General features: G+C 37.8%; 6 protein-coding genes and 2 pseudogenes across 7 annotated transcripts; 4 read left to right on the top strand and 4 right to left on the bottom strand.

The window, feature by feature from the left end:
- The first annotated feature begins 1,493 nt into the window (after window positions 1-1,493).
- FBX2 (F-box protein 2) lies at window positions 1,494-4,027 on the top strand. 2 transcript variants are annotated; one of them, XM_021969538.2, is made up of 2 exons: window positions 1,494-1,715; window positions 1,982-4,027. In XM_021969538.2, exon 2 carries the CDS (start codon window positions 2,114-2,116, stop codon window positions 3,815-3,817), a length of 1,704 nt encoding a protein of 567 aa, XP_021825230.1. In that variant the 5' UTR covers window positions 1,494-1,715; window positions 1,982-2,113; the 3' UTR covers window positions 3,818-4,027. The 2 variants fall into 2 exon arrangements, with proteins under 2 accessions (XP_021825230.1, XP_088111874.1); XM_088255748.1 differs by lacking the exon at window positions 1,494-1,715 and adding an exon at window positions 1,748-1,876.
- A 6,849-nt stretch (window positions 4,028-10,876) lies between these two features.
- Window positions 10,877-11,954, top strand: LOC110766035 (GDSL esterase/lipase At1g71250-like). Its single transcript, XM_021969290.2, has 2 exons — window positions 10,877-11,580; window positions 11,701-11,954. Exons 1-2 carry the CDS (start codon window positions 10,890-10,892, stop codon window positions 11,952-11,954), a joined length of 945 nt encoding a protein of 314 aa, XP_021824982.2. The 5' UTR covers window positions 10,877-10,889.
- Window positions 11,955-12,207: 253 nt separating this feature from the next.
- On the top strand, window positions 12,208-13,690 carry LOC110766036 (geranylgeranyl diphosphate reductase, chloroplastic-like). The gene has a single exon (XM_021969291.2). It carries the CDS (start codon window positions 12,209-12,211, stop codon window positions 13,553-13,555), a length of 1,347 nt encoding a protein of 448 aa, XP_021824983.2. The 5' UTR covers window position 12,208; the 3' UTR covers window positions 13,556-13,690.
- An 8,006-nt stretch (window positions 13,691-21,696) lies between these two features.
- On the top strand, window positions 21,697-30,575 carry LOC110766037 (putative apyrase 6). The gene is made up of 8 exons (XM_021969292.2): window positions 21,697-22,407; window positions 22,498-22,610; window positions 22,730-22,843; window positions 23,719-23,773; window positions 25,029-25,187; window positions 27,478-27,575; window positions 29,619-29,815; window positions 30,180-30,575. The coding sequence occupies exons 1-8, from the start codon at window positions 21,858-21,860 to the stop codon at window positions 30,448-30,450; spliced, it is 1,557 nt and encodes a 518-aa protein (XP_021824984.1). The 5' UTR covers window positions 21,697-21,857; the 3' UTR covers window positions 30,451-30,575.
- Window positions 30,576-38,419: 7,844 nt separating this feature from the next.
- Window positions 38,420-39,870, bottom strand: LOC148293899 (putative disease resistance protein At1g50180; annotated as a pseudogene).
- A 1,826-nt stretch (window positions 39,871-41,696) lies between these two features.
- Window positions 41,697-44,425, bottom strand: LOC110766034 (putative disease resistance protein At1g50180; annotated as a pseudogene).
- Window positions 44,426-45,677: 1,252 nt separating this feature from the next.
- Window positions 45,678-49,864, bottom strand: EMB1379 (embryo defective 1379). Its single transcript, XM_021969293.2, has 6 exons — window positions 49,375-49,864; window positions 48,798-48,994; window positions 47,375-47,455; window positions 46,606-46,845; window positions 46,223-46,300; window positions 45,678-46,148 (listed from the first exon to the last, which is right to left on the bottom strand). The coding sequence occupies exons 1-6, from the start codon at window positions 49,487-49,489 to the stop codon at window positions 45,909-45,911; spliced, it is 951 nt and encodes a 316-aa protein (XP_021824985.1). The 5' UTR covers window positions 49,490-49,864; the 3' UTR covers window positions 45,678-45,908.
- Window positions 49,865-60,959: 11,095 nt separating this feature from the next.
- LOC110766033 (Fe(3+) dicitrate transport system permease) lies at window positions 60,960-65,029 on the bottom strand. The gene is made up of 3 exons (XM_088255622.1): window positions 64,721-65,029; window positions 62,191-62,518; window positions 60,960-61,430 (listed from the first exon to the last, which is right to left on the bottom strand). The coding sequence occupies exons 1-3, from the start codon at window positions 64,866-64,868 to the stop codon at window positions 61,226-61,228; spliced, it is 681 nt and encodes a 226-aa protein (XP_088111748.1). The 5' UTR covers window positions 64,869-65,029; the 3' UTR covers window positions 60,960-61,225.
- Between the last annotated feature and the right edge of the window lie 5,749 nt (window positions 65,030-70,778).

Genomic DNA, 70,778 nt, shown 5'->3' with positions numbered 1-70,778 from the left:
CCACTGAAATATTAGGATTTGTCTTAAGCTCCTCATCATATCTTGCAGCTATCCAACTAGAAGTGGCAAATTTGATTCTTTCCTCACTCCTGCATGTGTTCTCTCCTACAAAAGTCTCCACTCTAACAATCGGACTTTCCCAACATGAGATGCTTTGGAGATGGCCTTAGGGTCTCTACATTTAGGGACAACTTTGGTGGAGCTTTACCATTTAGATCCCAAAATCACTCTCATTGGAGATGCCTTTTCGGCCTTGGGTTGCATATATGATAGCCTTATTGTGGTTGGGTCCCACATAGAGACCCCATTAGGGATGGCCTCACTATAGAATTCTTGGGATAAATACGTGCCTGTCATTTACATGTGAATATTTACTCCCACACATATTAAAGTAGTTTCTAAACCTACACAATAAAGAAAAATTTCAACATAAATGTGATTAGGGCAATATTCCATTTAAACCTATCAAATATCTATCAATTATGTGCACCAAAAATCTGTTAAGGAATCACTAATTCTTAAGTCATAATGAATAATAGTTTAACACATTTGCAAAAAAAAAAATTACGATCAATTTTAGTAGGGTTAAATACTTTTTTGGTGACTGGATTTTACATAGAAATTTGATTTGGTCACTGAGAAAAAAATTTAGCCAAATTGGTCACTGTATTTTCCAAATTTTACAATTTATAGACATTCCGTTATCTTCCATTAAGTGCAGTTTTTATTTTTATTTTTTCAAGAAGCACCTTCAGACTTCCTCTAACTCAACAAGTTAGGGTATATTGTGCTATTAGGGGTTAGCATATTGAGCGAAATCTTGGGTTGAAATTGACATTGTGAGATATAAGGAAAATAAAAAAGGCAAATCAAATTAAACCAAATCAACAACTTTCCAATATATTTTTGGTGCTCTATCACCTTGATTACGTCTCATTGCCATCTAAAGTCACAATACACTTTTCACTCAATCAATTCAAGCTATCAATATAGCATCCAATCTATGATCTTATACCTCACAATGCTGATTTCAACCCAAGATTTCCCCCAATTTGTTAAATCCTAATAGTACAATATACCCTAACTCATAAAAGCATAATATAACAAACTACACTTAAAGGAAGTTAACGGAAGATAATAGAATGTTTATAAATTGTAAACTTTGGGGAACACAATGACCAATTTACTAAAAGATATTCTCAGTGACTAAATTGAATTTTCATGTATAACTGAGTGACCGAAAAGGTATTTAACTATTTTAGTATATATGCGAGTTTTCTTGAGGTTTTCTTTTGACAAACTAGACCAAAAAAAGATTTTAATTTGTTTTGACAATATTCCTTGGAGATGCTGTAAAGGCGGGCCGGGATGGAATGAACCGGTGGATCACAATGGTCCGAAACGCGAGTTGCGTAGATATTTGTATTGTTGTACTCGTAGGGTTCGTCTTGTTATGAGCAGTTCACAACTCTCATCCCAACCGTTTATTCCTCCTTAATAGGACGGTGATCAAACCCTTAATCCCGCTTCTTGGATCATAACACCCTATGCCTTTTCTCTATTATCCGTCCCCAAACGAAGTCTAGTCTGTGTCTTCCTCCTGGTTCCCTACCCCAAAGCTGCCCTTCTTCTCTCTCTCTCTCTCTCTCTCTCTCTCTCTCTCATAAAAGTTTCGTCTCTCTCTCTCATAGAAGTTTCGTCTGTTAATTTGAAAGGTACTTTTGAAACTCAATATTCATAACCCGTATCTCATTTACACTTATTTTTTGCTATATTTTTCTTATTTTTATTTCTGGGTCTTCATTGGATCCAACAACCACATTCTATCTATCAAATCCATCTGGGGTTTTGTTTTAATTTGCATTAAATACTGCAGGTTCATCTTTTCTTTTATTTAGTTTTGTTTTATTTGGCTAGTGCAATTGATCCAATTTGATTTATAAGGTTCATTCTCCATTTTTTAACAGCTTTTTATTTGCAGGTAATTTTTGGATTTTTGGGTTCTTCGGTGGGTTTCCTAAGGTATTAGATTTTGATCAAACTGTGTAGTTGAAGGTGTTGGGCTTAAGAGGATCTCCATTCCTTACATTCAAGGTTAGGGTCATATCTTTTTATGGAATTTGAATGCCAGGTGAGTACTGAGGTTTCTAAGAATTTGATAGATTGTGTAGACAATTCGTTTGGACAACAAAGCGAACCAAATCAATTCAATTCCAAGCTGGAAGCTGAAAACTTTGGCATTTCAGAACAAACATCAGATTCATATACTGAAAAGGAAAAAATTGCACTCTCGAAACCTACATTGACCAAGAAACCAAACTCGGACTCTTGTGGTTCAAAACAGTTTTTGTCTAGTGATGTTGTTCTTAATTCTCATAGGTCAATCACTGACCTTCCACCAGCTTTGTTATCCGAAATTCTGAATTTCCTTGACCCAAAAGAGCTAGGTATGGTTTCATGTGTATCAACGTATCTGTGTAGGCTTGCGTCCGAACACCATGTTTGGAAGGATTTTTATTGTGAGAGATGGGGAAATTCAACAGTTCCAACATCTTTGGGTTCAGGAGTTTCTGATGAGATGTCATGGAAGGAATTTTTTGTGGAAAGGGAGTTTAGGAGTAAGACTTTTATGGGACGTTATAGCATTGATGTTATGTATGGCCACAGTGAAGCTGTTCTTACAGTTTTCCTTTTGGCTTCCGCAAAGCTCATATTTACTGCTGGGTATGACCAAACTGTAAAAATGTGGAACATGGAAGAAGGGTTGTTGATTGCATCTTCAAGATCGCTTGGTTGCACTGTCCGTGCAGTTGCTGGAGATACAAAACTGTTAGTTGCTGGTGGTACTGATGGCTTTATCCAGTGTTGGCGGGCAGTGGAAGGCTTTCCGCACTTGTTTGATATTAAGGGTCCTCAAAACCAGAATACCGAGTTTCGACTATGGGAGCATGAGGGGCCCATAACTTCTCTTGCCTTGGATCTTACTAGGATTTATAGTGGTTCCTGGGACATGACTGTTCGTGTATGGGATCGTTTTTCACTGAAGTGCGTAAAGGTTTTGAGACATAGTGATTGGGTTTGGGCACTTGTTCCTCATGATCTTACAGTTGCTAGCACATCGGGTTCAGATGTTTGTATTTGGGATACTAGTAGTGGGAGACTGATGACCATTATTCATAGTGCTCATGTTGGTAACACCTACTCTTTGGCACGAAACCACACAGGGGATTTTCTATTTACCGGAGGGGATGATGGTGCAATACACATGTACGAAATCACTAGTCATGGCCTTGAGACTAATGCATTACTTGTTGCGACTTGGGCTCCTCACTCAGGTTGTGTCTATTCCCTTGCGTTTGAGTTTCCATGGCTTGTTTCTGCTTCTGCTGATGGGAAACTCGCACTAATTGATGTGAGAAAGCTTCTAAGGACTAGAAAGCATGATTCAGGGAAACGTTTTTCATGTGTTAAGCTCGTGGACCGCAGTAGTGTGGAACCCCCACAGAGGATGTTACATGGATTTGGGAAGAATCTCATGTCAGTGGGCATTGGTGCTGATCGTATTGTATGTGGAGGCGATGAAGGTGTTGTTAGGATCTGGAACTTCACAGAAGCTTTGGAGATTGAACGGAGGGTTTGTGCTTTAAGAGCAATACGGTTGGAGAACCGGATGAGGCGGCGTAAGCTCCATTTAGAAAATAGCAGCAAAGGCAGTAGAAATGATCAATGTTCAGTTGCAGCCAAGAAGAATCCAGTCACTGGTGACAGGAGTGGTTGGCACAGTAAACGTGCATTGAGCGGCAAGCTGAAGTCATAGTAGCAGATAGTAGTTACCTTGTATGCTTCTAAACTTTACTACCCGTTTACTTTTAGGATGATTATGCATCAATAGAATACAATTTATGGTTTAAGCAGGTAAGCAGACTAATTGTAGATTTTTCATTCTATATTTGGATTTACAGTGTTTCTAGCCATCTCATAGATGGGGTTTGTTGCTTTTTAATGATATTCTATTGTTAGATGGCTTTATTATGTTTTGTTTAATGCTATTTTTAAAATCTTTGACGCGTAGCTTTGTTGTTCTCTCTTATACTGAGAACAATTTACCAGCTCTTGGCTTAAAATCTGTTTTCAGGAAGTGGCAGAGGCACTTTCATGTAACAGATTGCACAATATTTGGCCTAGTGTTTTCATTTTTAGCTGAGAGTTATGCATGCCGGAACTATGTGGATAGCTAATTACCTTGAATATGCAATTCCAGTGATAAGGTTTTTCGAGTCCATGAAGAATGATATGGAGATTATTTTCTGTGCATAAGTAAATGTGCATTAGGTGTGCATGAAAAGAATATTGGCCCTAGGCAAAGATTGAACATAATTTAAAACAACAGGGGATTAAGTTCTGTTATCCGCATCGATTCTGCGTTATGAAACGAGCACAAGAATTTTCCATATGAACACATCCTAAATTCTTGAATGTTTCTTAGAGATCATCGTGATAGGGTTGTCTTCTTTTTGTTGCAACGGATGAGACACCGACGATGCGTCCTTTGCTGTTTCTTTATTCTTGAACAGCAAGGAAAAGAGAGTCTGTATCCTATCGTCTGCTGTTATTTTTGACATTGATCTTGTGCTTATATCATTTCTTTTTTTTGAAAAGAACTTTTAACTGCAAATGTTTTTCTTAAAATGATACAGGAATGCCAAGATATAGCAAAAGCTTGTCGTAAAAATACCGATCATATTTAAGAGGAATCCTAAACCAATCCATGGCTTCGCTTATCGTGCCAAGCTTAAGCCTTAAATCCCTTTTAATTACTGCTCATTCGTTCTACTTTCGAAAGCACTGGAGGATTATGTACTTTAGATTTATCTATATTTTTCAGAGCCGTTTATCAGAAATTGAAATAACGTAAATTAAATCAATTATCGTACAAGCAGCAGATTAGAATCATTAATCACTTTCCCCCATAATGGAGAACAGGATGGGACTCATGGCTCGTTTTTCGTTTAAGGGTGCCCAAGAGTTCATAGTTAAAAAATGTTCCAATTTTTTCAATGGGAGACATTGTGACCCTAACATAATAACATTTCACCACAAAATTGCGTTTGGGTCCACAACAGTGTTACTAATTTATATGTTATAATTTGGGTAGTTGATATGGTTGATATTTAGAAATTTAGAGTTTATTATGAATAAATAAATACACATGCCATTACATGAGTGAACTGTAACACTAAGTATTAGTTCTGTTAATTAAGTAGAGTGGGGAAATCATTACCCATTAAGTATAGTTAATTAGTTTTAATTACTGTATTAGTTTTATATTAGTATTTTTGTAATTTTAAATAGTTTCAAAACTATTTAGTTGATATTAAATGGTTTATTTAATTTCCAATTTTTTTAATTAAATAGTAAATAATTATATTTAATTATTTTAAATTATTTTCTGTGTTTTAAAATTAGTAATTAATTTCCAAATTTATTTCAAAAATAGTTTTTAATTTCTAAAATTAGATTTAATTACTTAAAAAATATTCTAAATTCTTATAAAATTATTTTAATATTCCAAAATTAGTTTTTAACCCTAAACCCTAGTTCCAAGTCTTGAACCTAAAACTTAACTCCCGGATCTCGTCCAAACATTGTTTCAAGCATATCTCCTAACCATAATCCCACTTTTATGTAAGGGTAGTCTATGTGATATAACTAGGGTAGTCTATGTGATATAACTAGGGTAGTCTATGTGATATAACTATTGAAATAAACACTCTCACTAACGTGCCAATTGACTTGGATTATATGTTATTGTGGTATGGGTAGTTGGCCTCTAAGAATCGATCATCAAGTGATTATTACTAGAATCCCTAAACTGTTTTTGTGAAAAGTTGCTTGAGCATGCCGATGTCACTGCAGCCTCATATGACCATACAATTAAAAGCTAAGAAAGATGAATTCATAACCAAGGTGGTTGGTGTGAGTGGTTTGGCACTCTCATTCCTTAAGAGAGGTCAGGGGTTCGATCCCTGCTCTCGTACGGAGTCACCACTTTGGCCAACACTTTACCCCTTACGGGCCGACCCGGTTTGAGTGGGGATTAGTCTGGGTTGTGGTTAAGGCTTAAAGGTGCCACCCATAGTTGGGGCCCATCCAGGACCACCTCATGGTTCAAACCAAAAAAAAAAAAAAAGATGAATTCATATTACACACTTTTTGAATTTGTATGAAAATAGTTGCAAATAAAAGAGATAATTTATTCACAAAGCTCCTTCCAAGTGAATTCAAATGAATTAAAATTACAGTAGCGTTGCGGGTTACCAACTTTTTTATTATCAACTGATGTGCCAATGTGTCACATCATCATTTTATTTTATTAACTTAAATTGTTTAACTTTTTTATATTATATCAAGTCATCTCCACCGTCCTTTATCTAGCCCCTTCCTTTGCCGACCAATAGCCCTCCATCACTGCCCGACAACTCCTCCTCCATTAGAGCAAGTCCACCCATGAAGGCTAAGGCAAGGCAAAGGCAAGGCAAGGGCTGCCACTATTCACATGAATAGTGGCAGCCTTGCCTTAGTTGGTTCCACCCTTGGAAGGCTAGGGCAAGGGCAAGAAAAAAAAAAGATTATGCAACAAAATATAAACAATTTAGAAAGTGAATAAAATTGTTATGTATTTATAGGGAAAACATCCATAATATTTTGGTTTTTTTTTTTTTTTGGATTTTTTTGAATTTTTTTTGAATTTTTTTGCTCGCTGACGTCAGCGCCTTCGGGCTTGAGCCCAGGCAAGATTTGCCCGTGGGCTTGCCCAGGCTGGTGGGTCCCATGCCTTGCCCGAGCTTGTTATCTACCGCTGGAGTCGAATTGGGCTTGCCTGAGCAGCCTTTTGCCCAGTTTTGCACCAACGCTGGACTTGCTCTTAGACATGAAGGTTAAAGAAACTGTTTATACCTAATTTGACATACCAATAAGGAGGTCAAACGCGAACTAAGAAGGGAATCGGTAGAGCAGCACTGGACCTGTGGAGCACCCATAGAAAAATGTCTACAGTCCCACATCTAAATTCTACACAACATGCACACCTTCCAAGACTTATAAAAAAGGGCACAAGTCCCAAAATGGAGGTAATTGGAATTTTCGGCAAACCTAGCAATTACTCTGTCCAAATTACTATACACTCTGTACTTACTTAAGCATCAGAGAGCATTCGGCCGGTACCACACTGATGCCTAAAGCCTTATCGAGCGTTTTTCATCTTGCAAATTGATCGTTCCACTAAGACCTAAGGCACACCGAAGGTTTGGACATCACTAAATTGGGCCCAAAAGTGCTGAACTATTTTTGTGCATCAACAAAAATTATTATAAGAGACTAAATTCGAAAATGGAAGACCATCGAACTATTCATAACAATCATCAAAGTTATTAGTTGGATCTAAAGTTCAAATCCTAAGAAGGCATTTGGGAATTAGTTTTAGTTTGAATCAAGTTCTCAGTAGCTATTAGGCCCATATGGCTTGCTGTCGAACAGTTTGAACAAAGATGAGAAAAGGACGAATTTGCATAACTAATAAAAACCCAGATTTACAACTTCAAAAACAAATCGGAACCCATTTCCAGATTTACCAAATCTGTCATATCACCGCGGCTCCACTATGGTGGTGATGGAATGATGGACAGCTAACTTGTGGCAGTGGAGTTTGGTGGTCCATCAATCATGACTGGATATTGACTCCTTTAAATGCGAAGGACAAAAGCTTTAGAAGAAATTAAAATATGATGTGGTAAATGAGATGTATTGCCATGTTAGAGCATCTCCAAGGGAGATGTCAAATACCAAATATCAAATTTAAATTTGATGGCTGATGTGGCAATTTGACATCTTACACAGCTTTACACTCCACCCGATATGTCAAATTAAATTATTATTTTATTACATTTTAGTGTTGATTTATTTTTAATTAAAAAGAATAGAAAAGAAAAAATAATAAAATATTCATTTGACATCTTGCTTTTGGGATGTCAAAAATAACATCTCAATCTTCAGCCTTCATTCCACATCAGCTTTGACACATTGGTTGGAGTGTGTGAGATGTTATTTCTAGTTGTTAAATGTCTATGTGGCACTTTTGACATATCGGTTGGAGATGCTCTTATGTGCCACTAGTGTTGGTATTCAAAAATTGGGATTTAAGTTGGTGCATGTGGTAACTTTTGTCAAATTAATAAGTTCACAATTTTCTAAATAAAAAAACCCTTGCCGCATCCTGGTCCCCTTTCTCCTTGCCGACAACCAACCGCAAGGAAGCTAAGAGGGGCAGGTGGCCACTGCCCCTCTTCCCCTCTCCTTCCCCTCCTCAGATAGTCTAGATCTGTTTGGATCTAGGTCTGTTTGTCTGTTTGTTTTATTTGGTTGTTTTTGCAGTGTTCTAGGTGACTGGTGTTGTCTTTATCTCGGCGGCGGCAACAATAATGACGCTGGATTGTGTCTCTCCTCGGGAGAGTTGTGATACCTAGTGGTTGATGTTTTGTCTCTATTTCAACGGCAGTGGCAGCAGTGACGCTGATGGTAGTTGTTGGGATGTGGTGCTCTTCTCTACTCTGCGCCGACTGAAGAACTATGCTTGGTCATAGGAGGTTCTCTTTGTCAAGTTCTGAGGCAAAGTGAAGTGCTTCTCAGGGGTCTTTTTACTGTTATTTCTGTGTTACTCCTCCATGTTCTCTCTTGATTTCTGCTATGCATCTTGCAGTTTGTGTGAGTGTCAAATGACTATGATTTTGTTCATAGAAGGCTTCTTTTGACAGTTAGTATGTTCTGCGGTCCTCTCCTGTGGGTTTACTATTTGGGGTTTCTGCGGTCCTCTCATGTGGGTCTACTATGTCTTTTTTTGGGACAAGTGGGTCTACTATGTTGGTCTCTAGTTGTGGTTCTCGTCAGAGGTCTTTGTGTTATTTTTCGTTTTTGATTTGTTCTTTTATTGTAATGGTCCAAAGTGACCTGAATTGGACTATCTTGTTAGTCAATGACATGTGTGGTACTCTTTCCTACCCTGGGGTTTGTCTCATGAGATTGTCCTAGGAAGGTTTTAACAAAGTGAGGAGTAACAAAAGTGAAAACAATTTCAAATATATTTCAGTTTTTAGTTTTTGTTTACACTTTTGTTACTCATCCCTCTCATTCTCCCTTTCCATCTTCCCTTTCAATCTCATTCTCTCATTTCTATTCTTCCTCTTTTCCCTCTATACTCTAGCACAAAAAATAAAAACTAAAACTAAAATTCAAATGGTTATCAAATGGGCCATAGATTTTCAACAAAAAATAAAAAAAGAACTTTATACCTTTCAGAAAAATCCTTCAAGTCTAATATTAGGGTTAATTACAAATAGACAAAGATGTTTTAACATAGTGAATAGTAACACCACATAGCAATGTGACAGTCACACCGAAGAATTTATGGTTAGGATTTATCTTATTTAAATTTGTTTTGGGACGCTAGTAAAGGGATACAAACAATGAAAGAAAAGTAAAAGGGAATAAGTCAAAGAAAGAAAAACTCCCTAAATTTGCCAAAAAGAAAAAAGAAAAAAGAAAAAAGGAATATAGTGTTTCTTAAAAACATTGGGAGCTTGCTACATAAGTGACCAAGTGACACCCAAACTTCCCCAGACATGATTTTTATGCCTATCGCCTAACCCACACTAAGCATGTCCTTTATTTGCACAAACACACTTTTAAAACCCATTTCCTCAACACAACACAAGCACATTTCAGTTCAATTCGATTCAAGAAAGCAAAAGCAGATGAACACAAACTCAAGAAAGCAAAAGCAAGATGACAATGTCCCAAGAAAAACCCAATTTCAAAGCAACCAAGTTGTTGCTTCTTGTTCATCTTGTAGCCCTTTTGGTCATAGCTCATGGGAAATTGCCGCCAGAGGTTTCCAATGACCTGAATGCCCCTGCATTCTACATCTTGGGAGATTCCTCTGTTGATTGTGGAGATAATACACTGTTTTACCCTCTCATTCACAGCTATCTGTCCTTGTATTCATGCAACGGTTCTGATTCCACTCTGATTCCCCATCTTCTTGGTAACGTTTAATCCCTTATTTCATTGTTTTTATTTCATTGTTTTTATGAGTATGCTCTGTTTCTGCCAACGGGTTTAGTCTAGTGAAAAATGGCCTTACTTTGCATACCAGTGGTGTAAGTTCAAATTCGAACCCCCATGACACCTTGGTAGTGCACATAAGAAACCCACCTTCCCTTGTAGTTTAGACTATCACTTCTATTAAAAAATTGATTATGCTCTGTTTCTTGGACTTAATTTCCTTAGGCAATTATGAAATTTTCTGTGTTAGGCCTTTGCCTTTTTGTTTCTTGGACTTGAATTATTTGAGAACTGGCCTGTGTACGATTGAATTTGGCTTTCTTGGTTCTTTGTTTTTTGTTTTTTTTTTGGGGGGAATTTGATGGGCACCCATCATTCTTTGGCTAGTAGAAGCTAAACCATCAAAGAAAATTCAACTTCCAAGCCTCAAATTTGCTTCAACTTTCTTCTGATGAAGGAAAAGGCATAGATGCTTGTAAGCATGGGCTGGCCCAGAAGCACATAAATATGTAGAGCCTGGCTGCTAATTGAATAATAAACCCAATTAATCAGTGTCAACTTCTGTAAATTATGGCTAACCAAAGTAATTATGTGAATATATGAGTGTGCCAACACATTCATATATCATGGGAATTTTATTTAAAACATGCTTATTGCTACCTATATGTTCATGCATCATGGGAATTTGAAAAAAGAAAAAAGAAAAATGCTAACAAGGCATCTGTTTATTCTGCACTGCAGTAACTAGAATCAATTGTGTGGATTTTAATTTAATGAAAAATGGATTTGCACTTACATATCTGTTTGTACCAACAGCTGAGAAGATGGGCATGCCAAATATCCTACCTTTCTATGGTCAAAATGGATCCATTGATGGAATACTAAAAGGCCTCAACTTTGGTTCAGCACAAGCAACAATCATGAACCCGAGCAGCCAGAACTACCAGTCTGTAAACCAGCAACTACGCCAAGTTTTCGACTCGATGCAGCTCTTGCAACTGCAGCTGAGCCAGGAAACAGCTCTCCATTTCATCCGATCTTCCATCTACTACCTCTCCTTTGGCAAAGATGACTACATCGACCTCTATCTGCGCAAGGCATCCGGCGCTGCAAAACCCAACTACAGTGACAAAGAATTCTCCCAGGTTTTAGCAAATCAGATGATACATGTTATCAGGAACCTCTATGACATGAATGTGAGGAGGATGATCTGCATGGGGATATTGCCTCTGGGATGCACACCTCGTATGTTGCTGGACCGGTACAATTCGAATTCCAAAGCCGGTGAGGAAGATGATGATGGAAGGGGTTGTGTGGAGGAGATCAATGCGCAGGTTTCGGAGTACAACAAAATGCTGCACGAGCAGATTGCTATGCTGCGCGCAGAGCTTCCGGATGCCCAGATTGTGTTCTGTGATGTGTACCAAGGAATTAGAAAGATCATAAACAACCCAGAACACTACGGTACAAATCACAACTACCAACTCTTTCAAATTTCCATACATTTACTGATTTCATTTCATTTTCGAAGAAGGAATTTAATTACTTCGAATTATAAGATTCTAAGAAACTTACTGGTTGCAGGATTTGAGGATGTAAAGAGTGCCTGCTGTGGGTTGGGAAAGTATGGAGCAGCAATTGGATGCCTTTCAAAAGATACGGCATGCGAACAAGATACAAGCCATGTGTGGTGGGATTTGTACAACCCAACAAAGGCAGTCAACTCCTTGCTGGCTGACTCTGCCTGGTCCGGCTCTCCCCTTTCTCGCATTTGCCGCCCTACCACCATCCAGGAATTGCTTTCCACTGCTTCACCCTCACATCCAATTCCCACCTGACTCTGCAACTCTAACTTTCTAATAATTTCCACTGTTTTCTGGTTGAATGTAAATTTCAACTATTTTTCTGAAGCTCACAGATTCCAGATTCCTCTGTCCAAGCTCCACAGTGGGTTGCAATATAAAAATAGTAAAAGTTCCAACGTCCACATTGTCTGATTAATTTAATAATATTCAAAAGCAAAAGCATCTCACAACATCACAATCACAATAATTAAACTCACTCACCTTGCTGCCAAACAAAACCCTCAACAATGGCTGCAGCAACTCAAGCGCTTTTGAGCCTCTTCGCAGCTTCCATCCCGACCAAGCACCGCACTCTCACGGTCAGAGCTTCAAAGCCCACCACCACCAACCCGCTTATAGCCGGCCGGAAGCTCCGTGTGGCCGTGATCGGCGCGGGCCCTGCAGGATCCTCCGCCGCCGAGGGCTTGGCTGCAGGTGGCGTAGAGACCTTTTTGTTCGAGCGGAGCGGCCCCTCCGCCGCCAAGCCATGCGGCGGCGCCATCCCTCTCTGCATGCTCGACGAGTTCGACATCCCGCGCCACCTCATCGACCGCCACGTCACCCGCATGAGGATCTTCTCCCCCTCCAATCTCGCCGTCGATTTCGGCAAAACCCTGCGCCCCGACGAGTTCATCGCCATGCTCCGCCGCGAAGTGCTGGATTCCTTCCTCCGCTCCCGCGCCCAATCGCGCGGCGCCGACCTCATCTCCGCCCTCGTCACCGATCTCGAGGTCCCGGCCTCGAAAGACGCGCCGTACGTCGTCCGCTACATTTCGAACAACTCGCAAAAGGCTCTGGCCGTGGACGTCGTGATCGGCGCGGACGGCGCCAACAGCCGAGTCGCCAAATCGATCAAGGCCGGCGGCTACGCATGCGCCATTGCGTTTCAGGAGAGGATTAAGCTCACGGACGACAAAATGGAGTACTATGAAGATCTCGCCGAGATGTACGTGGGAAACGACGTGTCGCCCGATTTTTACGCCTGGGTTTTCCCCAAATGTGACCACGTGGCAGTGGGGACTGGTACGGTGTGCTCCAAGCAGGATATTAAGGTGTTCCAAAGGGGAATTAGGGCTCGGGCCAATTCTAAGATCAGCGGTGGGAAAGTGATCAAAGTGGAGGCCCACCCGATACCCGAGCATCCCCGACCAACTCGTGTAAGAGGGCGCGTTGCGCTTGTCGGGGACGCAGCTGGGTATGTGACGAAATGTTCGGGCGAGGGGATTTATTTTGCTGCGAAATCTGGGAGATTGTGCGGCGAAGCGATTGTAAAGGCATCCGAAGGAGGCCATAGGATGATCAACGAAGGGGATTTGAGGAGGGAGTATTTGAAAGAGTGGGATGCCAAGTACATTACAACATTTAGGTTTTTGGATTTGTTGCAAAAGGTGTTTTATGGAAGTGATGCGGCTAGAGAAGCTTTGGTGGAGTTGTGTGGGGATGAGTATGTGCAACGCATGACATTTGAGAGTTACTTGTACAAGAAGTTGGCAGATGGTAATAGGTGGGAAGATGCTAAGATGTTTTGCAATACCATTGGAAGTTTGATGAGGTGTAACATTTTAGGGAAGAAAATGGAGAGTTTGAAGTTGTAAGATTAAATTTTCTTGCCTTAATTGGGATTTTCATTGCCTTCTAGTTCTTTGATTTGTTTCTAGCTAAACTAAATCATTTGTGCATTTTAATTATAGTTGTTGAAGGTAACGGAATTTGTGCATTGGCTGTGTAATGTTGAAAGCAGAGGAAATATTTCAGAAAAAGAAAAATAATAATTAAAAGCCAAGTGACCATATTTCAGTCTTTTGTGTATCCTCTATCACATAAGAGTAGCTCAAAACACAGTCATGTTCTCCTCGACCTATGTTCCAAGGAAATTGTGGTCCCATCATTGGATCTAATCCTGTAGTTGCAAAAAAAAAAAGTTTAAAATTTAATATATCATCATTTTATTTTAATGTTAATGTATAATATATTAATTTTACTTAAACAAAAACTAAAATTAAAAACAAAACCACAAAAAAAGAAAAGAAAAAAAAGACCAACTCACGGCCTCATCATTTGAATGGTGGTTAGGAGTGGGAAAACCGAAATCGAAATCGAAAAGAAAAGAAAAATAAGACCAACTCACGGCCTCATCATTTTTCCTCTAGAACCGAAATCGAATAATATACACAATTATGCTCGGTTCATTCTTGCCTAAAATGACTAGGAAAACCGAACCAAACAAGACATGCTCGGTTCCGATTCTACTTTCCCAGTTTACGATTTGGACCTCAACCCCTTTGTTTTTTTTTTCACCCTTCAAATATCAAAAGCCCATTTCATTTCATTGTTCTTTTTGGTTTTGTGTAACTCTCTTCTTAATTCACAATATTGCTATAGATAGGGATTTCCACAACATCTCCAAATCCAGGAAAATCATACAAATCCCAAAGACCATTAAAACTTGTAAACATGTAAAATGAGGATAGTAGGTCATGCTGCTTCCCTACCCTTGAAACTAGGGGTGTACGTTGGTTCGAAACCAATACAATTCAGTTAATTCGCATCCGATCCGATATAGATTGGATTATGATTTTTGCAATCTGATCCAATCATATTAGATGTTTAAATCCAATCCAATCTGATCCAATTGATATTGGATTGGATGATCGGTTTTGATAATAGAAAAAGACAATAATGAAATATTAAACATTTATCCTTTTTAATATAATCAAACATATTAATAGACATAAATGTAAAATATAAATAAAATATTAGAGAAAATTGTTTTGATTATATAATATATTAAACATAACTTCATTAAATGACTTAAAATATTCATAACTCTTTCAATAACAAATACCTACAAGAGCAAAATAAGCATAAAACTAACTAAATTGGATTGGATTCTCATAAGCAAATCTGTCATATGATCCAATCATGTCAAGTTTGAAAATTATGGATCCAATCTAATCCGCCAAATCTTCGAAACCAAAATTAAAATTGGATTGGATTGGATCTTGTACACGCCTACTTGAAACTCCACAAAGCAAGATCCCTTCCACAATAGTGCCATTTGAATCTAGTAAATCTGAGTATGATATCTATCTACAAAGCAAAAGAAAGACATCTAATACTAAAGTTCTAATTGAAAAAGCAACAATCTGTCCACAGAGAGAGAGAGAGATCATTTGGGAACCAAAAAGATTAATTTGAGATTCTGTTCTTGTGGTGGTGTGTGAATGGCAGCCAAAAATATTAATCTAAAAAGATGTTTCCAATTATTTCAGAGCATTTTCACAGAGATGTTTTCTGACTTTTAAATTCCCTAAGCAAATCAATGATTTTGACAAATTGAAAAAGGGAAAAACACAAGAAATAATGGTAATTTAATAACAAGAAGGTGTTATATATATATAGGAACTTAATTATATATATCATTATGTCAGACAACAAAGTTTAACATACAGAACATATATATAATATAATCAAGAATGAAGTGTTTGTACCATATCTGACCTTCCACTCATACGGTGACACGTGGAATGGTTAGCTCTCCCAATCGCCTAAGACAACGACCAATCGGCATCAACTACCGATGGCTCCTAGGCTGAGTACACAATCGGTACTGACGGACGATTCTGCGGAACAAAATCTCGAAGGCCCCGCCCTAAATATCCAAAGACTCGTGTCAACCTCGTAATACCTTCCCACGAGTCCCACATCGAAATTAAGTACTAAGAGCATACCAAATGCCCTCTATAAATAGTCCCCTTCACTACAATACAAGGGGTAAGACTTTTCAGCTTGACTTTTATGCTAAATATATAGGTATTTCCAAATGCGTTATTGAAGTTAAGGGTTGTTGGCTCCTATATCCTGTCCTCAAATATTTTTAAAGCAGAAAGACTGTAGTCTTGATGATAAATTAGCCCATCACTTGGAAAAGTTGGCTCATTCCCTTAGTAGGCTTACCTATCACCTTAAGAAAGCCCAAGAAAACCAAGAAAATACCTACAAGCCTCCAGCACATGGTTGGAGACAAAAACAACGACAAAAACCAAAGCTATCCATAGGTGTGAGGCTCCAACACGTGTCCAAAGACAAACCCAACGCAAGCCATCAAAAAAAACCAAGGGATACTTGAGCAAAGCACCCTTCAGACCAGTGTACATACCCATTTCTTTTTCCCCCTATCAGATCTAGCCATGGAGGATGGAAGAAAAGAAGGAAGGAAGATGGCTGAAAATGGGAGTCCTCCACTATGGCAGCCGCAGGAAGAGCATTGAGCTCCCGAAATCCCTGATTTTGTGGGATTGAGCAGAGAAGATTTTGCCACAATAAGATAGGAGGAGAAAGGAAGGAAAAAGCTGGGCCAAAATTGGATAGAAACCATTAGGGTTTCTTGGAGAAAGAGGGCTTTCAGCGACTATAAAAGGGGTCATCTTCTACCCATCAAAACCAACTCATATCAAGAGAGCAAGCATCATCTCTCATCCTTACAATCCACATCTGGAGAGCAAGCTTCCTCTCTCACCTGCAAAACCCAGCAAATTCGTGCTCTATTCACCCTTCTCCCTCATTTTCCCTCTTCGGGCAAGCTATTCCAGATCTTGACAGACTTTTCGTCAAGCTGCTGGAAATTACTTAAACCACCAGTCACTCTTCCCCATCTTTCTCCCTCTTCATCAAACCTTCTTAGAATCCCTTCCTCTCTCCCTTAGAACCCTTGTTTCTCATAGGAATTCACAGCCCTCTCTCTGTTTATACTAATTGAACACGTTTTGTTTGGAAGACTTTAATTTTAATTTTGTATTAAACTTTGATTTTGGAAGGCTATGATTCTGTATGAGACTTGGATTTTAGTTGGAAGGTTATGATTCTGTATCAGACTTGGATTTTAATTAGAAGGCTATGATTCTGTATCAGACTTGGATTTTAGACGTACGTTTCAGACTGTGAATGAAAATCATATATTTTCTGTGAATTATTCATTTATTTGTCCGTTAGCCCATTTAGGAAGCCCAGCCCATGGGCCGGCTCGACCCCGCCATTTATTTCATCAAGTCTGAAAATGCCCTGCCCAGCCCCACCCATTGACGAGCCCTAATAAATAAATATACATATTACACCACGTTACGTATGATTGTCACGTCGAAAACCTTTTACACGCCTCAGAGCTGCCGCTTCTCTTTGAGTCTGAATTTTCATGCACTCTATTCCGAAGCTCTCTCCAAAGTTGTAAGGTAATTCTTCTTCAAACCCTCTCTCTCTCTCTCTCTCTCTCTTACTGTATTTTGTTAGCATTTTTTCTTATTATCGTCGCCTGCCAAGTCTTTGTCCTCTTTGGTTAAGGTGATTTCGGAAGTGTAAGGTTCCAGCGAAGTTGAGGCAAATTTCTTGAAACTTAGGATTCTGTGTTTCATTTTCAGTTTTCAATTTGGTTGCAGCTTGCTTTTTGCTGGGCTTGGTGGCTCTGTATTGCGTTTACACTTTCATCTTGTAATTACATTAATTAGTCCATTTAAACACACAACTTTTGTTCAGATTTCTTGTTGTTTCACTCACAGACTCATAATTATATCATCACACATGTGAATACTTAATTGACTTTAGCTGTATATGCGATTCGGCGACTAACAAAAATCTCAGTTAATCGTTGGAAAACCTCTCTAATTAAGCAACTCAACAATTATTTGTTTAAATTTTTTTTTTCTATTTATAATTAATCTAGTTTGCATCTTATTTTTGCGTGTCATCAACTATTGTGTGTGACTACTGGTTACAGTAATTAGTTTTTCTTTTTCATCATGAGATTGAGTTTTGTGAAGAAAGTGATTGTTTAATATTCTCTGTATGATTGACTGTTTAGTTGTTGCTGCTTATATATTCCATGCTAATGGTAATTTTGTAGTTTTGTATGGCACCTTCTTATAGGTATTTCCAAATGCGTTATTGAAGTTAAGGGTTGTTGGCTCCTATATCCTGTCCTCAAATATTTTTAAAGCAGAAAGACTGTAGTCTTGATGATAAATTAGCCCATCACTTGGAAAAGTTGGCTCATTCCCTTAGTAGGCTTACCTATCACCTTAAGAAAGCCCAAGCAAACCAAGAAAACATCTACAAGCCTCCAGCACATGGTTGGAGACAAAAACAACGACAAAAACCAAAGCTATCCATAGGTGTGAGGCTCCAGCACGTGTCCAAAGACAAACCCAACGCAAGCCATCAAAAAAAACCAAGGGATACTTGAGCAAAGCACCCTTCAGACCAGTGTACATACCCATTTCTTTTTCCCCCTATCAGATCTAGCCATGGAGGATGGAAGAAAAGAAGGAAGGAAGATGGCTGAAAATGGGAGTCCTCCACTGTGGCAGCCGCGGGAAGAGCATTGAACTCCCGAAATCCCTGATTTTGTGGGATTGAGCAGAGAAGATTTTGCCACAATAAGATAGGAGGAGAAAGGAAGGAAAAAGTTGGGCCAAAATTGGATAGAAACCATTAGGGTGTCTTGGAGAAAGAGGGCTTCCAGCGACTATAAAAGGGGTCATCTTCTACCCATCAAAACCAACCCATATCAAGAGAGCAAGCATCATCTCTCATCCTTACAACCCACATCAAGAGAGCAAGCATCATCTCTCATCCTTACAATCCACATCTGGAGAGCAAGCTTCCTTTCTCACCTGCAAAACCCAGCAAATTCGTGCTCTATTCACCCTTCTCCCTCATTTTCCCTCTTCGGGCAAGCTATTCCAGATCTTGACAGACTTTTCGTCAAACTGCTGGAAATTACTTAAACCACCCATCACTCTTCCCCATCTTTCTCCCTCTTTATCAAACCTTTTTAGAATCCCTTCCTCTCTCCCTTAGAACCCCTGTTTCTCATAGGAATTCACAGCCCTCTCTCTATTTATGCTAAACTCATGTCCCTCTGTAACTCATCTTCCTTCGATGTTGCATAGATTTTCACCTCTTTGTGGCGGTCATCTATCATTTTTCTAACGTCATGCCCATCTAAAAATCTTCGCCTCGGCTTTGCATGAGTATCAGGTTCTTCTTTTGAATGTCTAGATTGACCTATGTTTGGCTCATCTTAACTACTTTTGAAGGAGACTTCCATTTGTGGGGATAAGTTGCCTTTTGGGAGAGTGTGATCGACCTTTGTTGTTCCTCTGTCTCCTCTGTTGAGGAACCTCTTTTATCAGTCGAATGGTCACTCTGTTGGGTTTCCATGCCTCTACTGGAAATATTCGGTGTTGGTCACATGACTTCTTTCCTATTAAGAGGTTCCAAATCCACTTGGATATGTATGCCCCCAAGGCCACTTGGTCTGAGTATTCCCAAAGATCAAGACGCAGTACAATTCTTGCGAAGCTTATCCGTTGAGTGCACTAGTTTCTTCCCTCGTCTTCTATGAATAGGATGACCCCTACTAGGCTCGTCTTCTGAGCATGCTAGCTCCTTCCCAAGTGTCCTACCTTAGGACATACAGTACTTCTTTTCATTAGGAACCCTTCATGCACATACAAGTTTTTCTACCATAAAAAGATTAAAATTGTTTCAATGAAGTTGCTTTATGTTTGAGGAGATCCTTTATGAACCTATATTGGTCGAATTTGGTTTGAATGGCTGCTAGATGCACGTCCATGGTCTTCTTACTTGTCCTTGAGAGTTTCAATGAGACATAGTTGAGAGGTGTAAGTTAGGAGGTGGGGCTCTGCTGAGTTCCTTCATTCCTATAGGTGCTATTGCACCCCTTGGTTGCTTCTTGACCACTGATGTGCAAAGTCTACCCTTACGTGTTAGGGAAATAAATTGTTGTGATAATTTTTTAAAGATCTTTAGTTGATTTCTTGCTTGTATGTGATAGAAACTGCTACAAGTATGTAACATACTCTTAATGATAACACCAATTTAGGGGACATAAATTTCTCGATCACCTGAATAGTCGTTTGCACCCAAAAACCAAGAAGAAAATATGATCAAAGTATTTTTCACATCAATGTGGTGTGAGCCAAAAAGCCTTTGATGACTAAGTCAGTCTTTGCAAAGAGGTTTAAGCAAAACAAGGTTCTTAGTTCAAGGAACAATTACCTTCTCCAAGAGACGGATGTTAGCTTATATAGGGCTATGTCTTGGCGGTTTAATTGTCGTTAGACGCTACGTGTTATTCGTTAATTGGATATGTTAAGACTGGATCCTGAGCCTCTACATTTAAAGGTTGTGCATTCACCCGCATTTCGCAACATCTAAACCATTCTATTAATCTATCCGTTTAAAACATGACATATCAACAACTTAAGTATTAAATTATTATTATTATTTTTCATAAAAAAGAAGTTTTTAAAATTAACAAGTCTTTTATTGTTTAAATAAAAAATAAAGTAAAAATCATGAAAGTTGGGGAGGGAAAGGGGAATCTGGGCTGGTTGAGGCGGGGAGGGTGGGGGAAAAGGGGCTGGGTATGATATATTGTACAATAAAAAAAACACACAAATTAAAACTAGTTGATCCACCCAAATTATGAATATAACAATCCAAGTACACGAAAAAGTGTTATATGGAAGATCAAAATGGAATATCCTTTAGATTAACCTCTCCACTCATTGCCCCTTCTCAATATAATCAATTTACCAAAAAAAAAAATTCCTTGAATTCAAAAATTTGGAAAATTAGTTTGATAAGTTTTTTGCATTTGTATTGACACCTGCTTATTTCACGGTTGTAGGGGTAGATCTGTGATAGAGACAAAGAGAAATGGTGGCTTGTGTGGTGCCCTGGGTGCTGGGGATTAGGGTGGGAAGGGGGAGTTGCCTTTTTTTTTTTTTTTTTTTTTTTTAAAATCTTGGATTTTGTGATTTTTTACCTTTTACCTTTTAAATTGAATTAAATTATTAGATTATTATTATTTTTTTCAAAGTTTCTTTATGTGCCATGTGTCATATCTTAAACAGTTAGATTATTAGGATGGTCTAGATGTTACGAAATGCGGGTAAATGCACAACACCTAAATGTAATGGCTATGAAGTTTGGTAATTAGGCCTTACTTATTAGAAGCTTGCTGAACACTGATGGGTCTTGATGGACTTTCTTTATTAAGCTTTACTGGGCTTTCTCCCTTGTTAAGCTTTAAACATATTTATATTATGATGTGCATAAGCCATTTTTTAAACGCTTGACTAAGTGCTTATCTTTTTTCCTATGTGAAGCGTAATTTCGTCGTTTCAAACTCGTTTACGTCCAGGTGTCTTCCTATGATTGGAGGGTAAATATTTGCTCCCATGGTTGGGTAAGAGCATCTCCAAGGGAGATATCAAATGCAAAATGTTAAATTTGAATTTGATGGCTTATGTGGCAATTTGACACTTTGGAAAAAATTTAACTCCACCCGAAATGCTTAATATCATATTATTTTATTATATTTTTAAAAACAAATGCGGCCCATATGATACATAAAGCTTTTAAAGAGAGTAAATGATAGTGAGGTCCATGACTGAAAAAATATTAAAATAATATTTGATATCAAGCTTTTTGATATGTTATTTTTGTCCAGCCTTCAAATCCATGTAGAATTTGACTATTCTGTTGGAGCAACTTTAAGTTAACCTTCAATTTTGCCATGTCATATCCATGTGACCATTTGACATATCGGTTGGAGATGCTTTAAGCTGTCTTTTTCTGATTTGATAAAAAAAGCTGTTTTTTTTTTTTTTTTTCTGATTATAAAAAAATTGAAATTTTAAACTAAAAAAGGAAAGGAGTTGCAGAAACTCGATACAATTTTTTTGGGGAACAATCTGCAGTTCCATTGCAATTTGCATGCTCCCCTGCCTGCCCAGTGGCCAGTGCTCAGTGCCCAAATCTCAAATCTCCCAACCAAAACCAAACCAAATGTAGCCAAAGCCACCAACTCCAATGGATTTGTCAACCCTCCAACTCCAAATCCAATCAAAGAGACCACCGCCTCCCAGTGGCAGCTCCTCCTCCCGCAACATCAACCGCCTTCCCTCCAAATGTCTCATCCCCTCCCTCTCTCTCCTCACCCTCCCCTTCCTCTTCTACCTCCTCTCCACCGCCCACAAGCTCCACCTCTCCCCAAAATTCGCCCACTCCGAATCCACCCTCTTTGGCGTCGTCGTCTCCGCCCGCCCCGCCTCCGTCCGCCTCCGCATCTTCCACTTTCTCGACGGCACCGCGCCCTCCAGCTCCACCTCCTCCCCCCATGGCCTCTCCGCCTTCGCCGCCAACCCCGATCACGCCGGCGGGTCCCTCGTCCCTCTCCTCCGCTTCGCCAAGCTGCAGGTGCCCAAGAAGGAGCGAGGCAACACCAAGCTCCTCTTCTTTGCCGGCGCCGAGCTGGATGCGTTGGGGCCTGACGTCGCAGAGAAGCTTCTGGAATCGTGTAGGAAGGTGCTGAGGTCGTCGGGGTTTTGGTTCAAGGACGAGTGGGCCCGGGTCATTCCAGGTTAGAATCTTCGTGTCCTGTACAGTAGTTAGGGTTTGCTTGAGTGAATTTGTCACATTGTGAATCGGAATTTGCGATTTTGCCGCGCAGGTGAGGAACAAGGTGTTTATGCTTGGGTGAGTGCCAACTATGCTCTTGGAACATTGCAGAGTGAGCCTCAGGAAACTACTGGGATTGTTGAACTTGGTGGGACTTCTTTGCAGGTTTACTTTCATTTACCAACTACTACTGGCTTTAGTTTATCATTCTAAACAAACAATTGCATTTCTAGCTGTGTTTTTTTGTGTTAATAATAATGCTTGAAAATGCAAATCACTTGCAGGTCACTTATGCTGCAAAAGAATCACGAGAAGTGAATTCTTCTCCGTCCCGAATTATCAAATTGTTTGGAGTTACTTACCACCTTTACAGTCAAGGCTTGCCGCTATTTGGCCAGGTTTTTGCATCTGAATTCCGTTTGTAAATTTATTTTTGAATTATAAGACTGTTGATGGAGTTGGTTGGTCATGAAAGATTGTGGAGGAAACTCCAAACATGGACAACTGTGTTGCCTGGATATTGTGATTTTACACACTCTGTATGCTTAATCTATACCTATGTCTGACCAGTACATGTGCCAATTCAAATGTGTTTGAGCAACTACATATGTGTATATATTGGAATTTGATATGATAACATAGTTATAAATTGGAAATTCAGTCTATGTTATAAATTGGCATGTGTATGACTAACTAGATATTAATTCATTGGTCATGTGGTTCTATTAATTAACAACCTCTGATATGTACGTAATTAGCTCACTCTATGCTGTTTGTAAATTTATAGAGCTTGTGTTCTTAATCTAAATCTGTGTTTAATTAGTAAGTAGCACATGTGCTAGTACAAGTTTGTGTGAGCGCAGCACTTGGAAACGTGGTATTTCTTATAAAGATTCTCATTCATTGGTCATGTGACTTTTATCTATTAATTAACGTACCCTGATCTGCAGCATACATAAATGACATTGGTTGTGGATATAAAATCTTTAGTTGGGACTCAATTTAATCGGATTACTTGTATGTTTTATTAATTTTTTTCACCATAATAAGTACGTATGGATGTCTAATGGATTCTAACTTTAATTTCTTCTTAATATCAATGATTTTCATAGTTAAAGTACCACCTGTATTTAATTTTTCTAGTGCTTTATGAATTAGCTTAAACTTTAGGCTACTTGAGCACGTTCGAAATGTTTTGATGATACAGTTGAAGATCCTCAACCAAATGTTGTGACAAATTCTTTTTTTCTTTTGTTTTGTGGTTTTTGTACAGGATGCAGCTTGGGAATCACTGTATGAGCTGCAGAAGTCCAGAGAATTGACACCTTGTAAGATTTGTTGACCTTTCCCTTTTTCGGAACCATGGGATAAAAGTTGATTTCATGGCTTTGAACTACTATAATTATACATTAAAATATATATTGCACAACTTTCAATTGCTTCTGGATTTTGGCTCCATTCACACCATTGATTTGTGCCTTTTTGGTTCCATTCACATCATTGAGGTGCTGATGCAGTTTGCACATTTCGTTTTCATTTAGAAGTGGACTTGTTGTTCATTTTTGTTGTACTGTTTAATTTTTAATAAAAATTCAAGTTTATTATTATATAAAAAATAAAAATAAAAGAAGAAAAAGGAAAGGGATGAAGATTAATTTTAGTTTAGTGTTACTAAGGCATCAGTGGCACATTCTAATATTTTCATTATTTTAAAGCTCAATACAATCGTTATAAAGTAGTCAGAGGTTCAAGCACTATAATTTTAACTAGTTTTAATTGCTTGAGCTCATTGAGGGTTCTGGAATGCCTGGGTGAGTCAAAAGGCGGAAACATATATCTCAATTGCATTTTCGTGGATTTTTTTAATTCATTTTTCGTGATAGTATATAAAGTTATTGGTCTGAAACTTTGAGATTTTGATAAATGAGAATCGAAAATTAAATGCACAACTCACATAAAGACTGACTAAAAAATATAAAGACACTTTAGCACATTAGACTGAACCTTAGCATGATAAAGTGCTCTTGATGCTTGAATATAATCAATAAAGCATGACAATGAACACAGTTGTTACTCGGGATAAAAAAACCACGGAATTTTAGGTCATTGATTGACCATTATTAGATTAGCAATGCTAAAAAGTTTTGGTTAAGACTTTACAGAACTATGATTATTATCATATCCATATTCTTAAAGTTTGAGAACTCTCTAATCAGCATGTTGATGTCGTCTCGTATCCATATTCCTCATGGCAATTCATGCTTAGTAGGTTTGACTACCTTGCATACATTTCTGTGTTGTTCTTGGACCATTGTTGCTCTTCATGGCTATACCTACTTATGCATTGTTGTTTGTTTCAGATAGTTAATAGTTTGGTATTTAAACATGCAATACTATACAAAATTATATTTGGAACTGTATCTGGATATGAAACAAATCTTAGCATGCAGCATTTTAGTGGTTTAATCTATTGCATATATGGGCGTGTTAACATTAAGCCTCAAGTATAAATTCGTTGCACGTTCAGCCTTTTTATTTCAAAATGTGCTTCTGATTGTGGCAAAAAAATCACTTGTAATGCAGTTTCGAATTATAAGGAGAGAAGTCTTGGTAACCCTTGTATTCCTAGAGGATATAAGCTGACAGTGAATGCAAGTGATACACAACTTCTGGTGTCCTCAATGGGTGGAAACTTTTCTGCGTGCAAATCTGAAGCTTTGGCATTATTAAAGAGACGGCAAGGTAGCATCATCTTTTGCTCCTTCAGTGTCATGAGTTTCTGATCTTCCTTTTCATTTGAAATTCAATTATCTTGTGCTGGTACCAATTTTTAGTTGACTTACTGCTTCTGTTGGACAGTTTAGTGGAATTATTTCTTTATATCTTTTCATGTTAGCTGCCCCTTATATAACCATAAAATAACATGTCTATAAAAAGTTGTTTTATTGTTTATTAGCAATAAAGTTGCCCCTTCCTAAAAAAGAACTACTAATTAGCCTATTTCTCAGTGTCACTATTGCATATGTCAGTAGTGGCAACAATAGAACTTTTGGTTATAATGTGTCTCCCTAGAAGGGAGTAAGACAGAAGACCAAATTGAATTTTAAGCGCCATAACAATGGATCTAGGAAAGAGCTCTGTCTTGGAAGTTTTTATAAAGGGCAAGAAAATCCTCAATGCTATTTTATGGTTTTGTGCTGGGATAATTTTGAATTAAAGCATGCACCCGCGCATTTGCAAAACATCAGTCTTTGAGGAGTTTCATACTATGAAGTAATAAATGCAGCATAACCGGTGAAACTTACCGATTTAGAACAAGTAACAAGAAATTTAGAAATTAGAAAGGGATTTACAAAAAGAAGAGGAGTTAGGATCCAAGATAATAGAAATAGAGAACAAAGAGATTAGGAGAAGAAAACTGAGGATTAGAAACAGAATTATAATGATAGAAGAGCTGATCAGAGAGAAATAGATAGACTAAAGAGAGATCTAGAAGAGAAAAGAGATATTAGGGTATAGAAGGCAGAGAAACAAGAGATAACACAAGAACAAATAATTTCATTCATCCATGAAGTCGTCTCTATTGAATTACCAACCACATATTTATAATAGGAAAGTGATCCTAAGTTACCCTACTAGAAATAGGAAAGTAATCTTAATCCTACTAGAAACAGGAAAGTAACCAAAACAGGAAAATAACAAAATAAAATAGGAAACGAAATTAGAACAACCCTAATTCATTATTCTGCATCACCTACACTTGCCTTATCCCAATAAATGAGATGCAGTAAATGTTGTGGACTTCAAACCAACAGATTTGTTTCAAGTTTGTACAAGGTTATCTCACAGGTATTGCCCTTAAGATTGAGGCAGGTGACCCTCTTTCACCTTTTTAAAGTACATTGGCAGTGGATGGATGAAGTAAGTTAAGTGGTGCCAATGGATGGTTGAAGTAAGTTAAGTGGATAGAGCAAGTGAGGTGCAGTCAGTAAAGGAGTTGTCAATTAGTAGAGAAAGGATGAAAAATAGCATTTTTCCCTTGGATCTCTAAATCTATCCATGAAGCGCTCTTTCCTAAGGTCTTTAAGTCAGGTTCTGTTTCTTAGTCTTTTCCTGTTAGATCACATGTGAAGGGGTGAGAGATTTCCTGAGACAAATTTCACCTATTGTGCATCCATATTTGATCCAACTTTTGAGAACTAAGAGCATCCACAATCATGCTCCTTATTTTTTAGTTAAAATTTAGCTAAAAACATTAGAAAGCTATTTTAGGAGCTCCTTAAAAAAATTTCAACTCCAACCATGCTCCCTAGTTTAGGGAATGATAAATGATTTACTTCTTTTTTTAATTTAGCATAAATGCTCCCTCTTCATATAAAATAATAATAATAAATAATTGGCATTAAATAAATACTTAAAATAGCATTAAAGTAAAGAAGCATTTAATTATAGGGAGCCACTAGGAGTCCTTTCTCTCTCCTCAGATTTAGGAGCTCCTAGAGGTCTCCTTATTTTAGGAGTTGGATAGGGAGCATGGTTGGAGGTGGGTTTTCTCACTTCCTCCCTAAATTTTATCTAAGGAGGTAGTTTAGGGAGTCCATTATGGATGCTCTAAGATCTCATTAGATAACTGACCTACCCACCATATAGCTAGAATAAAAGTAGAGAGAATTACAAGGTCAACTGTTGAAAGCCATTTGTGATTGATGCAGAGTTCAGTTGGAAATGACATAGTAAATGATTACGTAACTATATCGTCAATTGACAGCATGACTATTAAAAAAATTCACACTGCCTGCTTATTGATAAATTTTATAAATAATATCTACCTATACATCCATGGAAATACACTTTGATTTTATGCTATTTTACCAATTTTACTCTCCTATAAATTATCTTGTTTATAGAAGCATTCTTTTTGAGAAGATATCTGTTAGATAAATTGTGAAGTTATAACTCATTGGTTTATGAGATTCTAGGTCACTTGTATGAAAAAAATATATTCATTAATAGCTGTTATTTAAAAATGCAGACAAATGCATGCACGCACCTTGCAAAATTGTCTCATCCTTTCCTTTTGAGTTACGAGGCAAACCAGTTTCTACCAACAACTTCTTATTTACTTCTGAGGTTGGTAAATAAACAGGTTATTTCATTTTCTTTGTTAAAGTTTAGCTGGCATGAGTTTCAGATTTGTTACAAATTATAATTAGGCTATTAATTGTTACTGGTCACAGTAAACTACTTTGTATTTTACACCATAATTTCATTAAAAAGTATAATGAGATTATTTCCTAATTCCCTTTCTAAAGGAAAATCATTTAGAAAGGGCATTAGGATTTTCATTTTAGAAATTGAAACTTTCTGAAATGTATTTTAGGGATTGAGGGTATTTTTAAAAATGTTTAAAATGGGGGAGAGAGATAAAACCCATTGTCAAATCGCACTTTTATCCTCTCATGTATGACCAACGCATCTCATTTCTGTCAATTTATTTGACAGAAATGTAATTTTGGACCCAATTGCAAACCTTACTAACCTATAAGGGTATAATAGTTCAAACTGCAACTACACACACTAAAGTGTTGTCAGCCAACATCGGGCTCATATTCAATCGGATGGGTGAGTGCTTCTTTGGTTTAGGTTCAAGATGGTTTAGGAAGCACTGGCCTGAGTTTGCGCCTGTCTTCAAATTCTCTGTTGCTGCTTTATGTAGGTATGCAAGCAGGCCACATCGAGCCAGGCTACTTGCTAGGTTGAGCTCAACTTGAGCATTGACCTTCAGGTTTAAACCTGGTTCATTACAAATTCAGAAGCTATAAAACAGGCTGAGCTTGAGCTCGAGTCTGAAACTTGAAAAATAAAAATGAATGAATTTTAAAGTACATATTTATAAATTATACTGTTAACTTAAGAAGGTTTTTACTTTTTCGTATTATACATAGGCTTGCAAGGCACCCTCCACTAAGCGAAGCCTACACAAGCTCACTGTTTTAAGAACAAGTCCAATATACTCAGGTCTAATTGTGGCCTTTGCAAGCAGCATAGCTCATTGTGTTCAACCCTGGGAATCCAGGGAGTTATCTTGTTAAGTACATGGTATGGCACAAAGGGACTGCACTTGCTCAGGAGTTAGTCAACTTACTCAAACTAGTTGTAGGAAGAAAAAATAAACCAACAAAACTATTAAAGTTAATGAGCTGTGCTTCAGAATATGATCAGAATAATAGGCACTTGTAAGGTTTACAATGCCCTTGAGACCTGTTCTCTTATGTAAGTTAATGAGCTGTGCTTCAGAATATGATCAGAATAATAGGCACTTGTACGGTTTACAATGCCCTTGAGACCTGTTCTCTTATGTAAGTTAATCATTTCCATGAGTTCTAAACTTGCTAGCAAAACCGATTTACTTGAATTTGGATTCGAGGCCTTTCTTGCACAATCATATATTCCCGTTTCCTACTGCCAGAAATCTCTGGCCCCTTGATTCCTGAACTCCACTGGAAAAGCAGCACAGCTTTCTTGATTGTTTAAAGTTGTCAAGAAGCTTTATTCCAACACAAAATACAAAAAAGTTTGTCCTAATCTCAAGGGGGCTTATCAAGCAATCAAGGCCTCAAACATTATATGCAAGTTTAGAAACAAAATACAGTAAGAACTATAAAATATTAGGGATTTCAGACAAATTTGGTTTTCTAACATGTGCTTTAGTGCTGTTCTAGGTTCTAGGAAAGTAGTGACGTGATAGCACTCACCTTAAGTATTGCCCAGAAATTAGAACTTTGTATCCACCTAGGCATGAATGTGCAATCACTAGAATATATCAATGGTTCGCTTCAGCCTAAGTACATTTGCAACTTAGCTTACCCTGATCACTGAATGTCACTATAAATGAATTGACAATTTATAGGAGCGTGTGGCACAAGGGAATCCCTTTTATAAAGTGCCTGTTTGCAAAAATTTTAAAGGATATATTTAAGTTCTAAGGGTGTTGTAAACTCAATTTCGCTTGAATCTACTTTAAAGGGAGTGTAAGGACATGCCGAAGATAATTGCAAATTTTCACGTTTTAGTTCTAGGCTACTTTTTGTTTAACCTGAATACCTTTTGCCTTATTTCTTGTTTGTTTCAGTCATTAATTTGGTACTTTTGCCTGTTTTCAACCGTGTACAGCTTTTTGGGCTGGTTCCCACGGCTTCTTTGTTTGAGTTGGAGGCAGCAGGTCAACGTTACTGTGAAGATGATTGGGATAAACAGAAAAATCAACATCACAGCATCGTTGACTCAGATTTATTGAAATATTGTTTCTCATCTGCATATATGGTGGCACTGTTGCATGACAGTCTAGGAATCCCCATGGATGGGAAAAGGTATGTTGTACACTTGCAGGCTTGGTAGTAACTAGTAATCTTCATCTATATTATTTGTTTCTATTGGATCAGGTGAGTTAATTAAAAAGCTGCCAGAAATCCTATGAGCTATACAACCGATATTTTTGGTATTGATGCATGCGTAATAACAAAGAATGCATTTCTGCAATGTAGAAGGCTTCGTATACACTCTGCATGTCTTCAAACTTCATTTTACTGCATTTTGTGGAGCTATCCTTATTGCATCTTTCGTTCAACCCTCTCGAACACTTAATATTGTGATCTAGCTTCCCCTGAACCGATATTTGTTGTAAGATGGAAACCTTTTTGTATACGATCAAGTTAATGTTATTACTCTTTTCAGGGTTGGATTTGCAAACAAGACTGGAAACATTCTCCTTGATTGGACACTTGGTGCTTTCCTTGTTGAAACAATGCTGGAGCCCCTTGAATGGGAACTTGACAATATGGGCCAGATTGTTGGAAATGAGTCAGTCACTTACTTCTCTTTCTTTGCGTTTCTTTTAATTTCTCTATTCGCTGTATTCTTTGTATTGCAATCACGGAAACCACAATTAAAGACTATATACGATTTAGAGAAGGGACGGTATATCATCACCCGTGTACCTAGGTAATTATACATCTTTATTTTGTTTTATTTCTTTTTTATTTTGTTTTTTAGAAGTTCATTCAATGGGAATCTGAAATCTGTATTTTTTGGAGCAATTGTTGTCAACAATTAATGAGAGCACCTTACCAACTCTGTGTCTACTTCTTAAGAGTATTTCTTCCTTATAATCAACATGGGAAAATAAAATATCCATTTTGTAGCGTGTTTCATGCATCCTGAACCAAAATCTCGATTCAACGCAATCTTCATTTTCATAATGTGCCAAAGATGTAAAGGAACAGTTTAGGTTGTCACAAAGTTCGCAATTGATTAATGTTCATTTCGATGTCCGATTTTGTTGATTTCTGGCATGAATGGTCTTTGAAGGGGGTCTTAGAGACGGTTCATAAAACCACTATGAATGCAAGCCTAACAAAGTAGCCCGTGTGGTATTTATATAGTAGTGTGTATATAAAAATTTCTCAATAAATTAGAAAGGAGTAATCAAACTTAAAAACAAATATTGTGGCTTATAATTAAAGTTGATTTACTTAATAAAAAACAAACTTACATTAATGTTGGAAAGATTTGATTGAGGGCCTTATGGTGATTCAATCAAATCCGCTGTTCGAAACCTGTGTCCATTGCAACAATCCCTAATTTCTCTAGAGTAGTAGTAAACAACTTCAATCTTTCTGGAATCTTTTTCAGTTTTAGGCAACTTTCTATCTTTAGATGCTTGAGCTTCATCATTGCATTGTCATCCACTGTCCATTCCTCCAACTCTGTTAAAGAAACAAGGTGTAGAACTTGCAGCTGTGGAAACACTTCTGAAGAGCAAACCAGTTCCCTCCATTTGTATGACTGGTTCCCCAAGACGAGCATCTTCAGGTATGGCAACCTTTCTAGTTGAACTATCGAATCCTTCTGGAGCTCAGAACCAATCAAACTTAGCTTGACGAGTTTTGGCGGAAATTCACATACTTAGGTAACTTCTCTATTTTCCCCTTCAAACACAGCGTGTGGAGATGTTGGAAATTAGAGAGGCCCATGGATGTTGGGAATGTTTCATTGTTCATCACCTCCAGCGACAATGATTGCAGGTAGCACATTCTCTTTAGGATTGAAATCACCAAGTTTACCTTTTCTTGTGATAATCTTTCTATTCCCAGTCGTTGTAGATTGATCATGTTGGCTAAGCTGCCGTCTTCTATCCATCTTCCAGCCCTTGTAGTTTTTAGGGTCTGTAAATGGCTCAATGTGTCCAATCTAAGCTTGACACGATTTGGTTTGGACTCATCACAAAGGAGCAAATGCCTCAAACGTTTCATCTTCCAAATGACATTGGGGATGGGTGAAGAAGAATATCCCAAATCCAGTGTCTCTAGGTTCTTCAAGTTTCCAATCACAGGTGGGGTGGAGTAATTTTCGAATGTATGGCTCACTCCAAGATACCTCAACTGAATTAGGATCCCTATTTTTTTTTTCTATTTTTTTTTTTTTGAATAGAAACATTGTATTGATAATCAAGAGGAAAAAAACCTCGATCAAGCAACAAAACCTATAATGAAGAGTATCTGACCAACTAAGACAGAAAGATTCTGTAATTAAAAACACAAAAACATAAGTGACATCATCTTAAGACGGCCGTCATGTCCCTCAAGATGATAGAGTAGTGATAATCCTTAAATTGTCCCGAAATCGAAGCCCAAAGAGATGCCTAAAATTTAATTCTATCCCATAATTCCTCAACCCTTACTCCTGTATGACCCTGAAAAATTCTTCGATTACGCTCCATCCATATATTCCAGAAAATAGCATGAACTAGACAATCTCGAAGGGTTCCAGCTCTCTTCCCCTTCCCCGACGCCCTCAAATTGATACTAAGGAGCTCAAAACACCCTTTAGGAATGACCCACTCCGCTCCGAGAGCACCCAACATCCTCCACCATAATTTGAGGGAATGAGAACAGTGAATGAACAAGTGATCAATACTTTCTGCATTCTCTTTGCAAAGAACACACCAAGAAGGGGATAAGCACATCTTTGGTTGCCTCCTTTGAATGCAATCACAAGTATTAATCTTGCCATTTGCTACCAGCCACACGAAAAATTGGATTTTCGGAGGTGTCTTCGCCTTCCAGATTGAGCTGAAAGGGGAGAAAACATCTGTGGTGGTAGAGAGAAGAAAAGACTTGAAAGACCTGCATGAAAACGAGCCGTGCTCCTCAATCTCCCATGATCTCCGATCCAATCTAGAACTATTTATTCTCACCTTCCCCAAAATATCCAAAAGAATTACCACTTCTGCAATTTCAGCCTCAGACAAATTCCTTCTGAAATCAAAATCCCAATTAAGATTCACCTCTTGAGTGTTAGCAAAATGGGATATAGTTTGATTTTTTCTCCTGGATAAAGAAAAGAGTCTAGGGAACAGATTTTTTAGTATCCCTTCTTTCAGCCAAAGGTCCTCCCAAAATCTAATTTTCTCCCCATTTCCAACAGAAAATCTGCAGCATTGAAGGAAAGAGTTATACCCTTTTGAAATTTCTCGCCAAGGATTCCTGCAAGCCACATTAACTAACTCTTTAGTATCCCACCCATTTGAGTCGGTTCCATACTTGCTCTTAATGATCCTGTGCCATAGCGAGTTGGTTTCTAGTGGAAATCTCCACAACCATTTAGCTCTTAGGGCTTTATTTCTTTCTCTTAAGGAGCCAATACCAAGACCACCTTCCTCTTTCGTTCTAGTGACCCTTTCCCACCTGACCAAGTGATTTTTCTTCCCTTCTTCTAGTCCTTCCCATAAAAAGTTACGCATAAGCTGTTCAATTTTGGCAACCACTCCTAAAGGCATCTTAAACAATGACATATAGTAAGAAGGGATGCTACTCAAAACAGCTTGGATTAGTGTTAACCTTCCCCCTTTGGATAAACAAGCCCTCTTCCATTTTTGAAGTCGTTTTTCCACCTTATCCTTTACTGGATTCCAGAAATTAAGAGCCCTTGGGTTTCCCCCGAGAGGAAGACCCGAGTATATCATCGGCCAACAACCAACCTCGCATCCCCAACTGCCCGCCATGTTATTCAAAGCTTCGATACTAATATTGATCCCAAAGATGCAACTTTTAGCCTTATTAATCTTCATTCCGGAAACATCACAAAACAGCTTCAGCAACTCTAGGAGATTTAACCAATACTCTTCCTTACCATCTAGAAGAAAAATGGTATCATCTGCAAATTGAAGGTGAGAAACTTCCACTTTATCGTGTCCTGAAGCAATTCCATGAACTAGGTTAGCAGCTTGAGCCCTTTCAATTGTTCTGCTTAAAACATCGCTGACCAAGGTAAATAGGAATGGTGATAGTGGGTCACCTTGCCTAATTCCCCTAGAAGCCCTGAACTTTCCTCTTGGTTTTCCATTAATCAAAATGGAAAAGTTGACAGATTCCAAACAGCCTTTAATCCAGCTTCTCCATTTGACACCAAAGCCTTTCCTTTCCTGCACGTCATCTAAAAAATTCCACTCCACATGATCGTAAGCTTTCTCGAAATCAATTTTGAACACCAGCCCTTTTCTTTTCTGTTTTTTGACTTCCTCTACAACTTCATTTGCGACTAACACAGCGTCTAGAATCTGTCTCTTTTGAACAAAAGCTCCCTGAGATTGGGAGATAGTATTTCCAAGAACCTCCCTCAATCTTGAGGCCAAAACCTTGGATATCACTTTATAAAGACTTGTAACCAGACTAATCGGTCTATAATCAGTAACCTTCACGGAATTCGCCTTTTTAGGAATGAGACAAATGAAAGTTTCGTTCGTGACCCCATTTACAATTCCACTATGAAAAAAATCTTGCATTACCTTCATGAGATCTCCCTTAACCACCTCCCAGCAAGACTGGAAAAAACTCATAGAAAAACCATCCGGTCCTGGTGATTTATCCTTGCCACAATCAAAAACTGCTTTATGGACTTCCTTCAATTCAAAAGGTCGTTCAAGCCAATCAGCGTCCAATTGGCTAATGGGACACCAATTTAGGCCTTCAACACCCCAGCCTGCATCTCTATTGCTGCTATAAAGCCCTTTAAAGAAGCTAATCACCTCCCTTTCTATGTTTGCATCATCTTCTATAACGCCCAAGTTCTCCACTTCTAGTTTGTCTATGTAGTTTCTTTTCCTTGCTCCATTTGCCACTCTGTGAAAAAATTTGGTATTCCCATCCCCTTCTCTTGCCCATTTTATCTTTCCTCTTTGGCGCCATTTGACTTCCTCCCTCTGGGCCAAATCACCAAGCTTTATGAGAAGATTCTCTCTCTCAGACCTCAAGAGGTGGTCCAATCCGTCCGTACCTTCACATTGATCCAAAACCAGCAATCTCGCTTCTGCCTCCCGTATATCTCGCTCAACTTCCCCGAATATCTCCTTGCTCCATACTTTCAATTTCTGTTTTAGCATTTTTAGCCTCATCATGAATTTGTATCCCTCCCAACCTGATATCTGATCCTCACCCCACCACTGCTTGATATTCCTCTTAAAGTCCGGGTGACTCAACCACATGTTTTCGAAACGGAAGGGTGAAGGACCCCATTTTACCCTAGAGGTGTCCAGCTCTATAGGGCAGTGATCCGATGTGATTCGCGGCAAGGCTTTGTGGCGGTAATGAGGGAAATAATCTTCCCAGCTGCCCGACACCAAAAATCTGTCCAGTCTTCTACAAACAGCATTTTCTCTTAGATTAGACCAAGTAAAAGAAGCGTTGAGGAGATTGGGATCCCGTAAGTTTGTTTCTTGGATAAAATCATTAAAATCTCTCATGCTTCTAGTCTCTCTTCCTTCATTTGACTTTTCAGCTGCGAAACGGACCACATTAAAGTCACCTCCAAGACACCAATTATCGCCACAATACCCGTACAAATCCGCCAATTCTTCCCAAAAACGATTTCTTTCCCTTTGTCTGCATGGGCCATAAATCCCGGACAGCCACCATTCCGTCCCAATACTCTCAACAATTCTAATAGATACTGAAAATTCACCAACCATAGAATCAATTACTGAAACGGATTGGGAATTCCACAAAACTGCTATGCCACCATACCTTCCCAGGGAAGGAGAGAATACCCACTCCTTGAACCTTGACCCCCAAACACCTGCCACCAATTGTCTGTCCACTATCTCCTTTTTAGTTTCCAACAAAATTACTATGTCTGGTTTGATTCTCCGTAGTTGCCCTTTTACCAATAATCTTTTCCTTCTACTTCCCAGACCTCTAATATTCCAGCTAATTATCCTCATTGATAAGAAGTAGATTCCCTTATCTTCTGCTTACTTTTTCCGGTGCCCCTCGGACCTGGGTCACCGTTGGAAATACAAGGTTTACCATGTCTTCTATAGGCCAGGTTCTTCTTTAGGGGCATCAAAGATATATCCATTTTGTGCAGCAGTGCTTTAGGTAGACCATCTTTGCGTCCCTGACCTCGACTCTTCCTTCTTTTTCTGGAGTAGTAAAGAACTTCTGGAATGGTCTCTGGAACAAAAGTTGCATCATCATCAGCTTCTATTCCTTTCTGCTCATCTGGCTGGAAATTTGCAACAGGATTAGTAAAGATGTCATGAAGAATCCCCTCTTCATTGGCAAAAGCATATATCTTTTCCTTCTCCTCGGTCGACGAGATCTCGTCGACGAATTCAGATTCCAACGAAGGTGATTTGGCCAATGAATCCACAGATTCCGGGCAGATCGATGAAATGGAATCATCCTCATCTCTATCGGCGATCGACGAAGGGGGGAGGGAACAGATCTGCGGCAGAGCGCTTGCACTTGAAAGTCGATCGTCGATGTGAGATAGACCTTTTCTGGAACCCCTACTTCCTTCACAATTTGTTCTGCCGAATTTTGATAGAAATCTAGTTTGTGTCCTCGACTTAGTTGTCGTACAGTCACTCTTTGACTGGGGATCAGAATTCATGTTCTTTTCTAACCCACAAATAGGGCCCGGTTCACTGAAGGACCTAATATTCTGAAAAAGTTTGGGCTCAGAGGAAAAAACACCCAAGGGATTAACTTGGGCTGAATGTTGCAAAATGGGCTCGACATTAATTGGGCCCAGCGACATCACATTTTCTGTTGTGGCCTTATTAGGTAATGCCGACATAAAAGCAGGGATAATTAAATTCTCTGCCGCTTGGATAGAGGTCCCCTCGCCTAGAACCTTCGAAGTCCCTTCACCTCTATCCTTTTGATTATGCACAAATCCGCAAACGGAGTTCTGATTTTCCTTCTCGAGCCAATCAAACTCATTAATGTTGCTTCGAGCCCAGTCCACCTGGGAATAATCAACGACTCTCCAGTGTCTCTGGCTAGTCGGAACACCGCCTCCAGTAACAACCTGAACAGTCCCGCTACCATAGATCAAAGGCCGGGCTTGCCGTGAAGTGATGGGCCGAACTGCCGGAGAAATTGGTCTGATCTTCACGTGATAAGTTTCTGTTCCTTCTGTAAGGGTCAATATTTCCGGTAAAAACCCAATGGAGTTTTTCCTGGTTCTAATTTTTGCTTCGAAAATGTATTTATAATTTTCGGTCCGCTGGTCCACCTGTAGCAGCCCCCCACATTCCATGCCAATGCGTTGGAAAAATTCCTTGCTCCACCAGTGCATCGGAAGCCCAGTAATACCCAGCCAGCCACCGTAACTGACAATTTTGGGGAGATTATTTTTCAAACCATGTTCCCAGCTGTACAGCAAAACATCTGTTTGCCCCTCCACCGCCAGTTTTCCTCTGCTACTAACTCTCATCGCTTCTGATTTGCTGTCGCAGGAGAAAAAAGCCCTATTAATTTGATAAGGGAATAAATTAACATTTTTATCCAACAGACCTTCCATAGCCTTCCGGATATCCTCCCAGGCCTGGTGCAGCACTTGCCTTTCGCAAACCACCACCCAACTCCAGTTTCCCATGTCATCAGAATTGCCATTCCCTTTTTCCTGTTCTTGTACAATCTTCTCAGTTTGTACCGCTTCTTTGTAAGTCTTGCCTGAAATTCTGCCTCTGGCACTCAAGGCTGTGTTGCCAACATCTTCTGTGATCCCGTGTCCGCTGGTTCTGTCTTTCCCTGTTATAATTCCTTCTAAATTCTCTTTAATCTGGATCCATCCACTATCATTTTTACCCTGGGGAATCACAACAGACTTCACAATTCCGTGTACACACTTGGTCAGTCTTAGATAGTATCCTTTCCAGTTATGAACCTTTTCCACCCACACTTGATAAGAATCCCCCCTGTACCTCCTGAAAAAACTCTGACCCTTACTATCCAAGAGAATCTGCAGCTCTTTGATAAACCATTCTACACAACTAAGTTCCATGGAAACATGGAACATACGATCGTTAGCCTTCTCTGTGATTAGAATTGACCCTCCATACGATAAAGCATCCACCTTAATTCGGAACTCCTTTGACTCAATGTTGAAAAACCTTGGTACATGTCTGTTACTCACCTCTCCCTCTTTCTGTTTCCTTTTCCCACTTTCTGTTTCCCTCTCTCTCCCACCCTCTCTCTCTCTCATCTCTTCAGCGTGCAATGCAGGAAAGCAGCATCAGCTTTGCGCTTCCACACACCATTCCCAGGTTCTGAATGGAAGAAACCAAGCGAATTAGGATCCCTATAGCACAAGGTATGTGCATGGATCCCATTGTATGCTTCAGATCTAAGACCTTCAGCAACTTGAAATCCTTTTTAATAAAATAGAATTCTGGAACTTGAAAGTCATTGAAAAAATGAAGCGATCGTAAATGAGGAGCATATGGATTTAGGAAAGGTGAGTATAGCTGACCATGCTGCGTAGGGTTAGAATATAAGGCAATTCTTCGAGATTTGGTTGATGGAGAAACTGATGATTCAACTTCACCACCAGTATAAATTCCAAGAAAATTTTCTTCCCATGATACGGAGAGAGAGAAGTCTCTAAGAAGATCATGGATGCGGATGGTCTTAACCCTCCCAAGTGAGGTTAGAGTTCCCACTTGGATCATGCACCTATTAATCAACTCATTCAAGCAATTTTCAGCAACACCTTCTGCTTTATCTTCCCCTTGTTGGGGTAAGAATCCTTCTGCTACCCACAAGCGCATCAATTGCGTTTTTGGTATGGAGAAATCCTCAGGGAAAAGACCCAAATGTAGAAAACATGATTTTAAGTAGAAAGGCAAGTCTTTATAGCTCAGGGCTAAAATTGCAGGAACACGATCTTGATCAATCAGGTGCCAACTGATGTTTTGAAGGACATGTTCCCATTCCTCTCTTGTCTTCATTTTCCTGGATAATAATCCTCCAAGCACCACCACTACCAAGGGTAGACCGCCGCATTTCGTCACCATTTCTCTTCCTAGATTCTCCAAGTCGGAGGGAAAATGATCTGTTCTCGGGAGTGCCTTCTTGCGAAACAATTCCATGCTTTCGTCCTCTGTGAGTATTCGCGGCTCATGGGGAATGCTCCTTGCATCTGCATGTAAGGCAACCTCCCTGTTTCGGGTGGTAAGCATCACTTTACTTCTTGCCATTCCACTAGTCGGAAATGCAGCTTCCAAACTATCCCAAACGTCCTTTTCCCATACATCATCAAGAACCACAAGATACTTCCTCCCTCTCAAGAATTCGTACAGCTGCTTTACCATCTCCTCTTCGTCTTCTTCTCCCAAACCACCTTTATATGGAACATTTAAATCTTTGATGATTCTTCTCAGAGTCTCTGTTCTTCTATACTCTTGAGACACATAAACGAATGCTTTACAATCAAATTGGTGCCTTAGATCAATGTGGTTGTACAATTTGTTAGCAAGAGTAGTTTTGCCTAGACCCCTCATACCTACAATAGAAATCACTCGGCGCTTCGGCTCCATGCTAGACAGTTGTGTTAGCAAGGCCTAAGTGTCTTGTACAAGATCAAGCAAATCGTCTTTCTCAATATGGGGTAATGGCTGTCTCCACCATCGCAGCTTCTCATTACTAGAAATGATCCCTTCACCTCCGTCTCGCGACGAATAGATGATGTTGGTGATGCTGAAACTGTCCTTTTGCTTAGAAATGTGGTCGATCCTTGATTGGATTTTTTCAATCTCCCTCTTCACTTTGTGAAGATGGATTGGCATTACAACTTTTTTCCATAAACTTTGTGATGCTGCTGCTGCTGCCTCTCTGAGGTAAGTTTCTACTCCATCTTCAGCATCGAAGGCCACTTCTCTGATCTGAGACACCCAATTGCGAAATCTTTCGTTTCTGTCTTGCTCTGCTGCATGATCTGCATCCTTGAGAAAGCTTTGCATCCACCTCAATTCATTTAGGATTTGCTCAACTTTTTCACTCACCCCATTCAACAGAATCGCTTCTTGAATGATCAAGTTTGTGAGCTTTGCCACGGCAGTTGCAACAGCAAGCTCTGCCATCTTTTCTCTCTTTGATTGGATTTTTTAAATTTTTTTCTCTCAACTGCTGCTACTACAGTTGCCCTCTAATGTTGGTCTGGTCTTGCCTTGTTAAAGCCTTCTGCACGTCCACTTTTCTTTTTTTCTTCTTTTCATGAACCTTCCAGTCTACTTCCAATTATTTTCCAAATTGTAGTTCATTGGTGGGTTCCTTGTTTCCGCGTGCACCTCCATTGCCAGGAAGGTCCCTCATAAGAGCAACTCCACCCATTTGCCCTTAGCCATGGCAAGGGGGGAACTAGAGCAGCCACTATTCACGTGAATAGTGGTTGCCCTTGCAAATAGTATTTTGTGTTTCCACCCGTTGCCATGGTTAAGGGCAATTACTATTCATTTTTTTGTTTTTTTCACAAATTTTTTTACCTCAATAATTAATTTGGACAAAATTTTTTAAAAAGATTTTTGGTGTGGGAAGTGAAAAATATGACTAAGTATTTATTTAAAAAAAATCTGAATTTTTTTGTTTTTTGTTTTTCAATTTTTTTCGATTTTTTTTTAAAAAAATTTGTTGCTGACGTCAGCAACCCTCGTTTTGGACCTCGGGCTGAACTGGCCTTCGGGCCAGCCCGACTTGCTGGGACCCACTTCCTGCCCGGGCTTGGGCTCACCGCTGGAAGCTGATTTTTTTGTTTTTCTCCCCCCAGCCCAAGGCTAGGGGAACCGCTGGAATCGCTCTAAGTCTAAAGTCATATTTATAGTTCAAACGGGCATCTCCTCCCATGTTCATTTGGGGTCTTTTTCTTTTTTTTTCTTTTTTCTTGATACTGGCCCATGTAATTCATTTGCGGTTCCTTAGAGTTAGCTAAAATGATGTTGTTTTTTTCAAAAAAAAAAAAAAAAAAACAAGTGTAGTCCTAAGGGAAGGGGGGTTTTCATGCACAAACTACTACCAAAGTATCATGGGATTTCGAACGTTAGACTACTTATCTGTGGGCTAGACCCCATGGGCAAAATAATGTATTTTTGGTTCTATATAAGGAAATCAAAATTGAAATACTAACCGTGAATAGACAGAAACGAAAGTAAATGAGTAGGAAAGAGCAGGGCTGGGCTTCGTTAAATGGGAAAAATGATTACTATATTGTGGATAATTAGCTAGGAACTAACAAGAACATTAACACATTATTAATAAAAATTACAATTTCACCAACGCATCTAAACGGCAAAGTTTCACTTCTGTCCACTCCAGAATTAGATTCTTTCATGTTCATCTTTGAAAGCAAATTTGGAAGCTGGGTATCAATTAAACCAATTAAATCTGGCTTTTTAGATTAAATCGCCATTAATGGTAATTAACCTTTAACCTGTGAAGATCTATTTTGCAATTGTTTTGATTCCATTTCCTCCTTTTTGAGATGGTTTGGGCTTTTTAAAACATCTTGGGTTGACTTCCGATTTTGGTAAAACAAAGTCCAAAATCCCTATCTTCGATATGGGCCAATAGTCAAATGAGTTGGTGCGCGGAATTTAAGCCCAAACAGTTAGCAATTGATTAATGTTCATAGACTTCGAATTTGGTTGATTTTTGGATTGTCTTTGAAGGGGGTCTTAGAAATGGACGGTTCAAAAAACCACTATGAATATGAGCCTAACAGAGTAGCCTTCATGGCATTTATATAGTAATGTATATATATTTTTAAATAAATTTTAAATTTTTTTTATTTAAAAAAAAAAACAAAATAACAAAAAAACTCTCAACAAATTAGAAAGGAGTAATAAAACTTGACAACAAATATTGTGCCTTATAATTAAGGTCAATTTACTAGATAAAAAAAAACAAATTTACATTAATCTTGGAAACATTTGAAACAATCTCTAATTTACATCAATCTAATCTGCTGTTCGAAGCTTTTGTCCATTGCAACAATCTCTAATTTCTCTAGAGTAGTAACAACTTCAATCTTTCTGGAATCTTTTTCAGTTTTAGGCACCTTTGTATCTTTAGATGCTTGAGCTTCATCATTGCATTTTCTTCCACTGTCCATTCCTCCAACGCTCTCAAAGAAACAAGGTGTAGAACTTGCAGCTGTGGAAACCCTTCTGAAGAGCAAACCAGTTCCCTCCATTTGTATGATTGGTTCCCCAAGACAAGCATCTTCAGGTATGGCAACCTTTCTAATTTACCTATTGAATCTTTCTGGAGCTCAGAACCAATCAAACTTAGCTTGACGAGGTTTGGCGGAAATTCACATACATCAGGTAACTTCTCTATTTTCCCCTTCAAACACAGCTTGTGGAGATGTTGGAAATGAGAGAGGCCCGTGGATGTTGGGAATGTTTCATTGTTCATCACCTCCAGCGACAACGATTGCAGGTAGCACATTCTCTTTAGGATTGAAATCACCAAGTTTACCTTTTCTTGTGATAATCTTTCTATTCCCAGTCGTCGTAGACTGATCATGTTGGCTAAGCCGCCGTCTTCTATCCATCTTCCAGCCCTTATAGTTTTTAGGGTCTGTAAATGGCTCAAGGTGTCCAATCTAAGCTTGACACGATATGGATTGGACGTATCACAAAGGAGCAAATGCCTCAAACGTTTCATCTTCCAAACGACATTGGGGATGGGTGAATAAAAATATCCCAAATCCAGTGTCTCTAGGTTCTTCAAGTTTCCAATCGATGGTGGGATGTAGCAATTTTTAAGAATCTGGCTCAATCCAAGATACCTCAACTGAATTAGGATCCCTACAGCACCAGGTGTGCGATTGGATCCCCTTGCATGCCTTAGATCCAAGACCTTCAGCAACTTGAAATCCTTTGTATTAAAATAGAATTCTGGATTATGAAAGCCATTGAAAAAACGAAGGGATCGTAAATGGGGAGCATATGGATTTAGGAAACGTGAGTGTAGGAGACCATGCTGCGTAGGGTTAGAATGTAAGGCAATTCTTCGAGATTTGGTTGATGGAGAAACTGATGATTCAACTTCACGACCAGTATAAATTCCAAGAAAATTTTCTTCCCTCGATACAGAGAGAGAGAAGTCTCTAAGAAGATCATGGATGCGGATGGTCTTAACCCTCCCAAGTGAGGTTAGAGTTCCCACTTAGATCATGCACCTATTAATCAACTCGTTCAAGCAATTTTCAGCAACACCTTCTGCTTTATCTTCCCCTTGTTGGGGTAAGAATCCTTCTGCTACCCACAAGCGCATCAATTGCGTTTTTGGTATGGAGAAATCCTCAGGGAAAAGCCCCAAATGGAGAAAACATGATTTTAAGTGAAAAGGCAAGTCTTTATAGCTCAGGGCTAAAATTGCAGAAACACGATCTTGATCAATCAGGTGCCAACTGATGTTTTGAAGGACATGTTCCCATTCCTCTCTAGTCTCCATTTTCCGGGATAATAATCCTCCAAGCACCACCACTGCCAAGGGTAGACCTCCGCATTTCGTCACCATTTCTCTTCCTAGATTCTCCAAGTCGGAGGGAAAATGATCTGTTCCCGGGAGTGCTTTCTTGCGAAACAATTCCATGCTTTCGTCCTCTGTGAGTATTCGTGGCCCATGGGGAATGCTCCTTGCATCTGCATGTAAGGCAACCTCCCTGTTTCGGGTGGTAAGCATCACTTTACTTCCTGCCATTCCACTAGTAGGAAATACAGCTTCCAAACTATCCCAAACTTCCTTTTTCCATAAATCATCAAGAACCACAAGATACTTCCTCCCTCTCAAGAATTCGTACAGCTGCTTTACCATCTCCTCTTCGTCTGCTTCCTCGAAATCACCTATATATGGAACATTTAAATCTTTGATGATTCTTCGCAGAGTCTCTCTTCTTCTATACTCTTGAGACACATAAACGAACGCTTTACAATGAAATTGGTGCCTTAGTACAATGTGATTGTACAATTTTTTTGCAAGAGTAGTTTTGCCCAGACCCCCCATACCTACAATAGAAACCACTCGACGCCTCGGCTCCATGCTAGATAGTTGTGTTAGCAAAGCCTCAGTGTCTTGTACAAGATCAACCAAATCATCTTCCTCAATATGGAGTAATGGCTGTCTCCACCATCGCAGTCTCTCATTCGTTGAAATGCTCCCTTCACCTCTGTCTCGGGACGAAGCAATCATGCTGGCAATGCCGAAACTGTCCTTTTGCTTAGAAATGTGGTTGATCCTTGTTTGGATTTTTTCAATCCCCCTCTTGACTTTGTGACGATGGATTGGCATTACAACTTTTTTCCATAAACTTTGTGATGCTGCTGCTGCCTCTCTGAGGTAAGTTTCTACTACATCTTCGGCATCGAAGGCTACTTCTCTGATTTGAGACACCCAATTGCGAAATCTTTCGTTTCTGTCTTGTTCTGCCACATGGTCTGCATCCTTGAGAAAGCTTTGCATCCACCTCAATTCGTTTCTGATTTGCTCAACTTTCTCGCCAACCCCATTCAACAGAATCGCTTCTTGAATTATCAAGTTTGTGAGCTTTTCCGCGGCAGTTGCAACAGCAAGCTCTGCCATCTTTTCCACGGCAGTTGCAACAACAAGCTCTGCCATCTTTTCTCTCTTTGATTGGTTTTTCTTTTTTCTTTTTTCTCTCAACTGCTACTAATGTTGGTCTGCTCTTGTCTTCTTAAAGGCTTCTGCAAGTCCACTTTTCTTTTCTTTTTCTTTTTCATGAACCTTCCAGTCAACTTCCAATTATTTTCCAAATTGTAAATCGTTGGTGGGTTCCTCGTTTCCGCGTGGACCTCCATTACCAGCCAGGAACGTCCAAGTCTAAGAGCATCTCCAGCGCAGCAACAGAACCGGGCAAAAGGCCCCCCTCGCAAGCCCAAGGCAGCTCCAGCCCGGTTTGGCGTGGGTCCCACCAGCCCGGGCAAGCCCAAGGGCAGGTTTCGCCTGGGCTGTGACGTCAGCGCTAACGTCACGATGACGTCAGCGAGCAAAAAAAATCCAAAAAAATTTCAATTTTTTTTTTAAAATACCAAAAAATTATAGATGCTTTCCCTATAAATACATAACAATTTTATTCACTTTCTAAATTGTTTTATATTTTGTTGCATAATCTTTTTTTCCTTTCTTGCCCTTGCCCTAGCCTTTTGGGATGGATTCTTGCCCTAGACTTAGCCCTCATGGGTGGAACCACAAATGGCAAGGCTGATACTATTCATGTGAATAGTGGCAGCCCTTGCTTGCCCTTGCCCTAGACTTAGCCCTTACGAGTGGACATGCTCTAATTGAGAGTTCAAACAGGCATCTTCTTGTTCATTTAGGGTCGGTTTCTTTTCTTTTCTTTTTCTTTTTTTTTAAATGAACCTTCCAGTCAACTTCCAATTATTTTCCACATTGTAATTCATTGGTGGGTTCCTAGTTTCCGCGTGGGCCTCCATTACCAGCCAAGAAGGTCCCCTCCCTCCCTCATCACTCTAAAGTCTAATTTAGAGTTCAAACGGGCATTTCTTGTTCATTTGGGGTCGGTTTCTTTTCTTTTCATTTTTCTTGACACCAGGCCCATGCAATTCATTTGTGGGTCCCTTGATTTTAGCTAAAATAATGTATTTTTGGTTCTATTTCCATATACGGTAGGAATAAAATTGTTTAATAATGACAGAAACTAGAAGAAATGAGCAGGAAAGAGTCAAGAGAAGTAGGCAGGGCTTGGCTTCGTTCAGTAGCAAAAATGACTGCTCTGCTATTGTGGATAATTAGCTAGGAACTAACAGCAAGACCATTATCGAATCAATAATAATAATTACAATTTCACGGACGCATCGAAACAGCAGAGTTTCACTCCTGTCCACTCCAGAATTAGATATCTTTCATGTTCATCTTTAAAAGCAAGTTCCAGGTCATAGCAAATATATAATGGGGTAATGCACCAGAATTCTACAACCTTCCCTCATAAAAATCCTACAATCACGTCAGATTTCTACAGCATTGTCTTACAAAAACCCTACTTTCGTACTTGCATGACATTTTCAGCAAATGCAAGATTGTTTGGAGAAGAATATACAATATCCTCCATGCTACTTGTAAGAGGCGACATGAAATCGAATTATTGAAGACGGATAGAGCTTCGAGTTGATCTTCTTAGATTAGGACCACCAGGTAAAGAAGCTTGAGAGGAACCAGATATATCTCCATCACCAATTTCATTTCTTCTTGGCCTCTTTTTCTTGAGTCCTGCAGGTGGCTGGCTCTGAGTAGGGTAATTTTGTTCATCATCTTCTACAGCTTCTGCTTTGGTTACCGTATATTGCCACTGAGTACCGCAACTTGGACAAACTCTTTCCCCCTGAAATACATCAAGCAGATTAACTTAGACCAAAAACTCTCTTCGGTTTTACTAAAAAATAAGTTGATCATTACCTTTCTTTCTGAGAACAATTTCTTAAGACAGTACTCATGGATTCGAGCTGTACAACCTTCTTTTTGGCACAACGCTGCCTGTCAAACATAACCCCAAAAGTTGTCAGATACAACGGCATCAAAAAACTATTGGCAATTACGGGCGCCAACTTGTTTAGTACAAGATTCTCAGGTTCCATAATTTACAAGCATTCACAGAAGCAATGCACATGATCAAATATAGGCACCCTCCAGCAAGAAACAAAACAAAGATAATAAAAGAGAGCAAGGCAGTGGACTGAATAATTTGACAATAGTAAACAAGTGATGAAGCTTTTGAATATTTAGGGATGTAGAAAGAAATAAAAATTAATACTAGCAAGGCAAAGCAACATTCGGACAACCTTCACCCCAGCTTCATTGCACACTTCACATGCTGGAACATCGTTACTGCGAAACCAGCTTCGTAGATCGAGGAAGGATCTGACACCAAGTCCAATATAATGATCTGGAGTAATGCTAAGCCACTGGTCCTGTACGAGTTCATCAAGAGTTTTTTCCTTCATAGATATTGAGAAATTCTTTAATACAGGAGGGACATGAGGTAGACCTCCATGTGATTGCAACATTGTACCCATTAGAACCTAAAGATAGAACACAAGAGTTATCAAGCAAACAAAGGCATGAACAGGTTTAATAACATTTGCGAGTTTACTCAAAGTTCTTTGTATCAAGTCTCATCTGATGAGGCACATTTATTTCTGTCCATTCCTTAAATCGCTAAGCTGGGGTATTAATAGCATGCCCACATCACTTAAGTGTTAACAACGTACATATGCCTGGAGAAATCTAGTTTTTGTTTTCTGAAAACAGGCAAAACAAATATAAATAAAAAAAGTTTACTTTTATCTCGTTAATCATCGAGAGAACTCTGCCACCACAGAAGCTTGATGTTTGAAGAAAAGAAAACAAGACCTTATAATAGTAAGTCTGCAGGCAAATAATTATGAATCTGTTTCATTCTAACGTTTAAAAGAAGACCAAAATGTTATTAAATTTAACTATGCCAGTAGGTCGCTGGACAACAGTGGTTGTATACAAAATATTAATGGAAAGAAAAGATTATATATTGCACGAAAAAGAGCTTTTATTGTAAAGCTAAAATTGCCAAACCTGATTCTCTAATCGTAGATTAAGAGCATCAATGTTAGATATGGTTCCTTGAGCTGCACCATCTTGCACAATTGCTTCTATCTGATATTCGATATCAAATAACATACGAAGATAATTTGAATGGAGTTATGTAAATATCAGAATATGATACAACGGAAACACTAGTCTATATACAACTTCAGAAGAAATCTGCATGTAGTTGTAGATATGTAGCTTCTCTTCTTTTTCTTAAAAGTCTCATATAAGGGCCAATACTTAGACGGAGGCTTATTATCAAGCATCTAAACTGAAGTTCAACCATTTATACAACACAGATGACAATATATGACTGGGGCAGCTTCTTGTTCATCCATAATGAACAAAATCTCGTGCTTTTTGAATGTCTATATTTTCCTCCATTATCAGCAGCAAAGGACAGCACAATGAAATGAATTCTCAGGTTTTTAGACGAATTATATAACTTATAGGAAGTATTCTTCACACATACACATGTACATGTGCATATGCTTGCTTGAACAACATACTTGCTTATGATTTTGAGCACACAACTTAGATAAAAACTAAAGAGAATAAGCTCGGAATTCCTTGTTTCTGTGTGTGAGAATGAGAGAGCGATAGCTTATGGAGGAACCCCATTTTCAACCAACCGCAGCTGTCTATAAGAAAAGTGCATGGACATTCAAAAGGTAGTTAACCTTTTTGTTTGCATTATGGTTTGGATGTCTCTCTCAGTTGCATGAAAGAGAGTCATACGACTTTATATTGCTTCAGAAACACAAACGAACAGAGTATTTATTGATTCAACTGATAAATGATTTTCCAAGGTATTTTTGGAGGAAGCTGATTCTTGTAAAGGAGATTTGCAAATTGATATATAGCATGCTTGCCCTCAAAGAATATTACAGGAAGACAAGAAAAACATAAGGTATATAAGAATTAAAGAGGAACCCATAAGTTAGCATATTGAAGACATTAATCAATGACTCAAAAGAGTTCCTCTAGTGGTACAAATGCTTGAATTCAACAGAGCTTTGTATGATCATTGGTTTTTCAGTTTAACAATTACAAGCTAAACCTAAGCTTCACAGATTATATATTGGAGGATCAATGGCAAGCAATATTTGATTACTTCTTTAACTGGATTTCATTCTATGAAGCCATCTTAATCCTCTTTCTCAATGTGCTACAATGTTAACTCTGACTGACTGAAATTAACTATAAGTCATTCTTAATGGGTAGTTAAGGGCTGACAAGAAACCCTGAACTTTCTGAAACCCAGTGCAAGACAATATGCTTGTAGGGTTTAGCTGATAAGTAATGCTATATCTCTTCCCTTCATAAAATCAATTGACCATGGAAAATAAGTAATCAAAGCTTTCAAACTACATAAACGCTGGAAATCTAAAAGAGTTTTGAGACTTACAATAGCCTTATAGAAAGCAATCTGGGCAACTGAATATTTTGTTCCCAGCTTCGATTCTTCGTCAGAAACATTATTGACAACTCCATAATAAACTTGACCATCATATTGAAATCTGCATCCCCGCAACTCAAACTGAACATAAGAAAGTGCCTTGTTTATCTTCAGAAGAAAATCATCAAATCGCTGCCGGTCACTACCTGTTTCAAATAAGATAACGTCATAAGGTAAGTGTTCAAATAATTCCTGTTAATCCTCCTAATCACTGCCTACAACCAAGAAGTCACCATCATTGCTATAGAATAATTCTAACATTAAAAACACAATTTTAAAAAAACAATGATTGTTTTCTTAGGTTTTTCCAGAAACTTTAACCTTAACTGCACGAAGAATTTCACACAAAAATATACCATTTCTAGCAAAATTGATCTCCTTTTTTTTCTTTAAATTTTGAACGTATTGACACAAGCACATCGATCCAAACGAAAGTATCAGTTTATTCTTAGAATTACTGAACCATTGAATTTCAAAAATTAATAAAGAAAATAGGGAATTTTGGGGAAATTATGAAGAGGAAGACCTGGGGTTTTTCCGGTGAGGCCCGTGAAGATGCGGTGGAACTGGTCCTCCTTGAGTGGGCCGCGTGAAAGCAGAGCTTGAATGACCGTCTGGTGTCTCCAGTTTAGTTCCGTCATCTCCAATGCCTTTCCAAATTCTAATTTTCTAGGGGTGGTGCACTAAATTGGTTCGCGAAACCCTAACAAGACAGAGGAAGATGGGTGTTTGTCTCCGAAGAAAATGTGAACTTTCTCTGGAAAATGGGTTTGGGGTTTGGCTAATTGAGTTTCTAAGGCGGGAAATATTTAGGGTTTTGGGCTATTTGAGATGGCGGGAGATGGGAGAGATTTCGTGGGATAATATGGTTGGGCTAAATTATTTTTAAGATTAGGAACCAATCAAATATTAGAGCTGGGAATTTTCTTTTTTTTTTGGCCAAACGTAGAGCTGGGAATTTTCTACTACACCCCGACAAACCGGATTGGTGGGTTTTCTGCTATTGTTTAAGGATAACTGACGACTGAAACTCTCGATTTCATTGAAGAAAAAAAAATTAAGAAACTCTAGATTTCAAAAATTAAAGTCAGCTTAGTTTTAAAGGCAAAATGTCCCTATAATCACTTTGATCAATTTTGTCCATATAGTTTGGATTACATGTATTTTAAGGACAATCCTTAATTTATATCATTTGAGAGTTTGGGCTCGTTTGGGAATGCTTCTCTAGGAAGTACTTCTGCTCATAAGTGCTTCTAACAAAAGCGCTTTTATTATAAAAATCTTGAATTTTCATAAAAAATTAAAGTGCTTCGTGGAAAAGCACTTAGGAGTGCTTCCTGAAGAAGCACATAACAGGTGCTTCTCCAGGAAGCGCTTCTATGACCCAGAAGCGCTTTTAAACTTTTATGCCAAACGCTGTCAGAAGCGCTTTTAGTTATTAGAAAGCGCTTTTGGCCCTTTCAAAAGCACTCCCAAACAGGCCCTTAGACCGGTATCACACTGGTGTCTAGGTGTTCATTGCTTATCTTACAAATACACTCTCAAGAGTCAAGACATTCGAAGGACCCATGAGGCCGAATACAAGACCCTTTGAATTGAATCTATTTTTGGACTTCAATAGAAGTGCTCGTCATGTATTTTTATTATCTATATCATTTTAACAATTGTTCCAATATGTTAATAAATTCAAAGTTAAATTTTTGGCTTCCTCCAAGAATAGTAAGAAGTGTTTGAGCCGAAATTGAAAATATGCTCAGAATGAAGGAATTATGGTTCATCCAACATTATATTAAATTTGATAGCCCATACTTTTAGTAAGATCGAAGCAGTCAAATAAACAACTTGAAATGCTCAAATGAACCTCCTTTCTTTCTTCATGAAAGTTGATTATTTGAATGTCTACTACATTATGTCCAAATTTGAGAGAATTTGGACAAGTGTAGCTTTCTCAAGGCATCAAATACTGAAGCATGACGTGCCCAATCTGTTGCCCGATTTGCCCAAATGAGTAGCTTCCAATACTCAAATGAACTTTCTTTCTTTCTTCACAATAGTTTGTTTCTTTCGATGTCTACTGCAAGGTATCCAAATTTGGGAGCTTTTGGATAAGCATAGCCTTCTCAGACTGTCAAAACCGGAATTATGTTCGAAGAAAGCGTTTGTGGCGGTCAGTCAGTTTGAATCATGCCTGATCTGATTTCCCATTGCTCAAATGAAGTTGTGTTCTTCATGAATGTTGTTATGCCATATGTGTTGAACAACGTATCCAAATTTGGTAGCATTTGGATTAATGTAGCCTTCTCAGATTGTCACCCATCAAAGAATGTTCAGAGAAGAAGCTAGATGGTTGTAGGGGCTTTTTTGTTCTGGCAGTTACGAATGGGTCTGGGCTACTGTAAAGAGGAAAAAAGGGTAGAGTTCCCCCTGTGCTTGAGTTCAAGAATCAAGCCCCAAGAGTGCTTCGAAAGGTTCATGGAGCCTTAGGAAACATTTTGGTTTCCTTCACCAACAAAACCAACAGTTGCTTACAGATAAATATCCTGGCTTGGCTTGAGAAACTTGTGGCATGGGAGCTGAGCATTCATGAGTTTAGCATTATAAAGAGAAGGCTTGGATTTCCTATGAGAAACAAGGGTTCAAAACAAGGGGAGAGGGAATTTCGAGAAGATTTGTTGAGGGAAGAAAGGAAAAGATAAGGGTGGAAGAATGGGTGGTTTGAGCAAATTTCCAGCAGCTTGACGAAAGCTTCGTCAAGCTCTTGGGTGGTTTTCCAGAAGAGAAAAAGGGAAGGAATGGGAGAACAGAGCTCGAAATTGAAGAGTTCTAGTAGTGAGAGGGGGTGCTTGCTCTCTCTAGATGTGGTGGTTTGCTGGGTAAGAGATGCCCCCTTTTATAGGCGTTGGAAGCTCCTTCTTGCCAAGAAACCCTAGCTGGGTCTTCCCAAATCTGCTAAGTCTCCCCCTCCATTTCTCTTCTCTTCCTTTGATTCATCCCCATTTTGTGAAATCCCTCTAATCCAAACATACAACGACAAGATTTTTGGGAGCTCTAGAGTCTTCCCACAGCTATCCCTGTGGCAATCTCCTATCTTTGACAACACTCTCTCCTTCTTTCCTCTCTTATTTTATGGCAAGAGCTGGTGGGGGAAAGAAGTGGGTAATGGTGTTGGTCTGAAGGGTGTTTCGCTCCCAATAGCCTGCACACACAAGTATCCTTCGGTTTTTTCAGATGGTCTGTCTTGGTTTTGTCTCTTGGTCATGTGCTGGAGACTTTCAGATATTTTCTAAGTTGTTTGGGCCACTCCCTAAGGTGATGGGCTAATTTACTAAGGTAATGGGCCAATTTTCTAAGGTGATGGGCTATTTGTTCTCTCTTTCATGCTTACCCACATATTTAGGCTCCAGAAATGGGCTCGAGTTTTGGGGCTCCCAAGCAGCCCAAAATTCCATTTCTTGACACTCAATGGGTCTCATGAATGCTCGTAACCATACATACCACAACCCGCTCAGTAAGCCCCGAGCATTTGCGTGTCTTGGGCCCACTTAGGCTTGTAGCGTGGCTATGTGCAAAATAAGGGTTTTCTGCTTGGTATTGCATGTTGTTTGGCATGCTCGTGCTCGAGTTTTATCGCATTGTAACTGGCTATGGTCGAGCTGAAATGATACTTGACGGGATAATAAGCATGGGTTCATAGAGCCGGTACATTTTATAGGCTCGTTACAACTCTGAGCGTGACGGGTTACATATTTGATTGGCGTGGCACGCGGATCATGACTTGTGCGAGCATGTACAACGAACTTTCGCATGCCCAAGTCAGGTTTCTTCTCAGTAAGATATCGTACTGGGTCGGGGATATATTGGGCCTAGCCTTGAATTTTTCGGGCCTCAACAATGGTCTCCTAACAAACCTTCGTTTTGTCAATGAAAAACATGAGCCGGCATGGAGGCTTGGGTTGATTAAAAAATAATAATAAAATAAGTATGATAATGAAAAAATGTGTTGTTTGGAAGATATTTTGAATTACTTAGGGAGCCACACCAAAGCAATATGTTTGGTTTTCTTTCTTTTCAGCAACCCACTCACCAAAATCAATGGCAAATGGGTACATTTCATTGGCAGCTGGACCAAACACCAAACTCACCTCCATTTCTTTATAAATAAAAGGAGAAGCCATCAATAATAAATATTTTTCAACTCTCTCAACATACACAACATCTCAATTTGAATATCTCAACAAGATTTCAACATTGAAACAATTTGCTTTCTTTTTGAAAGTTCCAGTTGACAACTCCTGAGGAATTTCTTTATTTTTATTGGCGTGCCTTCTTCTTTGCTTAGTATAATTTCCAAGTCTGAATAGAGAAATCTTCAAACTTTGTTTGTTGTTTACTTTTTTGCCCTATGTTTCAAGTTGTCTTAACAAAGAAATCTTCAGATTTTATTTATTGTTCATTTTGCTCATCTTATGTTTGGTTTCTGTCTTTTGCACTAGAATAATATTGAAGTCTTCTTCTTGGGCCAGTTCCCCACCCAATTCACAATCGTTTTAATTAAAGGCAATATTGGTGCGCATTATATATTATACAATCTCAGTCTCTTGGAATTTTCACTGCCAAAAGTGGCACGCTAGCAAACACACTAATCTTCTAAAGAGAAAGGAATATGGGGAGAGATGGTTGCGAGGAAGATGAACAATATTTTTTTGGGGGTTATAATAGTTGAAACCAAGGTCTAAAATATCGATGATATCGGAAATATCGGTAATCCAAAAACACGGAAATTTCGATGGAAATATCGGGATATTATCGATACCGATAAAAGTTGAATAAAAACCACGGAAATTATAAGAAAAACTTGGAAATTTTTATTGAAACTTTGGAGAATGTTTATTTAGTCAATTATCTATTAGTTTATCACAAAAAAAATTCGAAGGAAATGCATTGCATGATGGATTTAACTGATTTAAGTTGATTATACAGCGAGCTGGCAAACACCATGAGTGTAGGCAATATGTAGTAATTAATGAAAAAAGATTAAACACACCATAATCATTTATATATAATGATTTACTACAATATTTTACACTTCATACATTGCATGGTAATATTTTACACCATAATCATTCTCATGTGAAAATTTGATTCTTGCAAAAAGAATTCAAAACAAAACAATATAAATATAAATATTTTAGCATATTGTCACAAAAACATAAGTGATATGGTGGTTAAGGTATTGGAGGAGTAAAATGAGAGGGGTTCAAAACCCCTTTGTGTTTTTTTTATCCCTTTTTTCCCCTTTTTTTTCTTTTTTTTTCCTTTTTTTCCTTTATTTTTTTTTTCCTTTACATCGATATTTTAGCGATATTACACCAATATTTTGACAAAATATTGCTAAAGTGTGAGCGAAATTATCGACATCGATATTTTCCGATATTATCGATATTTATACGATATGTACATGGATATGTTCTGAAATATCCATGATTTGAAAAAACCGAAATATCCTCAATATTTCGTCGATATTATCAATATTTCAGACTATGGTTGAAACTATATCAGATGTTGGATTAACCAAATTAAAGAGTTGCTCACAATTTCTCATTTTTAGACTCAGTCTCTTGGAATTTTCACTACCGGAAGTGGCACGCTAGCAAACACACTAATCTTCTAAAGAGAAAGGAATATGGGGAGAGATGGTTGCGAGGAAGATGAACAATATTTTTTGGGGGGGTTATAATAGTTGAAACTAGTTCTCATTTTTAGATTCTTTAGGTGAGCAAGACTAACAAGGGGGAGCTACTTTTCAACTTTTGGTAGGTCATCAGATGTGTGTGCGATTGTGCTAGTTACTAGTGTTAGAAATGTATCATAAGAGCCAATACATTTGTTGTAATCTCCTTGGAATACATTTCTTATATGATAAATAAATGGCAAACTTAATTTGTTATCTTTTGCGTCGATTAAAACAACAAAGTCCAAGGATTATAAAATAATTCTAGAGACCTTTAATCTCTAATTATCATATCCCAATACTAGACAGCGCTTTGATTTCTTTTGCTTGGACAGAATTCCTTGGCTGAAGGTTAATCTCCTTTCTAAGGTTAATGGGTCAGATGGCATTCCGTGGAATCAAGTTTTCATTTTTACTTGCTGGTATATATGGAAATGGAGAAATATCCAGGTGATGGGTGATCGTATTGACCTTCCCCTGGATTACTCAAAAGTTATCACTCATGTTGCACACGATTGGCATCTTGCCTATACTGTGAATACTAGGAGGACCTCCAAAATAATAGCCTCACTAGCGTGGGAACCCCCTCCTATTGGCCAGTTTAAATTGAATGTCGACGGATCCCGTAAAGCTAGCTCTAGCCTTATTGGTGCTTGAGGAGTTATAAGGGATGGGTCTGGAAGTTGGATATGTGGTTTTGCTGTAAACTTAGGCAGAGGACAAATCCTGGACGCAGAATTATGGGGGCTGTTTTTTGGATTAAGGATGGCTGTCCATAAAAGCATCACGAGGCTAATTATTGAGATGGATTCAGTTTGTATTGTCAAACTTATATAGGATCATCATATTCTGGATTTACACCCTCTTGCTGCGCTCTTATCCAGCTGTTGGCAGATGATGAATCAAATTGAGAATTGTAGTATACATCGCATCTACAGAGAGAATAATAGTGTCGCTGATGGTTTGGCTAACTGGAGCCATAATCTTGACCTGGGCCCGTGCTTTTTAGAGGAAGCTCCCAGTTGGATTGGGTCTAAAGTGTTGGATGATTTGCTTGGGGTCGTGAGGACTCAAATGGTCTGTTGTAATTAGTTTGCTATTTGTTTTTGGTTTTGTTCTTTTGGGTGCCTAACCCCCACTATTTAACCCAAAAAAAATTATCATATCCCAAAAGTTCCTAATTATGGGCCTATCAAATGGGCATTGATAAACTGTTAAGATTAGCACATACTATGTATGCTCAATTACAAGAATGGTTTGTCTCAAACCATTTGTATAGTGACATTAAAATAGGTATGTGGGTGCTCACTTCCTTACTAATTACAAAGAGTTCTAATGTTTTCTCATTGCCTTACTAATTAGAACCTAATGGATCCCACACCTCAAATGGGTTAACTTTGAGTAAATCAAATGAGAATGAGGAAATCAATTTGATTAATTTACTACATGTAAAAAAGTGTTTGGGCCACAGTAACAATTAACGAGAAGTCCAAATGGTTGGATATCAAGCCCACATGCTTAAGATACTTAAATATTGTGATTTAAGGGGGGTGTATTTAATTGGGATTTTAAAAGACTATTTTGGGATAAACAAGTCTTTTCATATTCAATTAAGACTTTTAAATAATCCAAACAAGTCTTGTGGTATTCCATTAAGACTATTAGGATTTTTTTTAAAGAAGGTGTCCAAATCTAGTGGTATTCAATCAAGACTTTAAACAAGTAACAAAAAGTCTTATGGTATTCAAAAACTTGCTAATTTCGAAAGATTTTTTTATATGTGGAATTGTGTGAGACTTTTTAGTGAGAGGTATAAATACCAAACCTTATCTCAAATCTCACCCTCAACCATCAGACTTTTCACGTGAGATTTTTTTTGTCTGCTAGAGAAGATGAACAGACATGCATTGAGCTCTTCGTGGACAAGGTACTTCTTCCTTCAAATCATGTTGTGTTCTTTTTTTTTTTTTTTTCTTAGTTTGCAATATTGGTTTGCAATATCCTTCTCAGTTCTGGGAGTAGAAGACATTGATGTAGAGCAATAAAAAAAACATCGTCTCTCTCTCAACAACTAAATAAAAGAGGGATCTGTGCTTCCAAGTTCTCAGAGTGTCACACTTTGATATTCAAAATCATAGCCTATCCACAAATACAAGACCTAAATACAAACTTCCCATCAATCCAACAACATCAAACAACAGCAACCTACTTTTTTTTTTTGGTTAGATTTCTTTTTGGTTTTTTCTGAAACAAAATCATAAGCCCAACAAATTATGGAAAAGTAGAAAGAAAAAAAAAAGGGAGCTTTTTTTTTTTTTTTTAAATTTTTTTGTGTTCAGTGAATTTGATTCTACTAGGGCTTGTAGTGTCATGGTTATTTGTACCTTTTGGTGGATGCTATTTGGTTTTGCAGATTGCAAGTACTGGATGTTGTATAGCTAAATAGTCTTACATCATGGTAAATTCGTTGGCAGGTACTTTTATCATAATACTTTTAAATGAATTTACAACCCATATACATATCTCTAAACCCTAGAAACATATCAAGTTCATAACCTATGACTTTGATACCAATTGTAGGATTTAAAACATTTTTAAGAAGTTCATTTGAATATTAAACATGTTTTTCAATTAAATTAATCGCAGCTGAAGTCTATGGTGGTCGTTTTATTTAAAAACAAAACTTCTTCCAAGTATCTTAAGCCATGAACATTGATACACATACTAAAAGAAAACTCAAGAGAAAATGATATGATCTAATTACCCTTGAAGCAAATATATGAACCAAATTGTGATCTATTTCAAGCTTTGTCTTCTCTTGATGATTTTCCCTTTGTTAAACTCCTCTTTGATCTTTGTTTCTTGATCTTTCTCCTCCTTGAGAGCCACAAAAGAATATGATCTCTAAGTCTCCACACCAATGGAACCTTGAGATGAGAAAGAATTCTTGAGAATACAAGGATGTTAGTGCAAGTTTTCCAAGATTTGTTTCAATCTAAACCATTTGATAAAAATAGAAGTGTTTCACTCTTGAAACTCTATTTTAATTCTATTTTAACTCTCTTTGATGTCTCAAACCTATTTGGTTGATGTTGGATTGTGTTTGTATGTTAATGAGCTTATCCTAAACACTCACACACTCATCCATTTAAGGATTTTCGTCCAAACCTATTTGGGCTTCCAATTTTGAGCTTTGTGACTTAATCATAATATTTAAGTGTCTTGGGCTTGATACCCAACCATTTGGGTTTCCCATTAATCGTTACCAAGGCCCAAATACGTTTTTATATGTAGTAAATCATCCAAATCAAATTAATCAAATTGATTTCCTTATTCTCATTTGTATTACTCAAAGTTAACTATTTCATGTGTGCGATCTATTAGGTTTTAATTAGCAAGACAGTGGGAAAACATTAGAAATTACTTATTCTTCCTTTATATGGATTGATCACACTTAATCCTAGGACTTCCACGAGTCAAAAGTGATATCTAGCAATATATTAGGGCTATCGAAGCTAACCAGAATATATGAAGAAACTATTTAGTTGGAATTGCAATGCAATACGGTCCTTCGCTTGTGCTATGTTTCAAATCATATTATTAGGGTACATATCGATTATGTCAAATTCCTAATATGATTTATAACCTCATTTGATTTAAAAGAGCATGATTATGAACCCCTTTTTAAATCATGCTCAAGTACTTCGGTCGAAGATTCACTGATTCACATCTCGAAACATTTTTCTTCTTTATTGAAAGTAAAGATTCCATATTGTACATTCACATGCTCATGTGATGAATTAAGAGACCCCAATAACATATAAGGTAAATCTTTTACGACTTGCCTTTGTGAGTTGTCAAAGATTAATAACGCATTACAAGATGATGCCTCAGGTGTAAAGACTATTTGCATTATTGCAACTATGAGTTATTGTTTGACATGTGGATAAAACTCTATACGAGAACTTCTATTAATCGCGCTCAATGTACTCGGTCACTATTGATCACCCATATACTTGTATTATTGTCACTACACAAATGGTTTAAAATCAACCATCCTCATAATTGAGCATACATAGTATGTGCTAATCTTGACGGTTTATCAATACATATTTGATAACCCTACGATTAGAAAATTTTGGATTAGTTCATCTCATATTTTATAATCCCCATACTTTATGAGTGATGCTAAATGAACCCTAAAATTAACTGAGTACACCTTATGATCTAAGTACACTCTAATTTTTAAATCAAAATATAAAATTAACTAAGTACACCCTATTTAAGTACACAAAATACCCTTGGTACACCCTAATACACTATATCACATCTCATTTGCCATGCCATATTTTAAATTCTTCTAAAGCTTTTGTTCTTCACATTAAAAGGAGTCAATTTGAACAAATCTGGGTTTTTTTGGTTGTGCAAATTCTCTTTTCTTTTCTTTTTTTCTCATCTCAATGGAGTTTTGATTTAGTCTTCAAATAACGAATTTGTTCAAACTGGTTCTACAACTAGCCATATGGGTCTAATAGCTACTGCAAACTTGATTCAAATGAAAACTAATTCCCAAATACCTTCTTATATTTGAACTTTAGATCCAACTAATATCTTCAATGATTGTTATGAATAGTTGGATGGTCTTCCACTTTCAGATTTGGTCTCTTAATAATTTCCTTAACCTTCATCGCTAATGGAGGAGTTGTTGGGCAGCAATGGAGGGCTATTGGTCGGCAAAGGAAGGGGCAAAAGAACGAACATTCAACGATACCTCTTTGTGCCACCGCCAATGCTCGTTGAGTTGTTCGCCGTTAGCATCAAGTAATACGAATACGTTTGATTAGGGTTGGATATGGTAAGTAGGGTGTACTTATTAAAATTATATTTGTATCACAATTCATTATATCCTTTTTGGTCATTTTATATTAGGGTAAATTAGTCATTCAATAAATAGTTTAGTAGTGGGGTGTACTCAGTTAATTTTAGGGTTCGTTTAGCAGCACTCTACTTTATTTCTATAATCATGCAAAAGATAACAAAATAAGTGTCCTTTATTACATCAAATGTATTAGCTCTTAGGACACATTTCTAACAGCTTGATATTGACATGCCTCCTAGACATTATGTTGTTGATGTAATATCTCAATATTTGTTGTTAATTATGGATGTGCAATTATGAAACTTTTTAATGCAGTAGCTATATTTTAATAGAGTTTTTATAAAAAATAGCCAAAATTTTGCCCCTATTTTTATAAATGTCAGTTTTCATAAAAAATTTCAGATATACCAAAAAACCCATTTAAAAATACACAAATGCCCTCAAGATTAAAAGCCAGATAACCCTAAAAAGTTGTCAGTAAAATCGATTGCTTGCATCTCTGCAGGAAACTCCTTCCCACCTTCTTCGACTAGCTTCTCTAATCTTTTCACTGCAATGTTTAAACTCCTTTTGTAAACTGCTCCCAACGAACCTTTCCCACTCCTTCTTTGAACCTATTTGTAGCTCTTCTCAACTTGTTGCATGAATGAAGCTCTCAAAGTAAACTCCTCATCAGCCAGTAGTCTAAAATTACCATTAATCTCAGTTAGACCGCAGAAGTCGAATTTTGAAAATGTAAAATCCAGAAATTACGAGGGCCACACTTGAGAATATGATGAGAGCTAAAGTTAAAACAAGAATTTGCTCTCACTTTCTTGTTTGTGGTAATTGGACTCCAGGGGATGGGTATTAGATTAGTGTTGCTTTGAGTGTTGTTTATGGTGCTACTTGTTATGATGCCGACCTTGAAGACAACTGCGGTGGTCGTTCATTGGGCAAGTGCCCACAGTAGTCCTTCATTGGGTCCGCCAATGATGGTGGACTCCTTGAGATCCCTTCTGACATGTCTGAGTGGTAAGTTTTCTTTGGCACAAATATAACTCCCACCGTCGAAAACAGCAGACCCGCAATTGCAAGACCTTCATATCCACAAAAATCAGCCCAAAACCTGCTTGACCAAACATAAGCAATTTCTATGTAAGAGAAATTTATTTTTATTTTCTATAAATAAGAAAGTGAATCAAAGCCACCCAATCAGTCCGAGGAGGAAAACTTTCAGAAGCAGAGAGAGGTTGAATGAAGGAAGCCCTGTTTTGTATCATACTCGAAAAGAAGAATTGAATTAATTAAACGTTATTTGTTGGATAATATACTTGACAAGTCTGGTAAGAGATGATCGCCTGTGAAAGATTAATATTTTTTTTTACCTTCAGGTTTATGTGAGTTTTAATTTTGAGAGTATTTGTGTCTTTTTAAGTGGATTTGTTGTATGAGAGCGAGGGATCAAATGGACAAGGGAGGCTAAACCAATTCTGCAAGCTATTTGATTGGAAAAAAGCAATAAAGCAAAAAAAAAAATAGTTACAATTATGTAATGGATCAACAAGCTTAATGCACGTACAAAAACAAGTTACTCAAAACCACAGACAGAAGAACTGTCATATATAACATCAGAATGAACCAATTGAACAAAACATTACAACACTCCGTTAATAGCACATCGAAAGACGAGCTGCATACACTGGTTGATACAGACGGGGGCATCATTTTCTTATCGTAACTTTTGCCTGAAGGCACAAAATACACTTTGAAAGATGGCAAAATTCTTCAGAGGGCAATGATTTTCCTATGCAAATGCTCCCCAGTGGTACCTCCCTCTCCATCATGATCATGAAAAACAAGTGTCAATATTCCTACCAAACAAAGCACCGACCCAACAAGAAGTTTGTCGTACCGCTCCACCCAGTGAAACTTGAGCTGGCTGGCACCATAGAATGACAGTGCAACCAGTGAAGTCATCACAGTTATGGTGCTGTAATTCAATACCATGAAGCAAGGATCTTTATGTTAGCGGAAGGAATTTCCAGATCATTATAAATTAGACCACATCCAGGCAACTAATCAGAACATCATTTCAGTAATTCAATGATTTCAATGCCCAATTAAATTAAATGCTAGGCCGACCAGAAAACTGTTAACCTAGCAGCAACCAAGTAATAAACAGTCAATTCTGGATGTTCAGAAATCTAAACTGTCTGGTAAACCACAAAAGCCACTTAGGCAAACACTTCACAAGGTCTGCTCAACACAAAGATTTCTGAGACAAATTGAGAAAATGAAATATCCAAATAAAAAAGGAAGTTTGGAAGGAATTATATCAGGTTCGTGTTTAAATTGCGGATGGCTGAAAAATGTTTAAGTTCACATTGGAAAAGCTCTAGGGGGTCAATAAAGATTTCCAAATCAAGGCTGATAGAAACATCAGTGCATATTGACTGAAATGTCCCAAATATAAATGAAAACATAACTGAATAATATTGATTGAAGCCATTATTTATTTGAGAAGAAGGGGAATGTGCACATTTAACTTTGTGTTGGTTATCTATTCTTTCCTCAGTGAAACGTGGGTGCAAAAAGCCACTTCTCTTCAAAACGTTTTGTGCCAATTTAATAACCAAAATGTTACTAATTAAGTTCTCACACTTGCTCATGAAAGTTCCAGCAACCAAGTCATAATTAGGTAATCAAGAGACAAACAAGAAATACAAAACTTGATCCTAAAATATTGATACCTGAATAGCAGCACTATGATAGCAAGCACCATCATGGAAGATGAATTCCCAACAGCAAGAAATACCGGAAGTGTGGTTGCACAAGGAGACAATGCAGGAACGAGTACAAGTCCTGCAACAGCCATCTTTTCCATGGGTTGGTTGTGTGAATGACTGTGACCGCCTTTTCCAGTTAAGAACAACAAAATGTAACCGCCACCAAGAAATACGAGCAGAAGTGAAGCAAGTTTATGTACTGTTTCCTCGCCAGCTATGGTATTTGCCATGGTGACTGCTGTTATACCGAGTATTGAAGTGGATATTACATGCAAGACTGCTCCAAATGCAGCTGCACAAGAAAATACCATAGAGTGAACATGAGTCCTGAAAGCACTGTCACAATAACATTTAAACACTGAATTTTTATGCATTTTTTTCAGAATCTATAATCTTGTATCGGTGAACTCAGAACAAAAGAAAAGAAAACCTTTTACAGAGATATAGCTGGGCTTAAATATATGGGGCATCATCCAGATCAAGGATTCATGCATTCCCATTTACTCTAAACCTCAGTCAGGTAACCCAAAATCAACCAACCAGCTTCACTATAGTGTTGTTAGAATTTTTCATTTAGAATAAAAGAAGTTAATATGTTTCGGGACAGAAGAGGAAAGCACTGGTCAAGTCTAGATCTGCTGAAGTATTAACAAAAAGGACACCACAAAGTGTTCTCAGGAAAGAAATTTTGATTGTAATCCTTCCTAGGTGGCCCTTACAAGGTGTTTTTGACAACCAAAGCCTTTTTTTTGAAAAGAAACCAAAGCCTTCAGCACTGCACTGAAGAATGGTATTGCGATTTAATAATAGGTTCATCAAACCACACCTTTAGAAAAGTAAAGGCACCTGAGTAAACTTTTAAGCCATGTCTACAGGAATTGTTTAGCTCAAATAGGTAAATTTTTAAGCCAATAAATATTAGTCAAACTCAACAGAAACTTCTCTACATGTTTTCAAGGGTCATGAAGTGTATTGAGGCAGGCATATAACCAATGCACTACAATGAACAAAGTGTAACAGCCTGTACCATAGTATGGAATTTTTATCGTTTCTTCAAGATCTTTCATAGTACAAGAGTTTTTCAGCATATGTCCTCATTTAGATACCCAAATACTTTGCAAAAGAACTAAGTTCTTTTTAATGTGGACTGGGGGGCTGCGATATCTCAAGGCAATCATGAAATTTTAATTGTTCAGTGTTATCTATAGACTAATAATTGTACTGCCAGTTTGGTAATAGGGGTCTTTCTTGTACCTTCATGGTTGGATTGCTTGATATATATGTGTTTCTTATTATAAAAATAAAAAATAAAAAATGTTCTTGGTAATCCTTATTTTTATTTATTTGATAGGATAGACAATGCTAAATTTTAAGCACATCAATCTCCCAAAACTAACTTCTGAAAAAACAATAAATTTAAATAAGTATATGAGAGAGAGAGAGAGAGAGAGAGAGAGAGAGAGAGAGAGAGAGAGAGCATTTTAAAACATGTAAATGTGTCCTGCAATTTGTTATGTAGAGGATTACGGCTTATGAATAGTTAAGAAAATTGTTGTTTGGAGTTAGCATGATTGGAAAAGAGTACAGGTTCTAAAGTGCATGCACTAAAATAAAATGACTCAGTTTTGTTGGATGCAATAATGCTTGGAATCAAACACAAAAAATGTTGTTAAATAGTTATGGTGATACAGAAAGAGAGACAGAAAGACAAGGACAGAGACAGAGAGGAGGGGAGGGAGGAAGAAGAAGAAGGATGAAAACTAAAGTCCCTCAGGGATCTCACGTAGGGTTTAAAGTGTACGAGACAGACAGATGGCATCACCCAGTCTAATATGAAAAATTCTCCAACTTTATAAACTATACACTCCCAAAATTCTTACTATGAGAACCAAAGACCACATATAACACCTTTTTTCCCACTAGACAAGGCAAGGCAGCTGCAAACTTACTTAGGAAACCTTGTAATGAGGGTAATTTGGAAAGTAAAATGGACTAGAGAATGTCCCAAGCAATGCCAAATTGAATTTTGATTTTAGACCATCCGTCTAGATTGCCTGGTATCTATCTAATCTAAGCAGATTAAGCTTGCTTAGCTCTCTCTAATGCAATGCCAAATTATCCTGTAGTTGAATTGTGCAGCATCAAAGAGAACTGGGTTATGACTGGAAAGCAACAAATTTATACAAGGTTCCCTAAAGGTCCTTTACAGCTTTTACCTAAACTTGAAAAATAATCTATCTAATCCACTAATTTTCCTCCAACTGTTAAACTCAAAAAAGTGAAATGCTTAAAACTTAAAAGCAGAGAAAAAAAAATCATGCCAGATCCAGAATTCTTCTAAGCTAGTTTACACCATTAACATCACAGGAAAGCACACTTTCACTTTCAATTTCACCTTTACCTTCACCTTCACCTTCATGAGCAATGACTATGACTCTGTGAGTGACCAAACAACCCTAGAAAACGAAAAATGGAGGATCAAGATGAAACATACTGACGAAGAGAGTGCGGGAGAGAGTCCATTTCTGGGCTCGGCCTACGATGGAGAAGGGGAGCCAATGCGTGGGTATGAAGGAATGCAGAAGCGACACCGTTGCGATTCCTCCGATGGTTGACAGATCTTCAGCGCTGAAATTGTCCATTTTCAACCCCAAAAGAAAACCTTAGAAATCTCACAGATTAGATACTACATTACGCTTCAGCCTTGAGATTTCTTATTTTGTTGTTGTACCAATTGCTAATTGGGAACTGGAAATGAGTTTTTGGAGATCTGCAAGAAGACGGATCCGGGTCGGGTCGGATTTGGGTTGAATCCCAACAGCAGCCCACGGACCATAACAAAAAAGAAAGGTAATTACCAATTACGGCCCCTAAATTTGTAGGTAACTTGCGATTTGCCTCGCAATATACTTTTTTTTGGAGTGCTGCTATTTCCATCCCTTATGTCCTATTTTCCCAACCACTTTATTTTTTCACTCACCATATAAATTTGAAAAAATATAATCTTATCTTTCCACCCACCATTATTCCTAAAATACCTATTATCTTTCCACCTACCAAGTAAATAATAATATATTATTAATTAATTAATCAACAATATAAAATACTCCAAAAAAAAAAACTATTTCTCTCTCTTTTACCCGATCCCCTCCCCACCAATTTCATCACACCCCACCCATCAAACTCGCCCCCTACAGCCCAGCACCCTAGCCACACAACTCAACCTAGATGCTGCTCTCTCACTCTCTTTATATATATATATATATATCTTTCTCTCTCTCTCACAGTTGAGAGGTGCAGACTTTGAGAGCCTAGAATTGCTGGGCTGATTCAGATCTCAGTTAAAGTCCCTTCATATTATTAATTCTGAAATTTTGGGGGTGGATCTGCTTGGTATCTTTTGATTGTGGGGTGGTGACTATTAAAGAAACAAAGAAGGAGGGATGGTGACTATTAAAGAAACAAAGATGGAAAATAGAGAATAAGGAGGGGTGCGCTAGTGGAGGCGAAGAGACAGATGATGGGGTGAGGTGGGGTTAATCTTTTTAGTTTTTTTAACTATCTTTTTCTCCTTTTTAAAATTGATTTTAATGTTTTTTTTCCTAAGTCCTTAAAAGTCATTTTATAAAGTGATAAAATTGTCTTTAAAATTTTGAAGATAAAGTAGGTGGGAAATTAGGACTGGTGAGTGGAAATAGCAGCACTCTTTTTTTGTTGAACCCCTGGAATGTACATTCCCTTTTTAGAAAATTAAGGCCCATTTGGTATCTTACTTGGTTCCAATTTTATAAACTCAAAAACAGATTTTAAGTCCAAAGCCCAATAAAACCGTTTGTTAGGCCCATTTTTAAAAACCCAAACTCAAAAAACTCAAAGAAATCTCAATTATTACAAACAAAAAAGTGAGGTTTTATAGTTTTTTTTTCTCTCTCCTTTCTCCTCCATTTCCTCTCTCTCTCTCTCTCTCTCTCTCTCTCTCTCTCTCTCTCTCTTTCTCCTTCTCTCTCCTTTTCTTTTGTTAATTTCAATTTGGGAATTAGGGTTTCTGATTTTCTGATTTTAATTTCATTTTTTTTCAGATTTTAAAAATAGTTTAAGGTTCAATACCAAACAAGTTTTTATATTCTAAAATTAGTATTTAAAAATTCATGTTTTTTTATATAAAAAAATCATGATTTTTTAGTTCATTTTTTTGAGTAGAATACCAAACGGCCCTGAGGTCCTAAAATAAACTATTAAAATTAGCAAATGGTCCTTTCACTGCCAAATTTCTTTATATAAGCTCAATAAAGACTTTCTTTGGGGAGATGTTGAAGGAGCCAAGAAGATTCACCTCACAAGTTGGGACTGGGAATTAAGAAAACCATGCAGATGAACCAAGCCATGCTTGCCAAAGCAACTTGGAGAATTTGTCACCATGAGCAAGGTTTGTGGATCCCTATGTTCCGAGATAAATATTTAAGAGATTTTTCACTTCTAAATGATGGGTATAAGATCTCTAAGGAGGCCTCAAGTAACCATTGTTTCCAATTTCTTCTCAAGGCACCCCAAACGAAATTGGAACTTCAAATTCAAATATTTAACAAAAAATTAGAGTTCTAAAACATACCAGAAATCCTTCAATCCTAAATTAGTAAAGAAACAAACTCAAATTACTCATAAATTAAAACAAAACAAGATTTAATTAAATTCATGACATTAATAAAAGAATGGTTCGATAACTTGTTGAAGATTTTCAAAATATAAAGTTACTGTAAAAAGCCACCGGTCGCTGGCAGGAAGCTACAGACTTCGTCTCTGTATAAAACAACCAGTCATTGCATGTCTGGGGTGCGATTTTGAAGTACATTTTAGGTGTTTAGAATTACTCTCCTCCATCATATTTCACAAATTAAAACCTTCTAGAGACTATAATATACATAAATAACTTCTAGATATTCTTGAGTATCTTTGTCACATTCTTAAGTGTGTTTGGGGTTGTCTTTGGTTGTGCAAAACATTGACAACATATAGTTTTAAAGCTAGGCTTCATTGTATCCACATGGATTATTTGCTTAACCTTGTTGCACACAAGTAGTGAGGGCAAATAAAGTCTGAAAGATAGTGTATTCAAACACACCTTGAAGCATCTTTCATCCTACCATAGCCATTCCTATACAACTACATATCCAACAATTTTCAGACTTTATTTTTATGGCTATGTCATATATGAAAGACTTTACAATCAATTTTATGAAACTTGAGTGATTTGATGGAGGAAACTTTAGGTGTTGGCAAAAGAAGTTGCACTTCTTACTCACAAGCCTCAAAGTGGTGTATGTGCTCACAACTCCAAGGCCAACGGATGTAGCAGAAGGAGAAGAAGAACCACTTGCAAACTAACGTGAACGTGCTAAATGGGATCAAGATGACTACATATGCAAGGGTCTCATATACAATGCTATGTCCGATACTTTGTTCGATATCTACCATGAGATGAAGACTTCAAAGGAGATTTCGAATGCACTTGAGACCAAATACATGACTGAAGATGCAACTATCGAATGGTTGATGATAGCAGTATAATTGAACAATTCCATGAGATTATGCATATAAATAACCAACTCTCTAAGTATCAAATGAAAATGGATGAATCCATAGTTTATGCAATTATGGAAAAACTTCATCCTTCTTGGAAACAGTATAAAAATTCTTAAACACAAGAAGGAAGATCTGTCTATAGATCAATTGGGATAACACCTTCGAATTGAAGAAAAGTTTATGATACTCCTAACTCCTCCAAGGTTCACATGGTTGAAGATGGACCTAAACAATCTTTCAATAATCATGGGAGCAAGAAAAGGAAATGAAAGTTTTTTGACAAAGACCACCAAAATTCAAACAAAAATAAGAAGAAAGGAAGTTGCTTCCATTGTGGCAAACCTAGACATTTCAAGAAAGATTGTCACCTTTACAAAAAGAAACAAGAGTCCAACAACAAGGACAAGTTTGTTGCTATGATTTCTGAAATTAATACTATAGAAGACAATGATGCTTGGTGGATTGATTCCGAAGCAACCAAGCATATGTATGCAAAGACAAAAACATGTTTAAGACCTATGTGCCATATGAACGTTCTTTTTATGGGGAATGCATCTACTGCGATTATCAAAGGCAAAGGCACCATTGAATTGGAGTTTACTTTTGGAAAAGTGCTTACTTTGAGTGATGTTTATCATGTTGCAGAAGTTAGAAAGAATCTTGTGTCTGGAAGTCTTCTTAATAAATTTAGGTTTAAGTTAGTTTTTGAGTCAAATAAATTTATCTTGACTAAGGGTGATACTTTGTTGGAAATGGATATATGTATGAGGGAATGTCAAACTCAATATCAATAAAATATGTCTACATCTTCTATTTACATGCTTGACTCTTTATCTTTATGGCATAGTAGATTAAGACATGTTAAGACAAAGAAAATGCTTGATGTGTCTAATCTAGATTTAATTCCAAAGCATGTGAATGATATGAATGATAAGTGTGTTACCCGTATGAAACTAAGATAAGTATGAAACTTTTTCCTAAGATAGAGAGAACTTCTACTTTACTACAAATTATTCATAGTGATGTATGTGATTTGCATAGTACACCTACTAGAGGAGGAAATAAATACTTTGTGACTTTTATTGATGATTATAATAGGTTTTGTTATATTTATCTTATGCATACTAAGGATGAAGTACTTGATAAGTTTAAAATTTATAAAAATGAAGTAGAGAACCTTTGTGAAATCAAAATCAAGTATTTAAGATCCGATAGAGGATGAGAGTATTACTTTCCATCCTATTGTGAATCTATATGAATTGTGCATGAAACCTCTATTGCTTATACACCACAACAAAATGGTGTAGCATAAATGAAAAATAAGACTCTTGTGGAAATTGTGAATGCCATGTTACTAAACTCAAACCTTAGCAAAGGTTATCAGGGAGAGACAATGCTCATTACTTGTCATCTTTTAAATAGAGTTCTAACAAAGAATTTGAAAGTAACTCCTTATGAGTTATGGTTCAAAAGGAAACCCAACTTGGGATATTTAAAAGTTTGGGGTTGTAGAGCCATAGTTAGGTTACCTGAACCTAAGATAAAGAAGTTGGGACCAAAAGCAATGTAATACATATTTTTGGGATATGCGGAACATAGCAAAGGCTATCGATTTCTTGTCATAGAACCAAATGATTCAATAAGTGTTAACACCGTTATCAAATCTATAGACGCTGAGTTTTGTGAGGGTAGATTTCAATCTATACATAAAAATACTAAGGAATTGGTGGAGGTTCCACCAAAGGTTAGGAACCAAGAACCAAATCTGTCTAATGCATCTAATAATGATGATGAACCTAGTGAGACTAAAAGGAACAAAAGAAGAGACTCACATGTATCTAGTTGAAGGTACAAGAGACTCACATAGTAAGAGAATTACAATGACATCAAGTACAGAATCAGATCCTCTTACGTTTGAGGAAACAATAAAATCACAAGATGCAGCTTTTTGGAAAGAAGCAATCAATGATGAGATGGACTCAATCATGGGCAATAAAACCTAGAAATTAGTTGACTTACCCCCTATTCTTAACAATAGGGTGTAAATGGATCTTCAAAAAGAAGATGAAAGTAGATGGAATTACTGACAAGTTCAAAGAAATGTTGATTGCCAAAGGCTTTACACAAAAGGAAGGCATAGATTACTTTGATAAATATGCTCCAGTTGCTAGGACAAAAAACATATAAGAGTTCTCATAGCCTTAGCATCTATCTACAAATTTGAAATTCCTCAAATGGGTAAAATAGTTTCCTTTGTATGTTTACCCACATATTTTTTTTTCCACTTAAAACATGCAGTATGTGCTTGTACGTTGTTAATGCTCTTTTTTTTTTTGTCTGAATTGTTAATGCTTGGTTTAAATCCTTTCTGTTGAAGATAAATGTGAGCCTCCCAACACAATTTCACCACCACTAATTAAATAATGGGGTTTTATTATTTTAGGTTCGACCCATTCGAGACGCAAGTCTCTTAATTACAATCCCTTGTTTGAAGGGAAAAACCCTTTGATTCCATCATAAAGAAACAGAACGTGTGTGTTTGGTTTTGCGGCTGCTCCCAAGTCCAACCTCAGGGTGCCTACTTATCTCTCGCGGGAATCAAGCCACTCGTAGTTCTAAGAACTCGCAATGAATGGATGACACATTGCAAAAAGGAAAAAATATGTACGAATTTGATTGAGACAGTGTCTGAATGAATTTAGCTGAATAAACCAGGGATTCGATTTTGATGTGTGTTTGGGGTGAATTTGATTAAGAATAACCAGGGATTCTGTTTGGATTTGAGATTTGGGCGGTTGCATCTAGATTGAATCTCTAGATTGCCTACGTACCCTTTTGAAGGGATCAAACCAACGTAGTTCGGAAAAGATTGTTTAATTTGCATGGTTTTGTACCACTTGGGATTTTGGCGTGGTTTTGTACCACTTGGGATTTTGGTGTGGTTTTGTACCACTTGGGATTTTGTGTAGATG

This window comes from Prunus avium, chromosome 6, assembly GCF_965620075.1.
Source record: "Prunus avium chromosome 6, drPruAviu1.hap1.1, whole genome shotgun sequence".
Classification (NCBI taxonomy): Eukaryota; Viridiplantae; Streptophyta; class Magnoliopsida; order Rosales; family Rosaceae; genus Prunus; species Prunus avium.
This window is presented reverse-complemented; position numbering and strand designations above follow the sequence as displayed.

What these genes read in the sequence shown, in the direction of transcription:
- FBX2 (XM_021969538.2), top strand. Translation starts at nt 2,114, where the DNA reads ATGGAATTTGAATGCCAGGTGAGTACTGAGGTTTCTAAGAATTTGATA.
- LOC110766035 (XM_021969290.2), top strand. Translation starts at nt 10,890, where the DNA reads ATGAAAAATGGATTTGCACTTACATATCTGTTTGTACCAACAGCTGAG. An exon ending in AAACAACCCAGAACACTACG is followed by an intron (nt 11,581 to 11,700) that starts GTACAAATCACA and finishes TACTGGTTGCAG; the next exon opens with GATTTGAGGATGTAAAGAGT.
- LOC110766036 (XM_021969291.2), top strand. Translation starts at nt 12,209, where the DNA reads ATGGCTGCAGCAACTCAAGCGCTTTTGAGCCTCTTCGCAGCTTCCATC.
- LOC110766037 (XM_021969292.2), top strand. Translation starts at nt 21,858, where the DNA reads ATGGATTTGTCAACCCTCCAACTCCAAATCCAATCAAAGAGACCACCG. An exon ending in TTGGTGGGACTTCTTTGCAG is followed by an intron (nt 22,611 to 22,729) that starts GTTTACTTTCAT and finishes AATCACTTGCAG; the next exon opens with GTCACTTATGCTGCAAAAGA. An exon ending in GTCCAGAGAATTGACACCTT is followed by an intron (nt 23,774 to 25,028) that starts GTAAGATTTGTT and finishes CTTGTAATGCAG; the next exon opens with TTTCGAATTATAAGGAGAGA.
- EMB1379 (XM_021969293.2), bottom strand. Translation starts at nt 49,489, where the DNA reads ATGACGGAACTAAACTGGAGACACCAGACGGTCATTCAAGCTCTGCTT. An exon ending in ATCTACGATTAGAGAATCAG is followed by an intron (nt 46,846 to 47,374) that starts GTTTGGCAATTT and finishes TTCTATCTTTAG; the next exon opens with GTTCTAATGGGTACAATGTT. An exon ending in AATTGTTCTCAGAAAGAAAG is followed by an intron (nt 46,149 to 46,222) that starts GTAATGATCAAC and finishes GATGTATTTCAG; the next exon opens with GGGGAAAGAGTTTGTCCAAG.
- LOC110766033 (XM_088255622.1), bottom strand. Translation starts at nt 64,868, where the DNA reads ATGGACAATTTCAGCGCTGAAGATCTGTCAACCATCGGAGGAATCGCA. An exon ending in CTCCCGCACTCTCTTCGTCA is followed by an intron (nt 62,519 to 64,720) that starts GTATGTTTCATC and finishes TTTCTTGTGCAG; the next exon opens with CTGCATTTGGAGCAGTCTTG. An exon ending in ATCATAGTGCTGCTATTCAG is followed by an intron (nt 61,431 to 62,190) that starts GTATCAATATTT and finishes ATTGAATTACAG; the next exon opens with CACCATAACTGTGATGACTT.